This window comes from Telopea speciosissima, chromosome 4, assembly GCF_018873765.1.
Source record: "Telopea speciosissima isolate NSW1024214 ecotype Mountain lineage chromosome 4, Tspe_v1, whole genome shotgun sequence".
In the NCBI taxonomy this organism is placed as follows: Eukaryota; Viridiplantae; Streptophyta; class Magnoliopsida; order Proteales; family Proteaceae; genus Telopea; species Telopea speciosissima.
In genome coordinates this window covers 70,653,390-70,722,879 of record NC_057919.1, presented here as the reverse complement: position 1 = coordinate 70,722,879, position 69,490 = coordinate 70,653,390, and the positions used below count along the sequence as shown (strand labels likewise).

At 39.4% G+C, this 69,490-nt stretch overlaps 6 protein-coding genes across 14 annotated transcripts; 4 read left to right on the top strand and 2 right to left on the bottom strand.

Moving 5' to 3' along the window:
- Nucleotides 1-9,515: 9,515 nt before the first annotated feature.
- Nucleotides 9,516-11,376, top strand: LOC122660148 (uncharacterized protein C24B11.05). 2 transcript variants are annotated; one of them, XM_043855333.1, is made up of 7 exons: nt 9,516-9,590; nt 9,702-9,767; nt 9,907-10,004; nt 10,102-10,230; nt 10,405-10,701; nt 10,935-11,000; nt 11,137-11,374. In XM_043855333.1, exons 1-7 carry the CDS (start codon nt 9,536-9,538, stop codon nt 11,314-11,316), a joined length of 891 nt encoding a protein of 296 aa, XP_043711268.1. In that variant the 5' UTR covers nt 9,516-9,535; the 3' UTR covers nt 11,317-11,374. The 2 variants fall into 2 exon arrangements, with proteins under 2 accessions (XP_043711268.1, XP_043711269.1); XM_043855334.1 differs by lacking the exon at nt 9,702-9,767 and having other exon boundaries at nt 9,548-9,590; nt 11,137-11,376.
- Nucleotides 11,377-15,407: 4,031 nt separating this feature from the next.
- LOC122660149 (peptidyl-prolyl cis-trans isomerase) lies at nt 15,408-23,660 on the bottom strand. 2 transcript variants are annotated; one of them, XM_043855335.1, is made up of 7 exons: nt 23,535-23,660; nt 23,132-23,356; nt 18,169-18,310; nt 17,951-18,039; nt 16,856-16,910; nt 16,492-16,577; nt 15,408-15,726 (listed from the first exon to the last, which is right to left on the bottom strand). In XM_043855335.1, the coding sequence occupies exons 1-7, from the start codon at nt 23,580-23,582 to the stop codon at nt 15,571-15,573; spliced, it is 801 nt and encodes a 266-aa protein (XP_043711270.1). In that variant the 5' UTR covers nt 23,583-23,660; the 3' UTR covers nt 15,408-15,570. The 2 variants fall into 2 exon arrangements, with proteins under 2 accessions (XP_043711270.1, XP_043711271.1); XM_043855336.1 differs by having other exon boundaries at nt 18,253-18,310.
- Nucleotides 23,661-26,889: 3,229 nt separating this feature from the next.
- LOC122659619 lies at nt 26,890-27,701 on the top strand. The gene is made up of 2 exons (XM_043854717.1): nt 26,890-27,375; nt 27,681-27,701. Exons 1-2 carry the CDS (start codon nt 26,890-26,892, stop codon nt 27,699-27,701), a joined length of 507 nt encoding a protein of 168 aa, XP_043710652.1.
- A 7,143-nt stretch (nt 27,702-34,844) lies between these two features.
- On the bottom strand, nt 34,845-57,770 carry LOC122657438 (CBL-interacting protein kinase 1). Of its 4 annotated transcripts, XM_043852136.1 has the most exons (13): nt 57,541-57,769; nt 57,034-57,096; nt 54,747-54,818; nt 54,493-54,600; nt 54,265-54,345; nt 54,088-54,141; nt 53,871-53,996; nt 53,537-53,749; nt 53,327-53,431; nt 53,110-53,226; nt 52,714-52,776; nt 52,392-52,466; nt 52,109-52,234 (listed from the first exon to the last, which is right to left on the bottom strand). In XM_043852136.1, the coding sequence occupies exons 1-13, from the start codon at nt 57,715-57,717 to the stop codon at nt 52,160-52,162; spliced, it is 1,329 nt and encodes a 442-aa protein (XP_043708071.1). In that variant the 5' UTR covers nt 57,718-57,769; the 3' UTR covers nt 52,109-52,159. The 4 variants fall into 4 exon arrangements, with proteins under 4 accessions (XP_043708073.1, XP_043708071.1, XP_043708072.1 ...); XM_043852137.1 differs by lacking the exon at nt 54,265-54,345 and having other exon boundaries at nt 52,123-52,234; nt 57,541-57,770; XM_043852139.1 differs by lacking the exons at nt 57,034-57,096; nt 57,541-57,769 and adding an exon at nt 56,774-56,790 and having other exon boundaries at nt 52,124-52,234; nt 54,747-54,820.
- Nucleotides 37,064-59,982, top strand: LOC122657437 (probable GTP diphosphokinase CRSH, chloroplastic). 2 transcript variants are annotated; one of them, XR_006332308.1, is made up of 5 exons: nt 37,064-37,545; nt 38,800-39,732; nt 40,187-40,471; nt 41,407-41,595; nt 59,934-59,982. XR_006332308.1 is itself a non-coding variant. In XM_043852135.1 (4 exons), the coding sequence occupies exons 1-4, from the start codon at nt 37,114-37,116 to the stop codon at nt 41,542-41,544; spliced, it is 1,788 nt and encodes a 595-aa protein (XP_043708070.1). In that variant the 5' UTR covers nt 37,064-37,113; the 3' UTR covers nt 41,545-41,836. The 2 variants fall into 2 exon arrangements, 1 of the variants encoding a protein (XP_043708070.1); XM_043852135.1 differs by lacking the exon at nt 59,934-59,982 and having other exon boundaries at nt 41,407-41,836.
- Nucleotides 43,260-51,423, top strand: LOC122657439 (AP-1 complex subunit sigma-2-like). Of its 3 annotated transcripts, XM_043852141.1 has the most exons (9): nt 43,260-43,497; nt 46,737-46,823; nt 49,248-49,339; nt 49,485-49,593; nt 49,745-49,780; nt 50,288-50,374; nt 50,453-50,535; nt 50,567-50,583; nt 51,405-51,423. In XM_043852141.1, exons 1-7 carry the CDS (start codon nt 43,495-43,497, stop codon nt 50,525-50,527), a joined length of 489 nt encoding a protein of 162 aa, XP_043708076.1. In that variant the 5' UTR covers nt 43,260-43,494; the 3' UTR covers nt 50,528-50,535; nt 50,567-50,583; nt 51,405-51,423. The 3 variants fall into 3 exon arrangements, with proteins under 3 accessions (XP_043708076.1, XP_043708077.1, XP_043708075.1); XM_043852142.1 differs by lacking the exon at nt 51,405-51,423 and having other exon boundaries at nt 50,567-50,635; XM_043852140.1 differs by lacking the exon at nt 51,405-51,423 and having other exon boundaries at nt 50,453-50,635.
- Nucleotides 59,983-69,490: the final 9,508 nt, after the last annotated feature.

Here is a 69,490-nt window from a genome sequence, read left to right as displayed (position 1 = left end):
ACCACCCCCACAGCCGAACCCAGTTCCAAAATTGAAAGAGTATCAAACAGAGGCAGGGTTGGGAGGGAGGACGGGTAAGACGGAAGAGCAGCCAAAGTAGGGCCGGTTAAAGACGATGGGTTATGGGTAGTTTGGGTCTGGTGGGTTGGCAGGGGCTCCAACCCTACAGACGATGCGAGGGGAGAGAAGTGAGCTAACATTTAGTTAAGATTGTGGGCCAGATCAGTAGGGTAGAGCTGGTGGTGGTTGAGAGTCGGATGGGCCACAGAGGTTGTAGAAATTGGGGTAGGAAGGATGTTCTGTAGGGGGGCATGGCGGGGTGGTGGAGAGAGAGAGAGAGAGAGAGAGAGAGGAAAAGATGTGTTGTCAGGTGAGGAAGGAGGGTGGATGTTGGAAACGGTTTGGTTGGTTGCACTAGTAAGTTGGGAAGGAAGATGGGAATATTGGATGTGCCCAGAAGGGAAGGGGTGAGGGGTAAGGTGGGTTGGCTCAAACCTTAAGGAATGATTTGAAAAGGGTTTGGGCCGAGTGTTTAACTCAAGGCAATGAGAGCTGGTTTTAGTAGGAGGGTTGGATCGAGGAGGCCCATAAGAAGTGTGGTGTTGAGGAGGATTGGGCCGAGATATGGTCCCAACATGAGAGGGAGAAATTGTGGGACGAGGCGGGGTTAAGAAACTTGCGCCAGCGCAGGGCCCCTACCCAGGGGAAATAAAAGGGAGAGGAAGGAAGGGGAGGGTGGGAATGGAATGGGTACGAGAAGTTTCTAGAGATGCGCTAGAAGGTTGGGCCAGTGACAACGACAGAGACAAAGCTGCAGGACGGGGTCAAGTAAAGGGATACCTGGCATTGAAGCAGGTGGAGATCGGCAAATGCGGAGCGGTGGGGGCTGTTGTGCCAACAAAGGCTTTGAGAGTAGCGTCAAGCATGTCTCCATCAGTCATAGAGCTTGAAACTTGTTGCAACCATTGGTCTCAGGCGATGGATGGACCAACGGTAAGATGGGGTAATCATGACCATGAGGGGATCTAGAGGGCGTTCACACCAATGGTTAGCGGAACCTAGGCGACGAAGACAATGAGCATGGGTGGGAGTGCAGCCCTCAGCGATGGTGGAGAGAGGTGGCGGTGGATAGAGGGATGAAATAGATTTTGCCATGCTAGAAGATACTTGCCAGGAGAAGCGGAAGGAATAGGAGAGTCAACCGGAAGGGAGGAGGGACTGATGGAGTTTGTTGGATCAAGCGGAGGGCCGAAATTGTTGGTTAGTGGCAGTCGCTGGCCAAGAGGGGATAACGATAGAAGCCTTAGTTTGGTGGGGGCATTTTTCAAAAGTATGGCCAAAGGCTTTACAACTCCGATAGTGGGGTGGAAGCCATTCGAAGTTGACCTGTTGCTTGAAGGAGAAACCCTCATTGTCAGTAACTGTGATGGAGGAATGAGGGACATCAGCCGAAACCTATACACAGATCCTCGTAAAGGCAAGATGATCCTTCTTCTTGGTTCTTCCGTCGAAGTATAAGGGTTTCGCCAATACTGAAGCCACAATACTCAAGCCTTCCACACACCAGAAATTGAGCGGAAGGCCTGGTAAGGTCACCCATAGGGGGATGGTTCTCAAATCAACTCTGTTGAGCTGTAAATGACGATTCCATTGGCGGAGCAAAGTCGGTTTCCTTCCTACATTCCAAGGCCCACCCTCTAGGGCCTGCACTTTATCTTCTTCTTCAAAGAATTTGAAGATGAAGCCATTGTCCGTGAGGAAGTCTCAAGAGTCCCATTCAGTTTCCATTGTTTAGATAATGAAAACTTTACCCTGTGGAATGGAGGACGACTTCCAAAGAAGTGGCCAACTAGGCAGTTCCATTTGTTTTCCTCATTAACTAGCAAACCAATAGGGCGGGAAATCTTGGAGGTGCCAACGATAGAAGGGGAAGACTTTCCTCGAGAGGCAAGGTGGTTTGGCTGAATAAGGAGCTCCAAGAGAAGCCACCGAGGGGAGGGGAAGGGAGGGCAGAAAGGGAGGGGGAGGTGGTGGGGGATGAGGAGGGGTCCCAGGCGGAGGCGGCAGCCCCCTAGGGGGACTGGTCATGGTGCGGGGTGGAGGGAAGGGGGGGAAGCAGGGCTTAGGAGAGGGGGACTGGTCATGGTGTGGTTGTCATGTAGAACACTTATTCCTACTTCTTTCTCTTCTATTTCAGTTTTCTATATAAGCATTGTGAGGCTTCATAAGCTCCACAATTTTGCTAGTTGAATAAATTTGGCTTTTGCCTCGTTCTTTTAGATTCAGAATGGTGCCATGAGATATATCGCAACCCTTGGTAAGATGCTATGGTCAGAGCTGATCGGATTTTAGTCTGGTTCTAAGTGAAATACTTGGTTCATATCCATTTACTTTTCTATCGTCCTTCAACCTATCCATCATCAAATCAGGTCAGTATTTTGGTTTCTGTTCTCTTCTTGTGCATACTCTACTGCTGGAATTTCAATTTCTTCAGTGTTTTCATCTGTGGATCCAAATTTGATTTCTTATTCCGTAATTGGATGGAATTCTAAACACCCCCCCCCCTCACGGTCTATTTTTGTGCTGATTTCGACCCTGCTTGAAGTTGGATTTCTAGTTATACTCTATTTTAAGATCAGTAGATAGTATTTCTAGTTCTACTCTCTATTTTAAGATCAGAAGATTAGTATCTTTATATTATTGCTGTAATCTGTTGGTGTTTTGATGTTATTGATTACCGTTTTGAGCCCATTAAGATCTGCTATCACTAGTCAATCTGGAATTTTGTTTTAGAGAATCCTCTCCCTAATAGGATACTTTATAATTATAGATTAGACAATCGGATCAGACACATATCTTGAGTTGTTCCCCTGTACTCAGACCTTCAACCAAGGTTTCCCTTCAGTCTGAGTTGCTGATCATTGTATATTTATTTTTGAATCTAGTCTTTTTCCTCTTCATTGTGGTTGTGGTTTTCAACTGAGTTTCTGAACATAAACCCTTAGGCTTCTAGAAACCTATCAATTCATTAGATATTTAATTTCTCTTGAATCCGGTATTTTTCCTCTTCACTGCCATTCTGGTTTTCAACTGAGTTTCTTAACCTATTCCCTTAGGCTTCTAGAAACCCATCACTGAAAAGCTAAATCATGAGTATTGACACATGCATGTATATTACATTCAGCCAATCTATCTCTGAAACCATTTTTCTTCATCCTCCCCCCTCCCCCTTCTTCCAATCCTTAATTCTTTTCATGACCTAAGAATGCAGTAGTTGGTTGGTTGGTTTTTTTTGGTCAGGTCCAACCACCACCAGAAGGTGTGGTCCCCATTGGGGGGTGAAGAGTCAAATAAGCAGCCTCTCCCAGGACTTAGGCCAGCATTCAACGGTGACTGGCAGCCACTAGCACGCCAAGAGGCGTTTTCCGTAATTGATTATGGTGAATCTATCCATGCTCATTTTGACCTCAAATGTACCCAGATGTATGCAGAGATACTCCTGCACGTACGTGTGTGTGTGTTTTTTTTTTTTGTGTTTTTGGGGGGGGAGGGGGGGTGAGGGGTTACACACCAGTGACCTCAAAGGTAACTGGACATACAGCAGTGCTCTTGTAGCACCAAATGATGTAATAAAGGCAATCAAGAGAGAAGTACTTGCCTTTTTTAGGAGAATGAGAACTTGAAGTGTTTTTTTGCCCCGATGAACGCGTAATCACACAAACCACACACCAATCCCAAAAGGTTGACCTAGAGAATTTCAAGTGTTGATATACTCGGCAAGATGACAAAGTAGGCTGAGGTTTACCAATGGGCACTCTCCTTAAGACCTTAAACGCCCCCTACAGGTGCAACCGGGTGTATGCGAGTAGGCCTCCAAGCATAGTTATTAAGGCATCCTGGCTCCTTGGTCTCCTAGCTTGTTGGTGTCGCCTTGATTTTAGACCCTCTCCAACGCCATGGTTGTCTTGCCACCTTGATAACTATGCCTCCAAGATACAACAACCTTGTTGGCTTCCGATAGTAGCGGTGCACTCCACTACTACAAACCGCAACTTAGGAGTTGTACTCAAGCTACACTTGTATGCAATGCAAGCGGAAAAACTCTATAGCGTTGCTTTAATAAACGGGTAGCATAACAGTATAAGAGAGAGAGTAGCACAAATAGGATTACAAGATTCCAATCCAAGCACTCATATGTAAGTGTCTCTTGAAGGGTACCCTATGGTGTAGTTGTGTCTCTTGGTTCCAATGGATTGGATTAAAAGTTTCCAATCCAAGTGCTATGAATGCACCTGTGCAAATGGATGTCTCTTTAAAGAGACATGTCCATTACGTAAAACTGTTAATTAATTAAATCCAAAAAGGATTAATACGTGATTAAGCCAAAAAAACAGGCCAACTTTGAACCAAAGAATGACCCAAGACTGGGCCAACTTTGAACCAAAAATAAATACACTACACACCATATTGCACTACTACGACACGCTCGGCTCAGCATGTGCTCATATGCCTCTTATCATTTCTCCTTCCACTTCCAATGCATTGCCCAAAAACTCATGAAAACAAAAAACAAGTCTTATGGGAGGGAAACCAAAAAAACAAAAAAAGCAAGAGACTCGATTTTATGAAACTATATACCATTAATTTAATTTAATACAACAGCTCTTCTGGTGATAAAATGGTGCCCACCTCCGATCCTTGCTGCTGTTTGTCAATAACCATCTCTATGTGATGATCCTGGCTCATTGTAGTTAAAAGGATTGGTGGTTCAGGGAGGTAACACGAGTTTTGGATCAACGTGATTGTCACAATATAATCTTTTAGCTGTTGCTTGCGCAATTTACTGCTTTCACAACTGTCTTGGTGAAGTTGCTTGTGATCAGTAAAATTGTGCCCTGTACCGAATGGGGACTTGTTCATTACTCTGTTTTGACTCAGATAAGTAGGTAAATCTTGGATCATGACCTTAATTTTATTTTTATTTTTTGAGGGGCATGTGTTGGATCATGAGTAATGACTTATTGGATTGAGCATTTTACCAGTCAATACTACCTCTCATCTCCGTTGTCCAGTACATGATTTATTTCGCTAAGGTTGTTATTAGTTGAATGTAGTGGCAGGCCAAAGTCTTTTGTACATACAGATGGGATGGGCCTAGTTTCTAGGTATCCTCTGAGCGTGGGCTTGGACATGTGAGGTTGATGATGGTCTGACTGAAGTTGGGTGGGCCACGGAAAATATTCACAGCTCTTGATCTACATGCGCACGTATAGATGAAACTCTGCATCGAATCGGAGAATACTAATGGCCTCTATGGCCTCTGAGCTGTTTTCTTTGGTTCGGCTTGGTTTGTTGTGTGGGGATGAGTCATGTAAGTTTCCCGTTAAATCTCAATCCATACCATATGTATGTATATATATATCCCATAAAAGTGTAAATAAAAACTGAGTGGTTGGTTGGCTGGCATACATCTTTTTTCTGATTTGCTTGTAAATCTTTGAAAACGAATCTAATACGAAGGCCCGTTTTCACATTTTCACTGATTCACATCACTAAGTTGTGGTGTGGGATGATGCAGTCTTTGTTTTTGTTTTTATCTATAGATAGCATCATCACTTGGTGAGTAAAGCAGTAACACCAAGCATACTGTCTCTGATGGAGTGGGTGTTTCTTTGATTTGGACAGTTTCTTTATCAACACATGATCATATTCATAGCCACCCACCTGCACTAATGCCTTTCTCTATAATAAAAAGTGAATCTTCCTGTATTTGGGGATTTAGGCTTGGGTAGATTGCAACTGCCAATCTGTGAGTCGTAAGTTGGAAAATCGAGTTTTGACTAGGGCAAATCGTCTGAGTCGAGTCAAAATTTTGAAAACTTGGTCAAGAGTCATGTAGACTAGGTCACGGTAAAAAATGGTGAGACTGGACCAAAAATGGTCCGAGTCAAACAAGATTTGGTATTTATTTTTTTACCCGAGTCATGGCAAAATTGACAAATTTAATCGTTTTTAAAAAAATTATAAGACTAGTTCAATTAGAAACAGAGTTAACAAAATAGTAAATCCATAATCTAAAACAATAAGAAAGTCTCAACCCCTTGATTCCCTTCTCTTGTTCAATTGCATAAACTCAAAATGCATTGATATATAATTACTTGCTCCTTTTTTTTTCCCCATATTTTTCTATATTTTTATGATTTTTTTACTAATTTATACATATTTATTGTATTATAAAATTAAAAAACTTAATTCATCTTAATCGGGTTTGACAAGACCGAGTCACCAGGTTTTTCTAAAAGACAAATCGAGTCAGAAAACCTGATTTTCCAACAATTCTGTGAGTACGTGGTTTTGTTGAATGCTCTCTCTCTCTCTTCTTTAGTCGGGGCCCTCCCTACTTCCCTAGTCACCGCTGCTTTGAATTGAGGACAAAGCTGCAAAGGCTTCTTAATGGGTGTGTTGCACCAGGCAAGCTCTGCTTGTGATGTACTACTCCCAATGGAACTGGAATTTAGTAATACTTTAACATCATTCTTTGCACGAATTGGATTCCAAATGAAGAAAAAGTTGGAATTGGAATTATGAGATTTAGGGATACTTCCATTATTCTTTGTAACTTGTAAGAGGCTTTTACCCTTTTTTTTATAATTTAATATTTAAATTAAACAAAAAAAATAGAAAAGAGAATAATAATACTCTATTAAACCAACCTACTCTTCTCGGGGGTTCTGGAATGCGATCCTCAGTCCTTGCCGATAACATTTCTTTTCAATAGATATACATCCGAATGATTCTCCAGCAATATATCATATCTTACCACAAATGCTTTTTTTTTTTTTTTTTTTTTTTTTTTTTGAGCATTCTTATTGGGAGAGGGTTGAGTATTCCACCACCTTTAATAAGGTGGCATACATCAATTACAAGGCTAGACATAAGAGGGCAAATGAGTCTTTTTTGAAAAGAGAAGAGTGAGGATGACACATGTTGATCACCTGGCAGGCATGCCGTGCCTTTTTTCCATTCTCTTTTTTAAAAATTTTTGGTATACACATTTTCATTTAATTACACCTAAAAGCTTGAATATTTTTTAGGAAAAGAAGTGTCACAATACTAGGGCACTATTTCTCTCACATAGGGTTCTTTATTATTTTCTCTCTCCTAATCTGACCTTGTGAGCCCCCCATGTGCATAATACTATGCTCCACACCGCTATTAGTGTGGCATGCAGATTCCTCCTCCCCTCCCCTCCCCTCACATTGGAATCGTTATCGTCTACGGTTCCTTGATTAGTGCGGTTCCCTAGTGCCTCTCACAAAAGGGGTGTGGGATCCACCCGGGGCACCTGACCGAACACTCTGCCCGGGTGGAGTCCATCCTCCTCTTGTGAGAGGCACTAGGGAACTGCACCGGTCAAGGAATCGCATACGATAAAAATTCCCTCACACTGTCGTCTTGAGGAATCCCTTTTTTTTTTAAAAAAAAACTTTCATCATCCTCTTTGAAATGACTAAATTAAACTAACTTAATTGATATGTCCATGCACCTCAACTTACTTTATTACTTGACAAACTCTGATTGGTTTGAAATTTGAAATTTGAAATGTGAGCATGGGACCTTGTGTGTTTATCCATAAATTTTACCTCTCAGAATGTGATATATTTGGGTGCTTGTTAAGGACAATTAAAATCCTCTATTTTCACGTGCCTGGTACTGCCATGTGCGCCCCACACACAAGCAAGGTGGAAAATACCGCCCTACCCCTACCCAAGCAGGGGTAAGGCGGTTTTTTTTGCCTTGCTTGTGTATGGAATGCACAACAGTACAGGGCAGGCGAAAGTAGAGGATCAGGACTCCATTCTTTCCTCAACTATTGTGTCCTAAAATATGTTACGACTCCTAACTCCTAAGATACTTCTATGTATTTTTTTTATGAGAAAAATGCCATTTCATTGATTATTCCTAAAATTTGCCACACGGTAAAATGATGTGGCAATGAATAAAAAAAAAACTAAGTGCAAACCCTTTTGATATCTAATCACTGTGTATGTGGATAATGAATCGTCATCAGGGGAAAACAAGAAAAGGAATAGAGACACTTTACAACATCCTCCCACTCCGATCCCCTAAAACCTAATTGCAAATCTTTTTGATATCTAATCGCCGCGTGGATAGTGAATCGTCATCGAAATCCACCCAAAAGGGCAAAACAAGAAAAGAATAGAAGAATAGAACCAAAAGGAAAGAGAGAAGCGGATATAAATTATAAAGAGAGGTGGATTATCCGCATTGCTATACCGGATAAACCATGCATCCACTTCATCATCAATTCGTAATCCAAATTGCTAACCATCCATATCGATCATATCGAATCTAAAATTAGCTAAAGTTCCGAAATCCCTCCCCTCCAAAAACAGAAGTTAAGAGGGGAATTGGGCATTGGTGCTAGGAAAGCAAATACAGAGTACGGTGAGTGGTTGGGTGGCCGACATGCATGTCATGTCATGTCAGAATGCACCATGAGACGGAAATATTCAGGAATATGGAATTGGAGCATTACAGAAAACGACCAGTAACAGAAAACAATGAATGATAGAGCAAGAAGGGGTGTGGGGTGTTAAAAGTTTAAAAAAAAACAATTCTGAATTTCCCTGGGAAGATACCTCTCTCCCTACTAACAATGGTTAGTAACAGAGAGAGAGAGAGAGAGGCCACAGAGAACCTTAATAAGAATAATATGAAATATGCTCACAACATCAGAATATCAGATGATAGTCCCAAGTGTCCCTCCCACCACATTCCTCTCAAGTGGGTGGAAGAGAGATAGAGAGAGGGTATTGGATGGTATTGGGTTCCCCAACCTCCCTTTCTTTTTTACATTTATTTAAGTAGGTCTCCCCTTCACATCTTTTGGATCATCGTGCCTTCTTCCGATTGTAAGCGTTTTCTTTCTTAAAGGTAATGTTTGTGTATGTTGCTTCCCTTTTAATTTTATTAGATTTTTTTTTTTTTTTTTTGGTTCTTCATGGGTTTCCTAGCTCTCTTATTTTCGTCGTCTTTCTCAATTTTCTTTGGGGTTTATTTTATCAAAAAGATTTCGTCTTTTTAATGACTTTCAATTTGATTTGATCATACCTTCTCTGCATATATTTGTTTATTTGTTTCCACCATATTCAAGTTGAGTCTATTAAAGAAGGAAGGATTCTCTCTTTTCTTCAGTTCCCTTCTTCCTACATTTGTTTGTAATTTATGTTTTTTTCACCTTGTCATATTTTTTAACAGATATTGCATAAATTGGAAATCTGTGGGATGGTTTTCTAGGCCGAGTCCTAAGACATTATTCTTAATATCATTGCCTTTTAATAAAAAGGACTTCCCTGAAACTTAAAAGAAGGCGGCCCTGACACCAGATTGTTCTTGATTAATTTTCTTCTTCACGACTTAATTGTCTTCATTTTACTTGTTATAGCCCCCACTTTAAAGCCCGAACAGATCTTAAATAAACTCGTTTTTGCAGAAGTTATTATTTTGGAGGATGGAAGGCGATGGGAGTTCGTCGCATGGATCCAAATACGAGTGTTTACTGTTTGGTAATGTCCAGAAATATATCCTAGTACTGCTTCTATATATCTCAAGTAGGATATATGAAAGATTAATTTTTGATGATGTTTCTCACTCTCCCTCTCTCTGTTTCTGATCAGATATGGATGATACCTTGTATCCCATGAGTTCCGGTCTCAATCTCGCTTGTCGCAAAAACATTCAAGGTATGTATGTATGTATATGTATGTATGTCAGTAGGTAGTGGCCGGGTCTATACAAAAACATACAATTAATTAATTAATTAATTAATAAATACCAAATTTTGGATTTAAATTTGCATATAAAAATGTGTTGTACGTATAGAGTACATGTTGCAACACTTGCAAATTGAAGAAAGTGAAGTGCCCAGGATGTGCTTGGAATTGTACAAAGAATATGGCACAACCATGGCTGGTCTCAAGGTAATTAAGCATTAATGATTATTAATTATTAATTAATTGCGCATGGTGATGGATGGATGGATCGATCACTTTTAATTTGGATGTGTGGATTATGCAGGCAATTGGGTATGAATTTGATGATGATGAATTTCATAGAAATGTTCATGGGAGATTACCCTATGACGACACTCTCAAACCTGATCCAGTGTTGAGGAACCTTCTTCTTTCCATGCCCCAACGTAAAATTGTATATATATCCTGTTCTCCACTCCTCCCTCTCTCCCTGTCTCAATTAAATATATATAAATTCACTATCTATCCAAAATAAATAAATATACTTGATTAGTTCCTTAAAATTAAGTAGAGCTATATACCAATGGTGGTTATTGATCCACTGGGCAACTCAATCGATCTTGTGCAGATTTTCACCAATGCAGACAAAGCTCATGCAGCTCAAGTTCTAAAAGGTTTGGGTTTGGAAGATTGTTTTGAAGGCGTCATATGCTTCGAGACCCTAAATCCACCTCTACAATCTCACTATGATATTGATGATGATCACTTGTGTGGTGGTGGTGGTGGTGGTGGTGGTAATGGTAATGGTAATGCCTGCAATGGTGGTGATGTCAGTGAATTTTCCAAGTCACGGATCATCTGTAAACCCTCTCCCGAAGCCTTTGAAGCTGCTATTAGAATAGCAAACATCGACCCCAACAAGACGGTAAACACAGCAACGCCTATTCTCAATTCCTAAGTGCCTCATCATTTAATTAGCAAATACCCGGCCATGTGATTTTGTTTGAGCTTCCATAAAATTTCCATCCATGGAACATTGAACATTGAACATTGAAAATGGAATGGAAGCAACAACAAACGAACGTATACTTTTTTCCTCAATCAGTACTAATTACAGTACCCCCCCCCCCCCCAACCCCACCAAAAAAAACAAAAAAGATCTTCTTTGATGACAGTGTTCGAAACATTGCAAGTGGGAAAGCAGCAGGACTTCATACAGTTATTGTAAGTTATTCCAATATGCTTCATACATACCCCCATAAATTTAATTAATTAAAAATGGATCTCTCTCTCTCTCTCTCTCTGTCTCTCTGTCTCTGTGTGTGTGTGTGGGTGGCAATAATGGCATTGGAATACACAGGTGGGCAGCTCCGAAGTTGTTCCAGGAGCGGACCTTGCTTTGAGTAGCATTCACAACATCAAGGAAGCACTGCCTGAGATATGGGAAGATGAACGTCAAGGTGGACTACTACTTGGAGATCATGATCAGTTGGAACAGATTCTTCAATCCACTGCTGTCCAAACTTTTGTCCTTGCTTAGATTTATTACTATAAGCCTTATAATTAGTAATTATATATATGCAAAAGCTGAAAGATCTCAGCTCCTCTCCTATCATGTAGCTAGCTAGTTCTTCAAATCAATGTTCCAGTGATATCTATCCCCACTAGTGTTACACTATTTTTTTTTTTGGGTCCCTTTATGGTACTACATGTTCAGTTCCTGCAGCTTTCCTCTTTCATGCGAGGAACTGTACGTTGTGTTGTTAATTAAAAGTGTTATGTTTTTTCTGCTTTAGACATAATATGATTAATAATAATTAATTAGCTAGCAGCAAGATGGAAGACCTTGTGTGGACAGGCGGCCATTCCTCCATCTCTGCGTCTAATTAATAATCCCCTAATCGTTACTTAATCCAATCTTATGATAAGAGGAAAAGCAAACAGAAATTTAATTAAGAGGAAGTTTTCTAAAATAGTTTGAATTTAATTAGAAGAACAATTAACACTTCTCATTATATCTATCTATCCGGAAAGAGGAGGAAAAAAAAAAAACCACACTTCACAGTATCTAATTGAAAATTTGTAAATTAGCCCATTCTTTCAATCATTTGAAGACCTTATTAAAAACCAACATCAATCGCTAATAATTGGAAATTGGTGACCAAAATCAAATCAGTAATAGAAATTGATGCAGTTCAAGGTGCCAATCAAGCCTGGGCAAATTCTAAAATTCCAGCAGACAACCTCTCCCCCCCCCCCCCCACTCCTTGCGAATTATCACTTGACTCATGATTGTTTAGTTGCATGGCTGAGGAAGAATGAAGCAAGCATGACTTGGATCAAGAGGGAATGGTAGATGATTTTCAATTAAGAATTTATCAACAGTTCACAATAGAACAGTACCGAACAGTGGTCACGGATTTGAGTCTAGAAAACAGTCTCTCTGCGAAAGCAGTATTAAAGGCTGTGTACATTATGAGCCTCCCCAAACCCTGCAATGGCTTGAGCCTCGTGAACGCAACCTGTTTAACACATCATTTGTTCATTTTTCACATAACTCTCACTACCCATTCCTTAAAAAAGAAAGAAGAAGGAGGTGATTCAAATTGATAGTTTTGATTGTTTATTACTGCAGGATATAGATTATGTATTATTACCTCAAACCTTTGACAAACACGTGTGCAGCGTTTCATCAACTTTTTTGCTTTTTGTCCCTTAAAGTGTAGCCTGCAACTTTTAGAACACCAAAAACTAAGGTTGTGTTTGGTATTCATTCTTGGAAAGTATTCTATGCCAAGTTTGCATTCTCGAACAATAAAAGCAATTTTTTTTTATCCGAGAATTGAAAATCGATCCGGAATGCATTCCAAGAATGCATACCAAAGCACAGCCTAAGACTTTGAGCTATCCATTTTTTATTAGTAACATTCAAAATATCAAATTGACCAAAACACCCTTTGTGTTTTTTCCCCCTCACTTTGAATGTGACAGTCAGAGCAATCCATGGAACAAGTTTTTCAGGGGGATCTAAACTATGGGAATTGAGAGTGTTGATTTACTTTTGCACCAAATCAAGACATAATACAAGAGCGAAGCAATTTCAAATATGATTTGGAACCATGGTTTTGTTGAAGGATTTTGAATTAATAAATAATGGTGCTTTTCGGCATCATATATAGCACTAACTAGTGGGCATAGGATATGTCACACTAGAATGTTAAATAGGCTATATATGCTCTACCATGGAAATGTTAAACTGTTATTATAAGATTATATGGGAAAGAGGGGGGGGGGGGAAAGGAGAGAGAGAGAGAGAGAGAAGCAGATCAACTTTAATATAAATTGAAGGAGGTGGTTGAGAGACAACTGAATTACCAGACTAGCCTGTTTCACAGCAGGGCAAGGTTCAGAAGATCCGTACTCTAAAACAGTCGGATCAGAATATTTGATCCAAGTTGAAATAACCTATCAAGGATGACCTTTTTGTTTTTTTGGGTAAAGTATCAAGTATGACCTTGAATAGAGTTGATTGGAGGGTAATGATCCATGTAGCTGACCCCATTCAATGTACTTCATTCGGGTACAATATTACTTGGACCAAGCTGGTCTACCGTTCCACTATCCCAAATGAACCATGTTCAAATAGAATAATGAAGCACTCTTTAATTCAAAAATCATAAATATTCCTGCTACTGTACGTACAACAATTGAGTTCTTGAGAATTTAGCTTTCCAATGAAGCTTGTTAAGCACCAGAATGGGCACGCAGCATCTCTTAATGCAACAGTGTTATTCTATGTTTGATATCTCATAAGCTTGTATACTCTTATAATCAATAATGACATAGTGGAAACAGAACTGCGCGCTTCTACACACACAAGAACAGTCATCCTTCAATTTTATAGGCAGAGAAAATTGGAATCCATGTTGAAAAGACTGTCAAAGTTGAAACAGACTACCCGAAAATTGAGAAAACAAATAGACTGTTTTAATAAGAACTTTTAGTCCACAACTCGATTAACTCAGCCTTACCCCAACTAAATGGGTTTGGCTACATGGATCATTCCCCTCCAATCAGCTCTGCTCAAAGCCATACTTGTTACAAAGCTCCACCTATGCATGTCTTTCCTCACTTCTCTTAGACATATTTTAGGCCTACCTTTGACTCTTTAGCTCCTTCAATCTGAATCAAATCACTCCTCTGTGCTAGAGCATCTTAAGGCCTCCGTACATCAATGCCGGCCGTATAGTTGTCCTATAAAATTTTCCTTTTAGTTTTAAAGGAATTCATTGATCACACAACACTCCAGACGAGTACTTCTCCACTTCATCCATCATATTTTAATTCTTTGTGCAACATCATCCTCAATGTCTCCTTTATTTATGATTGAGTCTAGGTACCTAAACTATTCACTTTGCGGTATCGCCGTATCATCATGTATCACCACCTCAATATCAGTCCTATTGTCAAGTTATACACCATATACTTTGTTTTTGTTCTACTTATCTTAAAACCTTTTGATTAATTTCCAATATTGATCTACATGAGTCCAACTTGACATTTATCCCTACTTTGATTCTAATGTTGATTGACATCCTCATCTCCTTCTTTTGACTCCAAAGTTGATCTTCCTTTGTAAAACCAATTTGGTTATCCATAATATTAGTTTCTCCCATAACTTCATAGTATGACTCATTAGTTTTATGCCGCTATAGTTACTATAGCTTTGAATATCGCTTATATTTTTATAAATGGAACTACAATGCTTCTCCTCCATTTATCTAATAGATTTCTTGAGTTCATAATCTTATTAAACAACTTAGTTAACCAAGATCCAACGATCCCTACGCTTTTCCACACTTCTATTGGAAACCCATCTAACAAAGTTTACCTTTTTAAATCCTCTTCATCTTAGACATTTTCCATGTCTAAAAACTAGATTTCTTAACCTTAATGGCTACTTGAACCTCATCATCCCACCACTAAGTTTCTAGTCCTAAGTCCACATTAAGCATAATTATCTGCCATCTATGGCAGCTCGCCTATACAGTTAACAATCCTGCAGTGTCTAAAAGACATCTTACCCACTCCGCCCGATTTCCATTCCTTCAATGACATGTCCAAACACAACATGGCGTTTATCCGACCATGTTGTCTATAAGATGAAACCCAATAAGATCAACTTAACTTACTAGGAAGGACCGAGTTTTCCTCAAGCCATGCATCAATGGCCATCATTGCGCTTGGATGGGTGCAGGGAATAGTGAATGACATTTCGGGCCTCCAACAAATAGGGAAGGGGAGAGTAATAATGACGGGTATATTGGTGGATGTTTCCTTCACTGTGGGTGAAGAAAAACCTTCTCCAAACAGGAACTAGATGGGAAATTTCTAACAAAAGATGATTAATATTCTGAATTGCAGGATGAGGTAGGTGGTGGAGTTGGGGCTGGACTTGGATGATCAAGCATCAAATTTCAAGCCCATATCATAAATTTTAAGACCACATATGATATATGATGATGCTGTTACATCAAATGTTTGACATAATGAGTTGATTCTATGTACAGCATCTCATATACAGTTAGAAATATGACATTAATCAACAATAACATCTTGGAAACAGAATCACACAAGAAACATCATCCTGACGTTTTATAAGCAAAACAAGTTCCTGAATCCACTCTCACAAGGTAGTCTAAGTTGTAACACAAAATAAGAGAGGTGAGCAATCAAAAACCAAGGCTGTTTAACAGAAAACTCTAATCCCAAGTTGACACTGAGTAAATAATAATCAGTCATCCATGGGCAGCTCCCCACAGTTAACAATCCTGCAAGGTAACCGTGGGGCATCTGATCTACTGGTTTCTTGGGATTCAAGCTTCCGCATGACTTCCATTCCCTCAATGACATGCCCAAACACAACGTGACGTTTATCCAACCATGGAGTCTACAAAATGCAAATCAACGAGATCAATATGAATTCATTACAACAGGAACTAGATGAGGAAGAGTCCTACCATACAATAGATGATTATTTATTTCCTAATTTCAAATGTTCTGAACCACATAATGAAGTGGGTGGTGGTGGTGGTGGGGCTGGTTGGATGAGGAAACATCAAATCTGATGACCATATATATGGTGCTCAACACAGGCTAGAAGTGAATGGAACCAGATTAGTGAGTCCACACGAGATCTTAATGCCAGAATAGCCCCACAAGATTGAACCCATAAAACTCTCAGAATCCTTCTTTCACGATTATTCGCTATATCCTTACTACCCAAACATAGTGATAGATTTTAGTGGCCACACCCATCCAAAGGTACTTTTGGAGTTTTGGTATATAAAATCTTCAAGGTGGCAGTCTATCAAAAGGTTGGGTTGACTTCCCTGCACATAAACTGATAAACTGCCACACTGTTTATTTGACTATTTTGCAACTGTCTCAAAGGTACGGTCTCTCATAGATTTGGATTTTTCTATGTCAACCACACCATTTGCAAATACTCCTTTGATGTCCCGAGAGTTGACATATACAAGCTTAAAAATCAAAGCAATCACAATTCATAACTGCCACAATTCCATCAATAGCAGGTTATAAAATTCCCAGATTAGTGCAGGCAGGAGAGTAGCTAATACTGAATCAAAGAACAATATTAAAAACCAACAGGAAATGGCAGTTTCATTTAGGGAAATGAGAAAGTTGCAGCTACCTTTACTGTGCAAATGAAAAATTGGCTCCCATTGGTATTCGGACCTGCATTAGCCATGCTCAACACTCCAGGTCCAATGTGATTCACTGCAAAATGGCACAAAGATTAATGGAATGGCAGCTTAGATACCACAGTAATTAGACAAATGACTTGGAAGACCTTTTCCAGCTAAGTTGTCATTCTGTAAAAGAAAAAGTAAAGAGACAGGAGGCACTAGTTCACAATGCAAAGTGTAAGCACTAAGCAGTACTCTACACTGTGAGCCAGGCTCGAGAATCCTAGCCAAAGAAGTTGCCCCACATGTTATGACTGACGAGGTAAGTGTTTCCATCAGAACTGCTTCATATCACAATTCAGTACTTACAGCTGAAGTTCTCATCTTCAAAACGAGGGCCATAGATGCTGATTCCTCCAGTTCCCTGTACGCAATCAAAACCATATTCTATTCAGGAATAAACTGACCTTTTTTTCAAAATATAGTGAGACTTCTTCCCTATATAGTGAGGAAAGACAACCATGCAATCGGGAGTGAAGAAAAAAGCCTATTTCAATCTTATCTGGTTACGGGCTTTTGTTTCAAGGCATTTCGACTGTAATTTGCAAAATTAAAATTACACTGCCATTTTTTCAAGATATAGTGAGACCTCTCCTCAGTCGTCTAAGGTGGCATGGCCATGTCCAACGGAGTCCTTCGGATGCTCCAGTTCAGAGGAGTGACTTGATTCAAATTGAATGTACTAAAAGAGCTAGGGGCAGGCCTAAAATGACTGTAGGAAAAGTGGTGAGGAAAGACATGCATATTGCATAGTTTAGGTCTTGTTTCTAGTATGACATCGAATAGAGCTGATTCGACGGCAAGGATTTGTGTAGCCGACCCTAGTTAGTTTTTTTTTTTTTTTTTTAAAGGATCCATGTAGCCGACCCTATTTAGTTGGGATAAGGCTGAGTTGTTGTTGTTGTAAAAGCCCAAAATATTATGTATTATGGGGGTTCAAATTTAATTTACCTTCTAAATCTTGAGGAACCTCGAATTTTTTTTAAAATTATTTAGATGAGTCTTAAGTTGATCTAAAAATATCTTTTTATGATCGTTTTTTCCCCTTTGAGATGCGAGTCAAGTTAGGAGTCCTACAGTAGTTACAAAGCTCTATTTCCTTGCACAGATAGACTATATAAAGGATGTGATCTCTACACTTCTAGTGATGGAATAAAATTGTAATCTGTGTGAGATGTGCTCACATAATTGTTTCTCCCCCTTTGTCCCCTTTATCTCTTCTCTTTCCTTTCTTCTTCTTCTTCTTTCTCAAGGTTACTTTTCATAGCCCCAAAGCAGTTTTTCACTTCTGATATCTTTTCTTGTTCTCTTATAATTTGTAAGCCCAACCAATCCAAACCTTTCCCTATAGTTAAGCCGTAGAAATCTAGAAAGCTAGGCTGTCCTCCATAAAGTAAAACTCACATCTCCTTCAGTAAAGTCACCTCCCTGGATCATGAAATCCTTAATAATACGATGAAATGAGCATCCCTTATAGCCATAACCTTTCTCTCCTGCCAGTCCAAATGCTGCAAGTTAGTCCACAATCATGTAGCCACCATGGGATTTAGACAAAAATACTTCCATCTAAGGAGGAAAAGAAAAGCCTTTGGAATTTGTAGGAGCATAGAAGAAAAGCTTGCCTGTACACAGGGCACGGAAATTCTCAACAGTTTTTGGAACCACTTCCCCAAATAGGCCCATTACAATTCTACCCACAAGCTCACCTCCAATTTCTACATCAAAGAAGCACTTTGTTGTTACTTTTGCTTGCAGCTCTACTCCCTATAATGCCATGGTAAAGTCAAATTAAACCAAAATAGAATTTAAACTCCATTCAGCCAAAAATTGAAGTCAATGAGAAATGGACTAATATGCATTAGGACAAAAATACTGAAAAGGATTGATAACATTGCAGAAAAATGTTAATTATATTATTCATTAATTCCAAACTTAGCAGTAAATTCACATGCCCATTAGACAGCAGGGATTGATAAAAGGATGCTTAAAGCACAAAGACCTCCTTCGCAATATTTGTGTAATAAAATTTCATCAAAGTTCCTCCTTGGAGGAAATAATAAAGTTCATAAGGAGACAATTTCTTGGTGTGGGGATCTCACAAGATATTCCAAGCTCTTAGGAATCTCAGAAGACAATTCACATGGAGTGTTTACAATAAGAGATTGATTTGCATAAAAAGCTTGGTTAAACATCTGGGATATCAAAAAGCAAACCAGTCAAGAGCCATCTCCATATGGTTTATAGACTTGGAGAAAGCCTACGACAGAGTACCTAGAGATTTAATCTGGCATGTTCTTGCGAAGAGGGGTGTCGAGTAAGTATATAGAGGTAATTAAAGATATGTATGAGGGTGTGGTGACTAGTGTGAGATCTGTGGGTGTCCAGGGCAAGGAATTCCAAATAATGGTTGTGTTACATCAAGGATCAACCCTAAGCCCTTATTTGTTTACGCTTATCATGGATGAATTAACCAAGAACATCCAAGACGAGGTACCGTGGTGTATGCTCTTCACCGATGATATCGTTTTGGTGGATGAGACAAAAGCAGGGATTAACGCTAAGTTAGAGTTGTGGAGATCGACCTTGGAAACAACAGGCTTTAAGATTAGCAGATCAAAGACAGAATATATGATGTGTAACTTTAGTCACACTATGATGGATGATGATGAGATGGTGAAAATTGAGGAGCGAGAGATAACCGCTAAGTGACTATTTCAGATATCTGGGGTCTATCATACACAAAGAAGGTGACATAGATGATGTTTCACAAAGAATTAAAGTAGGATGGATGAAGTGGAGAGGTGCGACCGGAGTTCTGTGTGATCGACACATTCCTTTAAAGCTTAAAGGAAAGTTCTACAGGATGGCGTGGAATGTTGGGCAGTTAAGAAGTGCCATATAGCGAAGCTATGTGTTGCAGAGATGAAGATGTTAAGATGGATGTGCGGCAAAACTAGGAAGGATAAAGTGAGGAACGAACGTATTAGAGCGGATGTGGAGAGGTCCGACCGGCTATGATGTATGGGGAGGAATGTTGGGCAGTTAAGAAGTGCCATATAGGCAAAGCTATGTGTTGTAGAGATGAGGATGTTAAGATGAAAGTGCAGTAAAACTAGGAAGGATAAAGTGAGGAACGAACGTATTAGAGCGGATGTGGGAGTTGCCCCTATCAGCGACAAGCTTCGAGAATGTCGCCTGAGGTGGTTTGGTCATATACAACGAAGGCCTGGGGATGCCCCAGTAAAGAGAAGTGATCTGATGCCGATTGAAGGAGCTAAAAGAGCTAGGGGCAGGCCTAAAATGACTATAGGTGAGGTTGTAAAGAATGACATACATAGTCTGGGTCTTGTACCAAGTATAACCCCAGATAGAGCCTATTGGAGGGCAAAGATCCACGTTATCAACATGGTGTAGCTGAGATTTTCCTAAATTCCTGGGCTATCCTCTTTCCTCTTACTTTCATCTTTCATTTTCCATTACTTACCTTTCTTATCCAAATTCTTTTAAGTTTCTCTTACTTTCCTTTCCCTTTATGAGGATCTCAGTTTTCTCCACTTTGTTTTTGAAAGGATCCATGTAGCCGACCCCATTTAGTTGGGATAAGGCTGTGTTGTTGTTGTTGTTGAGGATATTATTCCACTACATAAAGGATCTTGCAGCCTCAGAAGATACAAAAGATCTGTGGCTCCTGCAGGATTTAAACTTATTTCCTACCAAATGTGTAGTTGCAAAAAGGCAACCCCAAGTTAAACAGAAGAGAATACCATTAAACAAGATTTTATGCTTAGAAGAGTATTGAATTAAATCAAGGGCGTCAGAATCCAAACTAACTTAGCGTAGACGCCCATGTAAATCTGTTGTGGTTAAATAAGACCCAAAGTGGAAAATATCAACCTGCAACACTTGGGGGATGTTGAAGCTTAAAGGATTCATAACTTGATAAAATAATGCGACATGCTAATTGGAGTAACTGCATCTTCTAGGATAATATAACAAAATAGAAACAAGTGGATTTTACAATAATTGACTTCAAGACCCGACTCAGCTTCATCTATCTCAATTTCCACAATTGCATGTATTGAATGAAAGGAAAGTAAAGGGCATACCCAGTGATGTAAATCACAAGTCCATATGTACTCGCAGGAACAAGTCCCAAAACCAGCCCAGCAAGGTTGTGGATGCTGTAAGAAGCAGCCTAGTTTGATGATGTGGCAAGTTTTTGCCAGTTCGATGGAGCATCACCTAAGGCAGCCTCAGTCCAAGCCCAGAGTGAAGCATAAAGAAGTTAAAAGACCAAAATACTGTTCACCTGAACAGTGACACAGCCCATATTTTCCTTGTGTGGAGATATTTTTTGAAGATTTTGTGGACCCATCATGTGGAGAAAAATTCTCTCCTAATGCTGCCATAGTGTAGTTTCTATTTTCAGTTTTAGAAAGCATATTTGGTAGCTTCTAAATTCAGTTTGTTTCTATTTTTGTTTCTGTTGGAACTGCTTCCTCTAAAAGGCCGACCTTGTAGGAAATGGAGGAAACAATATGCATATCATACAGGAGCTCTAACATGGCGGACTATCCAAAGGGAGACACGGGTGGATAAATAATTTTTTAACACCTGCCTGCTCTCAGGGGGACTCGATACCGTGACCCCTGCCTACTCTGATACCATGTTAGAACCGCTTCCTCTAAAAGGCCGACCTTATAGGAAATGAAGGAAACAATATGTATATCATACAGGAGCTCTAATACGGTGGACTATCCAAAGGGAGACACGGGTGGATAAATAATTTTTTAACAGTTTCCTTGCTTGTTTAGAAGGTTAGATCTATAAAGCCTTGGTAGTTTCTATTTTCAGCTAGTTTCTATTTTTCATTAGTTGCTATTTTCCTACCTTCTATTTTGGTTTTAGGAAGTTTCTATTTTCTACCTTCTATTTTGTAAGCTTGCCTAAGCTATTTATAGGCCCCCTATTGTAAGGAAGTATCAGATTTGGGGAAAAGAATTTTCAAGCTTTGTTGCCATCGGTTATGGAAGAAATTCCATGTTTCAACAGCTGGGATAGCATTGGGTGAGAGACCCAGGGTGAGAAGCCCATTCCCCTACCTACTCGATCCCCATTGCTGCTTTTGTGTGTGTCTGCAACCATTAATTACTAACTCAACTGAAGATCCGAAATTACTTCCAATTAATTCCAAGATTGCTACTGCTGCAAGCCAATCAATTGAAGACTCCTGTTGCTCCTTCAAGCTACCTTGTTCGAGTGTATTTGCTGCTGATCCAAGTGTTTGCTGCTGTTGCACACCATTAATAGATCATTATCGTGTTGATCCTGGCTGCAATCGATCTCTCACTGGTTTCTCACTGGTTCGAAGTCTACTTTTGCATTACCCAGTGCACGAGGCTCCCGCCACTGCGGGGTTTGGGGAGGATAAATACCAAGCTTCTTAAGAGTCATACAATGACATGCAAAAAATGCAGCAGATGTGCTTTATTTAACATCACCACTCAATTCCATCACTGGGCGCTTGGTTTACATTCAAAACCAATATTACTGTTGATTCCAGTCTCAACAAAGTGCCATGTTTTAGTAGTTTCCATAATTGCTAGGGAAGTGGATTCATGCATAATGGGTCATGTCTAAGGTACTAAGCAAAAGATCCTCCAAGAATTAATGTTTTCTGACAACTCACAGATGCATACCATGTTTCAGTTATAAATGGACATTCAAGTTCATCCAAGAATATGCTACTACAAAATAAATGTATTCTTATCTTTCTAATCAATCAATATAACAAAGATTGCCACTAATAGCATAATCAATGAATTACTGTGACCTAGAAGCCTTAATTGCAGTTAAGGTTATGCTGGCTAGATTTTAAAAAAGTCCTGAAGATAAAAATCCCTAATAGTATTAGTTTCCAACTAAATTTACTTTGACCTTTAGTGAAGAGCCCTTGCAACAAGGATCAAATAAAAAGCCATGCCCAGTACAAGTCCAACGTTCACAGGGTTCCAGGAGGGGTGGTTCTAACCTTTGCCACTTTTGGCACAAAGTAGCCATCTTCGGATACAGACCCATGCCTCCACACAGGTAGCCTGAGCATTTACCATCACACCTTGGGACAGCCCGTGGCACAAGGTTCAAACATATAAAAATAAAAAAGAAATAAGTATTTCAGTTTTCCACCTTTTAGGTACTTTTAATGCTTTCAAGCATCATACTATACTGGGGTCAAAAGTGTTTACAGGGGCTTCAATCTCGAGATATGTACTTTGGGAAGTAAGAACGATAGCTGAATGTTAGTTTTGTAAGTTTTTGTCCCTCATAATTAATTCCCCAACGTGGTCTGCATTTATTCAAAAATAATTCCATCTGATTATGATGCACTAAAATTTAAGACAATATTTAGAAAAAGCAGGAAAATGGTCTCATCCTGATAATGCTTCTTAGTAAAGATAATGTTCCTTTTGCCCATGGATTTGGTATACCTTATACCTTTCAGCCTACTTATACCCACTTACCGCAAAGTATATTAGTTTCTCATAAATACACACTGCTAGCAAACTAAACAAATCAAGCCCTTACTTTTCCCACAGAGTTCATGCACACCATTCTCCGATGTCGAACTGAAGTCAATTTAGAAATTTGTTTAGTACGAAGTGGTGAGGCATGTTGAGAGCATGATGATAATCCTCTTCCAAGGCAGCTTACTGTTGGACTTGGAGCTAAAGAAAAATAAAGTCGTACGGGCGTACACCGAGAAATCATTTGTGAATCATGAACATACGGAATGTCATTGCCGAAGCTTCCCTGCGAACGCATTATAGAGACTCAGGATTCATAATGAGTGAAACGAACATTATGAGCTTTTAAGTTTATCCTAACAGAATTTGAAGTAAAGAAACATAGAGCGTTATCCGTCCGACAAATTCGAACCAAGTATATGAAATTAAAAACGAAGAGAAGGAAGAAAAGCCCTAGCTCTGACCTGTAGGATAGAACGAGACGCCCGACCGAGAGAGCATGCAGATGCCATGACGACTGGTGATGGTAATATGACTGGAACAGAACTACGAGAAACCCCAGTGCAGTGATGAAACCAGAATATGAGACCTGAGACTCAACGAGCTGCGAGAACCCCAGACACCCCCAATGATGCCGTGATAAGACCAGATATATATAGGGCTGTAAACGGATCGGATTCGGCTTGGATAGTGCTATATCCGCATCTGCATCCGATTAGCTATCGAACGGATTCGGATAGTGCTAAACGGATACGGACATGGATACGGATCGGATATTTTATCCGTTTACATGTAAATATAGCTTTTCAGATAGCTATAGCCTATCCGTATCCGCATCCGTTTAGCTTTCGGATGGATTCGGATAGTGCTAAACGAATACGGACACGGATACAGAAACGGATTTTGATTATTCATTTACACCCCTAGATATATATGAGACCTGCTACTCTAAGAGAGTGTGGCCTACTAGCATTTTGTCTTCTTCTATTTTAAATTTGATTTTAATACATTGAGGTGTCGGAAAGTTATCCTTTCACAGCCCAACTAGATGAGCTGATTAATTAGTGATGTCAGCAGGTTAGTTTTTTGTTAAAGACAATTTTGCCTTTGCTTTTATTCAATATCTCTATTTTTTAAATTCTTTTTCTTTCCTTCTTTTCATTCTGTTGTTTTTTTCGACACAACACATTGCCTCGCCGCCACCACCCCTCCTCCAACCCTCCTTCTCTCGCTCCCCTGCAACCCTGCCACCACCCTCTCCACATCGGACAAATCTAGCTATTCAATCATCTTCTTCAGATCCAATTTTTCACTGGAAGCCATTGTTCATCTGGGTTTGAAACCCTAATCCATTACCTCCAAGGCCAACACCAGTACTATGGCCATGGTCATTTAGCCCTACTAATATGGCATTGATGTCATTTCCCTTTTTAACCTCGTCGACATTTATATGCCCACCACCCAAATGGTCGGTGGCGTTCATCTTTGCAGCTGCCATGTTGTTTTGATCTATCCCACCCTTCATACCCATATTCTGGTTAGGATTTCCTCCGCCTTTCTTTCCAGCTTGCCCATTTGCTCCATTGTTCAAAACCCTTACCGATCACAATGCACAGATTACATAATCAATTTCCAAAAGCTACTAAAATTGGAGTGCAATGAGTCCCTCAAACTCCTCAACAGAGTCTGTTATTCCTCAGGTGAAATAGACCCATTTCGATCAATATCATATATCAAAAAAGCATTCCTCAAACCCTCAAGAACCTTCACAGTATCAGCCCCTTTCGTGTTCAACTAAATGAACTCATTCAGATCAATGTGCCCATCTCCATCTGAATCAACCTCCTTAATCATCTTCTCCAACTCTTCCGCCGTCGTAGGATGTCCAAGAGTCCCCATGATCGCATCCAGTTCAGACGAAGAAATTTTTCCATCGCCATTCACATCGAATTTCTAGAAAATATTCTCGAGCTCCTTGATCTGGGTCCTTGCCTGTGTGAACAAAACGAATTTTTATCCTCTCAATTACACTGACCGTACTTGACTTCAAGTACATCTAATAGAGGGAGGTGAACCCGAATTTTTATCTCCTACAATTTTGACACCCTCCAATCCCCCTACAATCCCTCACATGGGAGCTAAAATGACCACTTACCCACTGCCTGGACACACTTCCCAAGGCAATGGGTAAGTGGTCATTTCACTCCCATGTGAGGGATTGTAGGGAATTGGAGGGTGTCAGAATTGTAGGTGATAATGATCCGATGGACCCCATGTGGACCCCACCTCGGGCAGTGTGTTCGGGTAGGGGGTAGGATAGTCATTTCTGCCTCCTCTGTTAGATGTACTTTACGTCAAGTTCGGGCAGTGTAATTGAGAAGATAAAGATCCGAACAAAACTGGCCCAGATTCAAAAGGGTTCCATCGACTTCAATGGTTTGACCCTGCAGGCGACTGCGACTGCGACTTTGGCAACAATTTCTTTCTCCGAGCAAGAAAAGGCTTAATTCCCATGATTTTTTCCTGGTTTTCAAGTCTAAATAACCAAAGAAACTCACACAGAAACTGAAGAATTTGTACACATTCAAGAGCTCACACTCGATCGAATCCAAAGAAAACATCTAGGGTTTTTCGTCTACCCATTTCCTTTCTCCCTTGATCTGCACTTCTCTGCTCCAAAGAATTCGTTTTACAGTTTTGTTTGAAGTTTTTTATTTTAGGTTAAAAATAGAGGTGGGGTTGGTTTTTTTTTTTTTTTTTTTTTATGTTTTTAGTGTAAAGGAGTCATTTTAATTCGACTCAGTTAATCCGTTAGTTTTTGGGCCAGAATTGAAATTTTGGTATTCAGTGGAGTTGCAAAAACTATCCTCTCAACTTACTGTAGGTAGCTAGCCTTCTCCGACTAAAGAGAATACCAAGTCAGGTCAGGAATGCACCAAGGTAGAATAGTCCCTTGTATCGATCGGTCAATCAATAGTGGAATAGAATAGTCTCAGTAATAGTCTCGTCAAATTCCCTAGCGTAGGCTTAATGCATTTCCCTATCTCGGTCCTCGCTCTCAACGCAAACAATAATCAGGTAGTCAGAGAATCAAGCAAACAAGCAAAGAGACTGAACACCTTCTGCTGAAAAACATTCTCATTCCGTCTCAGATTTGTGATAAACTGGATCTCTTGTTTCGTGAGAAACAGAATATTTTCTTTTCGTTCTATATTAAAATGAAATCTGTAATTTATTTTACTATTATATTATTTATATAATAGTAAAATAAATTATATAAATTAAGTTCCTCTTTTATTTATGTTTAAGATTTTAATTTATTCACCCAAAAAAAAGATTTTAATTTTATTTTTAATTTAAAATGAAGGTAAGAAAAACTACATTAAATAAAGGCAACAAGCGAGAAAAGTCTTAGCCCTATATAAAAGGGTGGTATCAACTCGACCACCGGAAGAGAGTGGTCGTAGAGCAGCTCAACCCCAAGCTGGTTGTAAATCAGGGGTGGTCTTAGACCAGCACAAAGAAAAGGCATACCGCTATATAAAGACGATCTGTATTTCAAACAAACAACGGATGAGCCCAATGAAGAGTCAGGTGCGCGCCCAGCAAGAAAACCAAAACTCAACAAGGGCGCCAACGGTAAATCAGCTCGACCATCGAGAGAGAGTGATCATAGATCAGCAACAAGAAAAGGTTGATCGTAGATCACTAACGCGTAGGGGATAGCGCAGGGGTGGCGCTGATAATTTCCCTTGATTAAATGTTGTTACTAATTTAAAATTGGGTGTAGTAAACCCACAAGTCCCCACGGTGAACGCCATGAATGCAATTCCATTCTCAGTCTTTAGCAGCAGGACCAACTCGCAGATTCCGGCGGTAGTCCTTGCTTCAGCTTCTCACCCATGTTTGCCTCCGACCAAAACCAAAAATTCGAGTGTCTTCTGGATCCCTAAAACCCTAGTCTCTTCTCCCGAGTTCCTCTGCACATTGAAAATGAAATCAGCCCCAGATTCTTCTGCTAATAGCAATACAGGTCCTTCTTTCCTCGACGAGCCTGGGATTTCGGGTTCATCGCTGTCTACCGTGCCTCCTTCCATATTCTCAGGAGACGGTGTCGACATCGAGATCGAGATCCAGAAGCTTGGCAACAACTCCCGGAGAATTCGATCCCGAATCGCCATCGATGCCAGCCTTGAAACTATCTGGAACTTATTGACGGATTACGAGAGATTGGCTGATTTTATTCCTGGCCTTGCCGTGAGCCAGTTACTCGAAAAGAGGGAGAACTTCGCCAGGATTTTCCAGGTTATCAGTTATCTCCGCTTCTTATTATACGTCTTGTCCTTTACTACTCATGGGATTTCAGATTTAAGGGGACCTTTTGGTTTGATCGGAAGTTCTCTCTCTCTCTCTCCTCTCCTCTTCCCCCCCCCCCCACCCCTTCTGTTTTCGAGAATGAATAGTTCGACTGGACGCCAGTCCAGTTGACATGCATGTGAATAGGAAGTGGGCGTGCACGTTCATGGCTTTGACAAGCGGCCACCGAAGATGGCATCGCTCTAAACTCCAAATTGACTGCTAGGAAAACTATTTTGAGATTATGGTTGCAGTGGCAGGTTCAGGCCAAATGAATACCTTGAATAAGTGGAAAAGTCTTCCCGTTCTGTGTCTGGATTAGCGGAAGAATCACATTGATATTGGTTAATACGTACTGTGATCTTTTGGTGTATTAAATGTCTATGTCGAAGTTGACACAATTTTTCACCACTAAGAGAAACTTCTGAAGGGGTTTCATGGGAAATGATGTGTTGTGAGAAGAAACTCCATTCATTAAGATGGAAGGAACTTCAAGCCAAAGAAGTACTGATGATTGGGTTGAGGGGATTGAAACCTATGATTGAATCAATGCTAGGACTGGTTATGGAGGTTTGGCGAAGATAAAGATGCTTTATGAAATATAAGTATGGGGGAAGTTTGGATCCCAGAGGATTTGTGTTCCCATTTGAGACTAATGCTTCAAGAGGTACCCTATAGAGCTAAGAGATTCGGCGAGCAACTTCGATGCCAAGGAAGTAGCATAAATTCCCGAGATCTTTAATGTTTAATTCTTTACCCAAGTAAGCCTTCAACTGGGTTGTTTCACCAAGATCACTTCCAGCGACCACAACATCGTCAACATATACGATAAGAACTATGATCTTATTACTCGAACGTTTGATAAACAATGTGTGATCAACATTACTTTGAGTATACCTTATGACACCATGGCTTTATGAAACCTGCCAACCAAGCTCTGGGTGATGGTTTCAGCCCATATAACGCTCGCTTCAATTTGTAAACATTTCCCTGAGTTTTCTGACAAAAGAAACCAGGAGGAATTTCCATGTATACTTCTTCTTCAAGTTCGCCGTTGAGGAACAAATTCTTCACATCCAGTTCTTGCAGTTCCCACCCCAGATTGACTGCACAGGAAAGAATGACCCGATTGATATTCATTTTTGCCACAGGAGCAAAGGTCTCCTGGTAATCAATCCCATAGGTCTAGGTAAATTCTCTAGCGACAAGTCTACCCTTGTATCTGTCCACAATACTGTTCATCGTCTGTTTTACTATGAACACCCACTTGCAACTCATAGGTCTCTTATTTGGAGGAAGAGACACAACCTCCCAGGTATCATTTTTTTCAAGTGCCTTCATCTCCTCAAGCATGGCCTCTTTCTACTAAGGATCTGCAAGTGCCTCCTGCCAATTCTGAGGAATAGAAACAAAAGATAAGGAGGACATAAACATACGATATGAAGGAGAAACAGAGTGATATGAAACAACATGGGATATGGGATATGGGATATTGAGTACATGTTCTTACCCCTTTTCAAATTGGAATTGGTAAATCAAGAGAAGGATTAGTGATACTAGGAGGAATAATGTTACCAAATGCAGTAGAACCTAGAACAAGAGATGGCATTTGGCTGGGTAGAGTTGGTGCACTGGTGGTGGTGTCAATTTGCTGTTTTCGATAAGAGACCCGCAAGGCCGGTTGATGTTGTTATTGTGTGGTTGATCAGTCCTTTGTCTTTACCTCCCATTGAACTGAAATATCCTCCGTCATCCAAGGGGCAACTATCAATATCGAGAGGAATCTATGAAGACTCAAGAGGAATCAATGAAGGCACATCTTCACCAACTGTACCAGACTCCCTTTGAAGAGATGTCGAAGAGGGGTAATAAGCCAAGGACTAATTGGAAAACCACATTCATAGTAACCAACACACGTCGAGTGAGAAGATGATAACATTTGTAGCCCTTTTGAGTAGCCAAGTAATGCAGGTTCATCATAGAAATTGGCTTATTTCTTTAGAAATAGGCCTAGGGTTGGGTTATATATATGTTGGGCCTTTGATCCCAAGGGTTTTCTATGTATTAGGCCACTTTAATGAGCCTAAGCTAAGGATACATAGGTTGCATACGGGATTAGCCCAATACGTGGTTTATTTTTATGTTTTTTTTAATTGAACTGGTTCAAATTGGTTGTATCCAATTGGTTCAGTTTAAGTGATCATGTGACTTGGTTAAGTGGTCATGTGACAACTTAAGTGGTCATGTGATGTAAGTTGGGTTGGATTAGGACTCTATAAGTCCAGCCATGTTTTGAGTCTATTTCTTTTAGTATTTTAGTTTCCTAGTTAGTTTAAGTTGCCTAATAGGTTAAGGATTAGGTTAGACCTTTCCTTTTTGGTGTAGGAGTCTAATTTTGAGTCTTTTATATAAGATTGTAAGGGGGCCAAGTATGGAATACGAATTTGATTAATAAAAACTCAGCTTTATGCTTGCTGCCTTTGTTGCTACTATTGCTCCCTTGTGTGAGTGTTGCCTTGTGGATCTCAAGGTGCTAGGGTGAGTGGACTCTCACGACTCCTTGCGTCTGTCCAGTACCGGGAGGTTCTTCTTCTTCTTCAATCGAGCTTCTTCAAGCTGCTGCTGCTGCCTTTGAAGGAGATCAAACCAGTAAGTAATTTTAGTTTCTTGCATATATCCTTCCCCTCCATCCATCAAACCCTAATCTCCATTAAACCTGCAACTCCTAACTTAACTAGGATTCCCTGATGACTTCAGATCTGTCCATTAGTTTCAAACCAAACTTTCAGCATACATCCCTTACATCATTATTGACACTCGATCCAAGTTTCATCAAACCCCCACCACCCTAAACCCTAGAATCCCCTACTCCTACCTCCATTAGGAATTGTCTCCAATAACCTTATCTTGCTGTCCAACTCATCTAACCTACTTCCATTCACTCAAACATCATAAAACCTATACCATTAGACTTCCTTACACCTGCCTATCATTACCATATAAGACAACCCTAACCTAAACCTAACTTAACTCTAATTTTGACCTAAAATTCAATTCTGTCCAAAAATTGCAGAATTTTAAAGCCTTCCCAAATCCTATTATTTATATGCCATAAAAGCACCCTAGACCTGCATATTAAAGCCATATAAGACCCATTCCCAAATTCCCATCCTAAACCCTAGAATTAACCTAAATCCTAGTGCTGTCCATTCGAACCAGCAACCCCTTTTGCGATTGATCCTGTTGTCTAGCTCCTAGTAGGTCTCCTACCTATCTAGGACTACATTAACTGGTATCAGAGCTATGGCGGAGGCAAGCTCCAACCAAGCCTCGAAAGACCCACCTCCATTCGTTTTTAAGACTCGAGTTCGTTTACCCAATGGGTGCACGACCATATTAATTGTTGATGAGAAGTGACATAACAACATTATTTCACAATCCGTGGTGGATATGTTGTCCCAGTCAGGAGAGATTTGCATCATGCCTACAGGTCCAGTCTTTGTTAAATTTAAGTGTTCCTCATACTCTGACGTTGCTTGGTGTAAGCCGGTACCATCTCCAAGGAGCGTTATTGCAGTAAGTTGTAATTGGTTGGACGAGCGACAAGGTTGGATTGAACCTGAAAACAACTCGTGTGTCCTACCTGATTGACACCGTCTATTCCATTTGTTTACTCTAAAAGGGTTACAACCAAAGGTGACCACATCGACTGTACAACCACAAGGACTACTGAACATGTCAACTCAAACGCAAGTGGCATTGACTGTGTTTGAAGTTTCACCAATGGCCCCAACAGAAAATTCTACTAAGGCAGTTTGTGTTGAAGACTGATGGTCAGACTGAGGTTGTCAATAGGAGTCTTGGTAACCTTCTTCGATGTTTCGTAGGTGAGAGAGTCTAGGTACTTGGGATCGTGTCCTGTCTCATGCTGAGTTTGCCTATAACATGTCCAAGAACCGGTCGACTGGTCTGTCTCCCTTTGAGATATGCTTGGGCACACAGCCTAAAGCACCCATAGATCTTACCCCTGCACTAGTCAGTTCTAGAGTTAGTGAGTCAGCCGAGTCTTTTACACATCGCTTACATGATTTGCATACAGAGATAAGACAACGGATTACTTCTAGCAATGATCAGTATAAATCTTATGCAGATGTTCACCGTCGGCTGCAGGAGTTCAAAGAAGGCGACATGGTAATGGTCCGGATCCATCCGACTAGGTTTGTTAGAGGAAGAGCGAGCAAACTCCATGCTCGTGGGGCAGGCCCATTCAAGGTAATCAAAGGATTGGTGCCAGTGTATATGTGATTGATTTGCCAGTTGATATGAGGATTAGTAATATATTCAATGTTGAAGACCTTGCTCCCTATCATGGCCCAGAGAACACACCTTCACCTTACCCAATTGCATTGAACGACTCCCCTTTTGATCTTAGCCAGCATAGCTCTACCCTACCTGCCACTACCCCCCCCTCTTTTACCTCGTTTTGCCACCAGACCCGAAGAAATTGAGAATGTACTTGATGAGAGAGTTATATCCACCACCCAAGGGGGGAGATGAGAGTTCCTTGTAAAGTGGAATGGAAGACCGGCAAGCGACAATTCTTGGATTCCATTTGATGACTTCCAGAGCATTAACCCCGACCTCCTTAAGCTCTACCAGAGTTTTCATTCACCAGAGGTGAATTCTTCGCGGGCGGGGAGGATTGATGGGGACATCATGCCGCACCATTACCAGAGGCCCTTTGTGCACCACTACCAGAGGCGCAGGAGACTACCACAGAGCCAGTTACTATGGTTCGATGATGCTTTCAGAGGCTACAGGCTAGCGCGGGGCTGTTTAGACTTCTAGGGTTATTTTGGTCTTTTATCTTAGTACTTATGTTAAATAAGTGAAGGATGTTTTAGTATTTTTATTTACTTATTTTTGAAGTTTTTGTTTCAGCCTTGTAACTTAAGTAAGGGTATCTGGGTAAGTCCTTTTGTTTTGACTAGGGTAAGGGTAGTTTAGGAATATGCATGTTTTAGTTTTCTATTTAGGTTTGTATTCAGCCACTTTTGAAAATCGATGAATGAATGAAGATTGAAAGAGACTTGCGACAAGAGCAGTCCCCTCCCCTCTCTCAAGGTAATTCTCTCTCTCTCTCTCTCTCCCTCTCCCTCGTATCTCTTCCTCTTTCTTTCTCTTCCCTTTCCCCTTGGCTCCCCTTTTCTCTTCTTTCTTTTTTCCCCTGCTATTGTGGTCCCCATTTCCCCCCTGCTGTCGTGAGACCATTCCCCCCTGCTGCTGTCGTGAGATCATTCCCCCCTTGCTGCTGTCGTGGCCCTCTTTCCCCCCTCTTCCCCTTGCTGTCGAGATTCCTTTTCCCCTCCCTGTCCTTGTAACCGAAGCACCCCAGCCCCATTAAAAATTATTCCCTCCATTCCCCTCCTTCTCTGCCAGCCAAAACCCTTTGTCTCCCCTTCCTAAACCAGTCCCTAACCATCCCAACCCCATTTCCAGATTTTACCTTGAAATCTTAACCCCCAAGCTAACCCCTACAACCCATCCTTTCTTTAAATCTAGAAACAGAATTTTATTTTGATCATGTTTGCATGATTTCCCACTAATTTCAGACCTGAAACAGTATTTATTCTACACTAGTTGTGCTGTTTTGGTATTGCATATATTTCTAATGCTTATTATTAATGGCTTATTATCTTATATGGACTGTCATGCATGCCTACTGAATCCTTGAATGTAATGCCATGAATCTACTTACCTAGCCTTGTGGAACTAACCATATAGGTTGCTAGAATTGATTCATAAGACCTATGGTGTTTATTCATTTGATTTTTATTGATAATTGCCATTAGTAAATTCTGTTTTTATGTCTGATGTTGAATGTGGCATTGTGCGAATTCCAGCCCTTGCATTAAGTCCCCACTAGGGTGTTACACCTGTAATCCTGTCCTATTGTGGGATTCCTTAGTTTCTAGGGTTTGTCCTGCATCACAAGTAGCAGCCCAATTTAGGGGGTGGAGAAATTTGGAGGATTCTTTTTCTTTCCAGAGGAAGGCACAGAATAAGGATTCCATTGTTTTGATGGTAGATTTAGGGAACCCATAGATGCCACACCAGTAGATGTAAGAGGATTGGAGAACTGATTTGATCAACTCAACCCTCCCGGCATGGGAAAGGAGTTTTCCCTTCTAGAGTTGAAGCCTTTTACGGATGAGGTCAAGCATGGGGTACATGGATGCTAGCAGGGATCAAGGGAAGACCAAGGTACTTAACTAGGAGGGTACCAAGGGAGAAACCCATAAGGCGGAGGAGGGTATCCTTATCAGCATCTGAGACGCTCCAGAGAAAGATGGGGGATTTCAGAAGGTTGATTCGGAGACCCCAAGACATTCAAATTGATGCAAGGAGGACATAATGGACGAGATAGAAGAGGGGGAGGCCTTGGAGAAGATTATGAGATCATCAGTGAAGGCAAGTAATGTAGTCCTAGGTAGGAGTAGTCCCACTAGGAACCAGGGTAATAGGATCACCTTACAAGGCTGGCCGATTGGGACAGCTTAGGCTAATTAGGGCAGAATTAGGGTTAGGGTTGAATAATGGCAATGGGGTTTATGGGGTTTTAATGTGCAAGTCTAGGGTGCTTTAATAGCATATAAATATTAGGGTTTGGGAAGGTTTTAAAATTCTGCAGTCCTGGACAAAATAGAGTTGCAGGTTTTAGGTTTAATGGAGGTTAGGGTTTGATGGATGGAGGGGAAGGATATATGTAGGAAACTAAAATTACTTACTAGTTTGATCTCCTTCAAAGGCAGCAGCAGCAGCTTGAAGAAGCTCGATTGAAGAAGAAGAAGAACCTCTTGGTACTGGACAGACGCAAGGAGTCGTGAGAGTCCACTCACCCTAGCACCTTGAGATCCACAAGGCAACACTCACACAAGGGAGCAATAGCAGCAACAAAGGCAGCAAACATAAAGCTGAGTTTTTATTAATCAAAATTCGTATTCAATGCTGGCCTCCCTTACAAGTTACAAACTTATATAGAAGACTCAAAAATAGACTTAGACACTAAAAAAGAATGGCCTAATCCTATCCCTAACCTATTAGGTAACTTAAATTGACTAGGAAACTAGAATACTAAAAGAAATAGACTCAAAACATGGCTGGACTTATAGAGTCCTAATCCAACCCAACTTACATCACATGACCAGTTAAGTTGTCACATGACCACTTAGCCAAGTCACATGATCACTTAAATTGAACCAATTGGATGCAACCAATTTGAATCGATTTAATTAAAAAAAATAAAAATAAATTAAGTATTGGGCTAATCCCGTATGCAACCTATGTACCCCTAGTTTAGGCTCATTAAAGTGGCCTAATACATAGAAAACCCTTGGGAACAAAGGCCCAACATGTATATAACCCAACCCTAGGCCTATTTTTAAAGAAATAAGCCAATTTCTATGATGAACCTACATCAACTCTCCCTAACTTGAAAAAATTCGTCCTCAAATTTTGCAGTGCATGGGGGGGAATCAACATGTGATCAACAACTTTGACCATCCCCAAACAAAATTCCGATGAGGTAGGAACATTGGGGATAAAGTCTTCAATGCGTGAAGCTTGCTCTTCGAAGAACCATGGTGGCATAACAAACTCTATGTGTTCTTTCTTTGAATCAGCAACAGCTGTCAATGTCTCGTCCATAGAGCCTGTAGTGTTAGCAACCTTCTCATCTAATGCGTGAGACACAAGCTCCACCTCTTTAAGAACAGCATCTTGAAGGTCATTGTTTTCCTTTGGAATGCTCTCAATCAACTTTTCATCTTCTACTATTTCAGCTTTGTCTACTTTGTTCTCTTCAATGTATGCCTCTTCAGTAGAATCTTCTACAATTGTGTTTTGGACCTCCACATCAATTTGATGGTTGAGCTTCTCAATTATGATCTCAACTACTGGTGCAGCTTGGTCAACTTGAATTTCTTTAGCTATCGGTTCTTGAATCGCTTCAACACAAATTGCCTTAGTAGAATCTTTTGTTGGTACATCCGCCATTGGTGAAACTTCAAACACAGTCGATGCCACTTGCGTGTGAGTTGACATGTTCGGTAGTCCTTGTGGCTGTACAGTCGATGTGGTCACCTTTGGTTGTAACCCTTTTAGAGTAAACAAATGGTATAGACGGTGTCGATCAGGTAGAACACACGAGTTGTTTTCAGGTTCAATCCAACCTTGTTGCTCGTCCAACCAATTACAACCTACTACAATGACGCTCCTTGGTACCGGCTTACACCAAGCACCGTCAGAGTATGAGGAACACTTAAATTCAACAAAGACTGGACCTGTAGGCATGATGCAAATCTCTCCTGACTGGGACAACATATCCACCACGGATTGTGAAATAATGTTGTTACGTTGCCTCTCATCAACAATTAATATGGCTATGCTTCCATTGGGTAGACGAACTCGGGTCTTGAAAACGAAGGGAGGTGGGTCTTTCGAGGCTTGGTTGGAGCTTCCCTCCGCCATAGCTCTGATACCAATTAATGTAGTCCTAGGTAGGAGTAGTCCCACTAGGAGCCAGGGTAATAGGATTACCTAACAAGGCTGGCCGATTGGGACAACTTAGGCTAATTAGGGCAGAATTAGGGTTAGGGTTGAATAATGGCAATGGGGTTTATGGGGTTTTAACGTGCAGGTCTAGGGTGCTTTAATGGCATATAAATATTAGGGTTTGGGAGGGTTTTAAAATTCTGCAGTCTTGGACAGAATAGAGTTGCAGGTTTTAGGTTTAATGGAGGTTAGGGTTTGATGGATGGAGGGGAAGGATATAAGCAGGGAAACTAAAATTACTTATCGGTTTGATCTCCTTCAAAGGCAGCAGCAGCAGCTTGAAGAAGGAGAAGAACCTCCCGCATCGACAGACGTAAGGAGTCGTGAGAGTCCACTCACCCTAAGTAAGTCAGATTTGGTGGAAGAGAGGAAATGGAGATAGGGTGGAATTCCATGGAGCGAAAGGAAATGAGACAAGGAGAGAGATAAACTCAAAATTAACTTTACCATTGTGTCAAAATCCTACCAATTTGGTAGGATTTTGAAAGTGAGTAGATTAGACAGAGAGGCGTGAGGTTGTCTAGAAGTTTCTCACTCTATCTAACCAGTCTCATTTGTGATAGTTTAAATGGTTGTACCCAATGTACAAGACTCCCGCGTTTAACGGGGTCTAGGGAAGATCAAATATAAGCAGCCTTACCCCTGTTTCAAGATAGACTATTCCAAGGACTTGAATCCGTTACCAAGCATTCAGCAAGTGAGCACATTTGTGATACTTTGTGGAAAATTAAAACAAATTTTCCACCCTCTCTTTACCTTTTCCACGTTGCTCCGTTAAACAAACAAGCTAACAAATCTTTTTGTTTTTTTGGGGTAGAAAGCAGCTAACAAATCAAGATAAAGAAACAGTGATCGGTTGCCAATGGGAGTCACAAATCGTTTTCCTTCTCGACAAATAAAACAGTGGGCAAAATACATTAAAACGTTTGGATGCTCACGTGGCATTTTTAGGACCAGTTACTCTGCTTGCGAAGCGTCTGACAAACAATTTTTATAGTACCAAACCAAACCCACAACCAAAAAGCATCAACAAATCAAGATGAAGAAACAGTGAAACTTGTTTCTGTGACTCTCATGGAGATCAAAAGCCCTGGCTTCTCTCCTCAACCAATTCCTAGAACTAGGGTTTCGGTAACTTGTTTTTCTTTGATATGGAAATGTCATCCGAATATCACATACGGGCGAGGGCGAGGGCGAGGGCGAGGGCGATGTCGACGACGGAATCTGGCCCTCGGAGTTAGCTTATTTTCCTTTATGGGACCGTCAGCAACTGCTAGAGCTCCGAAAGAGCTGGAGCAGCCAGGAGGGAGGATGGTAACGGAACTGGTCCGAGCATTCAACGAGCTGACGGAGAGGATTAACGTGATTTCTACCAGCTCTTCACGTCTACTCTTCCAGTCTCTCAAGCTCTCCATCCCTTTGTTGCAGGCCTTGCCTTTTGCTCCCGATGGACGCTCTCCGCTATCTAAAGCCCTGTCAGTCGCACTCATACTTGCCGATCTTCAGGTATCAATTTTTTTTATACAGGTATTAATTTTGTTAGTAGGTTGGCTTTTGGCTTTCTTTGAAGCAATCTGGATTGATTTTGACTTACTTTAAGTTACTGATTTACTCTTGTTCTTGTTTATTCTTTGATAATTTGGTACATTTTTCTCTTCCACTCCACCCCCTCCCCCTACCACCCCCAAACCTTCCTTTTTGCACTACTTATACTCTCTGCCATTGGTATGTGAAGGCCGCATTTAAAAACTCGATCCATGGATGAAAATCATATGCATTTGGCAACCACGTTGGATGGAATCATCTCAGTCTGTTCTTGCGTGACATTTGAATACAAAAGATTATCAACTAAGATGGAGCCATCTGGATTTTGGATAAATCGTTGTGATATTAACAAGGATGGGATTAGTTTCTGCCTTAATGAAATCATTTCGTTTTAAATCCCATAACATTGTAGCCTCCATCCTCTTTTCTCGGTTAATAGCTCCTCTTCTGCGGACTGTTACCTCAAATTATAAATGGAGGTTTTCGTGCTCTTCTGAGTTTTGAATGAATTTGTTCTTTTTTTCCTCTCCCAAAAAATCCCCATCGCATTTGTTTGCATTATGCAAGGATGAGATAGAACGAACTGAGTGAAAAAAAAAAAAAACACTATTTTCTGACATACATGTGGTTTTAGTAATGAAAGATAGGACGAACTGATAGCTTTTAGGAGCATTTTACCTAATCAAAGTTTACAATGAAAGTATATATTATTTTCTTTTCATCAGAATCTCTCACTGGGGGGGGGGGGGAGGAAGATGAAGAACAAATCAAATGGGCTTGCTTTTTTCCTTGACATACGAAAGTTTGATTTGGGGATTCAAGAAATTATAATTGTATCAGGAAACTAATTTCAGAGTGATTACCAGCTGGCTCAGATAGGATGTCCTCAGATGCTCGCATATATTGTCAGACAGATCTGCTTTGTTGCTTCTGTGCTGAACATCTGATTCCTAAGTCAAATCCAATTCCATACCGTATGCTTTTCTTATCTAATAGAAAGTGGTCAGGATATTGCTTAGAAAATTTACTCCCCAAGCTTTAGATCTAATTATTCATTAATTATGTTGTTCAAAAGTTTCAGGACCTCAGTTTGTTGCTTCCCGTTTTCAGGATCCTTTTCTAGGTTGAAAAGCAAAATCCTTATAGCAAGTGAGACCGTGGATCTACTGTTTTGTATTCGGGTTTTTAGTGTATTTATCATAAAGGTGATTGCAGATGGATGCAGAAGTTATTTCAGCTGCTACACTGAGAGAAGTTCTGGAGGCAGGTGCTATATCCATACGTGAAGTTGGACATAATGTTGGCACCAGTACTGCTCATCTCTTGCATGAAAGCTTGCGCTTAAGGGCATTACCTTCAAAAGTAGAAGTTTTGGATGATGACAGTGCTGCAACATTGAGGAAGTACTGCCTGACTTACTATTGCATTAGGGCTTTGATTCTAGACCTTGCTCTGAAGCTTGATGCAATGAGGCATCTGGATTACCTCCCAAGATATGAACAACAAAGGTTGTCTCTGGAAGTTATGAAGATATATGCACCCTTAGCTCATGCTGTTGGTACTGACGCCTTATCACTTGAGCTGGAGGACCTTTCCTTCAGATACTTGTTTCCTTACTCATACCTTTATGTGGATGCATGGTTGAGAAGCCATGAAACAGGAAGTATGCCACTCATAGATATGTACAGGGAGCAGCTTCTCCAATGTCTAAAAAGTGATCCTGCATTAGGGGAAATGGTGAAAAAGATAGCCATCCAAGGTCGATATAAAAGCCGTTACAGCACAATGAAGAAACTTTTGAAGGATGGTCGCAAGCCAGAAGAAGTAAATGATGTTTTAGGGTTGCGGGTGATATTGAACCCTAGAGCCGGAGATAACATGTCAGAGATGGGTGAGAAAGCATGTTTCAGAGCAAGGGAAATGATCCAATCTCTCTGGAAAGAAATACCAGAAAGGTCAAAAGACTATATTACCAGACCCAAAGCAAATGGATATAGGAGTTTACATATGGCAGTTGATCTTAGTGAGAATGGCAGGACTAGGCCGCTGATGGAAATACAGATACGCAGCACAGAGATGGACATGTTGGCGGCTGGTGGAACTGCATCCCATTCATTCTACAAAGGTGGCCTCACCGATCCAGAGGAGGTAAGTTTCATTCCATCATGCAATTGAAATTCATATAGCACCATGTCTTTTTTCTATTGTTGTTTGCCATGTATTCTTAGTTACTAACCTTTTCTTCCACATCTGTTTTTCAAATGGTTTTAGGTTGGTCTTCCGTTCTTATTTGTGGTTTAATGAAATACAATCTCAAATTTCTCAAACAAGAAGTCCAAACACACATACGAGCTTTGAATATTTGCTGACAACTACCTTCCAGTTCATAGTGGAGGGGCATCTTTTCACTGTTCCTTTAATCTAATTCTTTTTGGGAGGAGGGACTTATTGAATGAGTTTGGGCAGGGTTTGCTGCTGTCATTTTCTTTCCATTTTATGTTCAAGGCCATGAAACTCCTCAGAAATTCCTATTAACAATATTGGTTTTAGATATTGGTTTTAGAAACAAAGTAATTTTACTCACTATTTAGTGAATGCTCAGGCAAAACGGCTCAAGGCCATTATGATGGCTGCAGCTGAGCTTGCAGCATTGCGTCTTAAAGATCTCCCTTCCACGAGTCATAGAGGTGTTGAGATTGATCAGAGGAATCAAATCTTCCGCCTTCTTGATAAGAATGGGGATGGTAGGATCAGCATTGAGGAACTTACAGAAGTGATGGAAGAGCTTGGAGCCAAGGGAGAGGATGCCCGGGAGATGATGCAACTTCTTGATGCAAACAGTGATGGCTCCTTGAGCTCTGATGAATTTGATTTGTTTCAAAAGCAGGTAATTTGTTTTTTGAAAGATCAAGTCATTGGAGATCAAAGAAACTTTGAAACTTCAAAAAGGAAAGAAATTGCCGTACCAAACTACCAATTGGACTTGATTTCATCTGTTTGTCACCCCAACGACTTGATCATTAGATCTTATTGTGCCCTCTGAATAGTAACTGAGTTCATGGTTGCTGGTCTAATGTAAAACCTGTTATAGTACTCCCCGCCCAAAAAATGGGAGCTTCTAGTTGTCACTATGCCCAGTGATGTTTAATAGTGACCTTATACTTTATGACCCACATGGCAGTGAATGGGTGGGTCCATGAGAAAGAGGATCTTTTACGTTTCCTACTAATTAAATTCCAGGCCAAAACAGGTGGGGGAAACACCTTAAAAGTGCATCCGAATTTTCATAAAATTACAGGATGCCTTTTCACTATAATTAAATCTCATGATATTTTTATAATTTTGATGTAACTTTGAACTCACTTTTTAAGGCACTTCCCCTACCTCCTGGTTGAAACTTGATCAGTGGGACATGTGCAACGTTCTCTATCACATGAACCCACTCAAGTACTGCCACATGGTAGGTTTTGTTTATCTGAGAATGTGCCTAGCACTCTTGGCAGAGTGTGGAGCATTAAAGCCCATCTTACCAGGAGGTCTTGGGTTCAAGCCTCCTGGTTCTCACCTTCCCCCACCCTCCCATAGAATAGGATAGAGTAGGTACCAATAAAAACAAAAAAAACCAAAAAAGAAAAGAAAGAAACCCTGTTTACTGGTGGTTAGGCTAACCAGTGGATGTGATTACACCTTACAAAAATGTAGCCTTAAATCAACAACCATTGCATGTATAGTCCCCCATTAGGAGACAGGGAAAGCATCTTGGTTCTCTTGTAACTCAATTGGATTTTGTTTATAATGTTGCTTTATATTCCCCCACTCTAGGTTGAAGTTATGCGTGATTTGGAGGACAGAGATTATAAGTACAAAAGCCTGTTGGATGAAGAGCTTCAAATGACTGACAGATGCAGCTTAATACAGGTCAATAATGAAGAGCTTGGCAACAGGCTGGTAGTAAGATAATTCATGTACGTGTAGAAAGTGTTGTTCCCAATTGTCACCAACACCTTGTAATCAATCCCCTTGAAACAACAGGGTGACGAGGGGACTATTCAGTGTCTAATAAAATCTCCTGTTTGTTGGTTAGGTGCTTCAATTACCAGTTCATCATATGTGTGAATACACTAATCTTTGTAGTTGCAGAAGACAGGCCAGTTATTCAAATTGTATGTTTTATGCATTAATACCATGTTGTAGGATGAAACTATAAAAATTGCTTTTCTTATTAGATAATATCAGAATTTATGGTTATCTGGGATTTGCTTCTACTATTTATATGAAGAACTGAAACAGAGATTCTGGTGTTGCCTTTCCTTTCACCATTTTAAGTGGATAGGCAACTTGTGATCAATGGAGTTTGATGGATGATGGAATGGATGCAAGTGGCATCTCTAATTTTATTTTATTTTATTGAAATAACCAACTTCTGAACTTTAGAAATATGTTGTGCCTCTATATGGTTCCAAAAGAAGTGACAGGAAGTGAAGGGAAGGGGAGCAACTGGAGACTGACTGGTCAGACTAAATGCACTCCTCCAGCCAGATGGCACACCCTTCAGCCCCTCAATATGGTCTCCCCAGTCCTCTCCAGTGACCAGGATCCGTGGCCAGGGAGGTAAAGAAAGCTGCATTTTTTAGGTGATTACATGAATGAAATGGCATCCCTTCCCCTCCCGGTCGAAAAAGAAGGGAGGGGTGGTGGGGTGGGAAGAGAGAACAGCTAATAAGTTGAGAGTATACCCAATGATCCGGTGAAGATGCATCATCACATTTTAATAACTTGCATTGAAATGAGTTAGGTTTAGGGTTCTAAGCTTGGCCCATTTGTAATTGCGGGTCAAAGCAACCGGCATAGAAAAGGTAACAAGGAAGTAAAATGGTGAACTGTAGTTCCTGCATCTTGATTTATACTCCAAACCAGTTGAGTGGAAGAGGACACTCCATTTGGTTAGATGGAAAAATTGGGCGCCTATTCAATTGAATGGCTCATCTGCTAGTGGACTCTGAACATTTTGCATTGTATCTTGAGTGGTGTTTATTGGATTCAAACTCGACACTATGAGCAAGGGAGGATGGAGCCAACCTGTTTATTTGTACTTTCACCGGTTGAAATCCAGCCTTATTCCGATTCTATGTTGAGAGGGGCAGGGCGAACCGGTGACAAAAGGCCCAGCGTCCACGCTTTGGTGGAAACAGGGGAGGAGAGGGGGGCTTTGGTGTGTGGCAAAGCCTAGTGTTCCTGCAGATACGTTGCTGGAGGCCATGAACTATGCTTGTGGGGAAGGTGGAGCGAGTGGTAGAGAGAGAGGGAGCAAACCTTAAATGATTTAAATCCAAAAAGGAAAATTTTGACTTGCAGATTTTGGGGAAACGATTTGGGGAAGATGAGGACATTTTGATCAATAAAAATACAATTTTATTGTTAACCGTTTACAGTTAATGGACTGGGTGTTTTTGTTATTTAGTTTGAAAAACAGGAGAAGTACATGAAATTTTCAAAACTTCATGGGTCAAAATGTACTTTAAGTCATAACTCCGGGGAGGTACGTGAAATTTCCCTTTAACTAAAACAAAGAACAAGAATTTCACTAAACACAAAGCTTAAAATGACATCGAAATTTAATCCTTCCCCATCGGTCATCGTATGTTGTATACATTTTGAGAGTCAGCATAAGCAATAGAGGAATCTCATTTGCATTTATATATATAAATAAGGAAGGTTTCGCATCTGGGGGTCTTGTACTCCGACGGATCTGGCTTCCAACGACGACGCTCAGCTAACCTTGGTACCCTCTTCTTGTTCTTTCCAATTTTAGGCTTTCGGTGTCTCATCTGTGGGACCTCGTTAGTCGTTACTTCAGCTTCGTTGAAGTTCGGAGAAAAGGCCGGAGATTTCCGCAATAAGAGCGCTAAAATGGTGATTCCTCAATCCTCATCCTTGACATTACTCCTCTCTCTCTCTCTCGATCTCTGTGTGTGTGTATTTTGGGGTTTCTTCCTCAGTGGTCTGTATCTGCAGAACAATGGCTTGATTCTCTCTACAGATTTTACCCTGACTTTGTTTACATGTTATTAGAAACCGTTAGTCCACACCATTTGATGTTGCTTCTCGTTTCTTTGATGAAGAATTGCGTTGTGATGTATTTTGTGATCTTGTTTTCTATTTGTCCCAAACTTTGGATGAAAATTATAAGCAAAAATTAATTTGACTACCTTCTCACCAGTTTGTTGTTTTCATTTCTTATATTTTACGCTACGGTGCTAGACGCGAAAATGTTTTGATGAGTTTGTGATCCCTAATATATCCTTTTGCGAGGGATCCATATGGCCATACTTGAAGTGTGTAGTGTTGACCAAAAGATTTCAAAACAAGGGTTAAACAGTTTAGTTATTGAGGTTGGGGTTGCTTTAGCTGTATTTTGATGTTTCGGATCCTTGTCTTCAACAATCTTTGGTGCTTTTTCTCGGAGCCTAGAAAGCCAGTACTAGAAATAAAAAATCATTAGAGAAGAAAGATAGAAGTGAAGAACAACAAAAGAGGGTAAGGCTAAGCCTGTTCCTGGCCCTCAAAAGCAGTACAAGTACAACAATGGTGAACAGTTGAAGAAGGGAAAACAAACCAGAAATTGTGTCCCAAGATTTGATGGCCCCAGTACGGAGAGTGAAACTAAGAACTGGAAATGCCCTCAAATACTGACAACCTAGAACACCATGAATACAAATGAGAAATAAATTTTCGGTGATCATATATGTTTATATGAGGTTGAATTTCCCTCCCTGTGAGGGCATTTCTCTCCCTCCACGAACTTTTCCTTTTTAATTTAAAATTTCAGATCAATGAATTTAATTGATAATTCATAGTATATACAGAATCATTGTTGAAGTTGTCCATGAAGATAAGAGGAATTTCTTGCATCTCTTAGAGTTGGGGAGCTTTTTTGATGAACAAATATATCCTTGATAGAATTCTGATTGCTAATGATTCGATGAAATGAGAAGCTTGCGTAAGTAATTAGAGATCTATAATGTGGCTCTGAGAAAGCCAATGATGTTGTTAATTGGTTTGTGGACTATGCAAGGAATTTAAAGGACTATGACTAGGGTGCTGATAGATGCAATGAGTAAGAATGCATCTTGCATGCCACTAATTTAGTATTATTAATTGGGTGTCAAGAGGTTCTTTTCAGAGGGGGGGAGGGGAGTCCTTTGGCAATGAGATCCCCTCTATCCTCTCCCTTTCACCTTTGTGGGGATTACATTTCAGCCATGTTGAAGACTAAAGCACCCTTAACATATGCGGAGGGTTTTGTTTGTAGGGAAGGGATTGAAGCTTCCCATTTATAGTTAAAAAATGAGACTATTTTCTTTTGTGAAGCCTGGAAGGAGAATATTTTTTATGGTGATGTGGGGTTGTGAGTTCAGGGGTAGCTCCTAGATGCTTTGTGTTTCCTCCCGGTGGAAATCAAAGGTCACTAAACTCGTGAATCTTGAAATCCTTCTTTTTGTTTTGTTTTGTTTTGGGGGTGTTGTTGGGGGAAGAAGGAGGGGTTGATAACTAAGCTTCTTGGCTTTTGACTTGTAGAAACCGTACACTAGAATGGAAACATGTAAGAATTCCCTTGGAGGAAGGATAGCCTTGAGAGGTCTACATTTTATCGCTTGCTTTATTACCATTAACACCCCCATGGAGTGTTAAGATTGATGGAGACACATCAGAGAATCTTTCTATAGGAGATGGGGCAACCTAAAAAAGACAATAACCTGTGACATGGTAGGCCAACCAAAGTAGAATGTTGGACTTAACCTTAGAAGTTTGCAAGAGATAATCAAGCTTTCTTATCCCATCTGGTATGGAGAATAGAGGTGCCATAGAGATCATCCAGGAAGTGGGGTTAGAAGTCCTCTTGGAGGAAGGTTAACTCTGAAAAGTCTACCCTATCTTATCCTACAATTTATTACCTTTGAAGCTTCCATTGGAATTTGAAATTTTATCGAGACATACTTGTTTGAAAATAATATTTCTTTTGCTTGGAAGGAGTTAAGTCATGTCAAACTTGTTTAGAAAACCAAGACCTTCACCTTCTAGGAATTTTCCTGAAGCCCATGATAATGTTATCTTGTCTTGATTGAAAAATATTGTATAAGCTTGTACTCAATGTCTTCTATTTTCTACTCTAAATACCTTCTTGAAGCACTTGAAGAGCATAACTCTAGGTTAACCTGAAGCACGTTTACGTGAATGCATCTGTACTTTTCAGACATGAGTGACATGTACATACCATGATTCTGAATCAACAGATTGATTAAAAAAACTATTGGGTAAGCTTATAGTAATAAATAAGAAATTTGTCATGTCTCTTCGGCCAATTGAAAAAAATTCTCCTTGATTCAGTATCGAAAAGAACTTGAATATGGTTTCTTTTCTAATTATAGAAAATGGGAAAAAAAATGGTACCAGTAATCAAACAACTCTCTGAGGTGAGAGCACTGTATTTTTTATTTGCGTGTAATATTCCGCTGTAAGAAGGTTCACTGTCTGAACAATAATCTCCTTATTTGGATGAAAACAACATACTGCTCTAGAAAAATCACTATTTTATTTTTGGTAGGCAAAAATAATTTTAAGCGGCCCCATAGGAAGGGCTTCCTCCACTGCCCTAATATCGTTATGCCACATGGACAGATGATGTGGCAATTCTGACCGTTGGATAAAGGTCATGGTCAAGATTAGCCACATGTCCTTTCATTATCAAAATCAATCAAATACTTGCCTGTGTATTGGCATGCATCCCCATCTATATCCATGCATGCCTGCGGTACTCTGACCACTATTGTGCAGTCTCCTGCAGCTGAATTTTGTCGAAGCTCTATTTTTCCACTTGGCCAACTCTGTTTGTCTTAAATTGGTCTTGTGAGCAGGGGACCTTGGGGTCTACCTGCCACAAGTATTGGGCCCCATCTAACCTGCTACATGGCAGATATTTGGGCCAACCATGAAACACTTGCTAGGTGGGCTGTCCAGGAACCAAGAGCTCTTTTTGGAATGAATTAGTCCAACAGTTAAGCCCCTAGTTTCTTTTGATTAGGTGTGTTTTAGAGACACTGTTCTGACCTTTTGCTGCTGTGTGGTTTGTAATATTTCTTTGTTTGTGCCAGATTCACTTTGTGCTTCTTATCAGTCGACAAGGAAAAGTAAGGTTGACAAAATGGTATTCTCTTTATTCCCAGAAAGAAAGATCTAAGGTAAATTTTCTTGGTCCTTATATTATTAATAGATGCTATTAAACTGAGTCATCCTCGTTATCTAGAATCATTACTGTTCAAATTAACTGTCATCCTTGTTATCTAGCATCATTACTGTTCAAATTTTAATTCTCAAGTCACCATGATTTTATAAGAGTAACACCTTTGCATTTCTTACAATAATGAGGATATTTTTTGGTCAGCCACACCATATTATGTTTGATTAATGAACAAAAGTTATAAATGGATTACAAATGTTAGAATTTATCACTGTGCATCCTATACAGAAACATAGAAAATAACCAAAAGATACATATTATTATTATTATTTTTAAAGACCCCAGTTTTTCCTACTTTGTTTTGTTTGGATCCATGTAGCCGACCCCATTAAGTTGGGATAAGACTGAATTTGTTGTTGTTGTTGTAGTATGCCTACTCCACTGGCTTCATCCCCGAAATTGCAGATTGTTAATACTCTGGACTTTTATTCATATTATTTTATATTTTTTATCCACAAGTTAACATGATGGAGTACCTCCCTTGTCAGTATTATTTATGATGGACAAAGTTTTACTAATTATAGGAGGGTATTGGTGGTTACTTGTAAGTAATAAATATAAAATAAAGGGTCCGTCCTTGTATGAGCAACAGCTGTCTGTAATGTTTCACATCCATGATGACTTGACACATCAATAACCATAGGTGGGTCCATGTGATGGAGGAGGCCTACACCCTTTTCATGGGTCAAGTTTCAACTTGATTTGCCTTAAAACTGGATTCAAAGTGAAAGAATTACATAACTGCGGCTAGATTCTGTTACAGTGAATTGGCGTTAGGTAATTTTACTAAACTTTAAGTTCATCTTTTTACCATTTCCAGTGCTTGTTTTAGACAGAAGTTTGACCAGTTAAACGGATGTGTGATCCTCTACAAGGTTCAAGGTCTCGGTTTCGGACCTGGTTCTGGCCAGGCAGAAAACCGAGTTGGGCCGAGATCTTGGCGAGTTGGTGTTTTTTTTCTTCCTGAACTTGAAGCCAGGTTTTGGTTTTTGACCTAGTTAGGTCTTGAAACTTGGTATACAGCCTATTTTGCGCTATTTAAACCCAATGGCACTATCAGATTTTGAAATATCAAAGTCCAAATAGGAGTTTGACTTCGGACCCTAGGATGGTAGGCTACGACGTACTAATAGGCCTTATTCTACACATAATTTAGTAATAGAAAACATACAATTAATGTAAAATACCGAGATCTCGAGTCGATGCTGTTTCCTTAACTCGTCCTTTGTCTCGTCTCGGACCTTCAAAAAACCGAGATATCCCGGAGGGATCGGCGAGACCTTGTTCCATGATCCTCCATCACATAGACACACCCTCACCCAGGCTCTGTTTTTTGGGGTGCGATTCTCACCTAGCCAAATCTGCCACTTTGCAAGAAGACATGATCTTGTGATGGTAACAAGTGTAATGACCAGGTCGCTTCTCATATAATAATCCATAAAGTATTTCATTTCATAACTTTGCTATGAATACTATGCTAACTCATTTATTGGTACTTAGGTGTTGGGCCAAATTATCTATAGAACTAAAAAGCAAAAAGAAAAAGGTTATACTTGCGTATGGAAAATGTCAGTTTCAACTGTAATGCTTTTGAAGCTCTTAATGTATTTTGAACCAATGATGTTTCATCTTCATTAATTTTTCATGTACTATTGTCCTCTTTAGTTTCCTTAGATGAGCAAGAATGAAATGATCTATAGTTCCTTCAAATTACATATGATTGTTGGGACAGCTGACATCTCTTTTACGTTGAACATTGATTGCAAATTATTATCAAATTTGTCTTTGCAAACATTTGCACTGCCGTATAATCTTTACTGGTGAATAGTTATTTCCCAAATGTGCGGTGGAGCTATCTAATCTACTGATAGTTCCTCAAGCGAATCAATCATTTTTTCATCTTTCTTTGCTTGATGCAAGCCTATCGATGTCAACCTCAACCATCGTTAGAGGACTTAGAATAGTGTAATGCCTTGTGCAATTTAGTATTTTATTGGTTGTGGTTTTCAAGTGGCTATAATCAATCACTGGTTGGAGGTGGTTGACCCTTTGTGTGATTCATTTTCTTTCATTTTCTAAATCTAATGCATCTGGTAGTTGATGGCTTTGACACTGACATTGGATGACCGCAGTGCTGGGATCACCACTTGCTTGTTATCTTTGAAGATGTTTTGCAAGGGAATGATAATTTTTAGTTTTGGTGGAACATAAATATTTGCATTGAATTTTGGCTTCTTAGTTCTTATCTACTTTGGTAAAACAAATGTTCAATATTATATTTTTGAAAAAATAAAATTAGTGATAAATAAAATAATACACTTGTGCTTTTCTAACATTGCCAAATGTTTTTCATCCCTATGCAAAGGTGCTTCGAGAGCTCAGTGGAGATATTCTCTCACGAGGCCCTAAGCTTTGTAACTTTGTTGAGTGGAGAGGATACAAAGTTGTATATAAAAGGTAGCACATGATCTCCACCACCAGGTTCTGTGTTTTTTATTTTGGCTGTTTTCTGCTATTATACTGGGAATTCCTTTTGGAAGGGAACAATTCTGGATTTCTTAGAGACCAATATTTGATATAGTTCTGTAAACATCGTACACAGATATGCCAGCCTGTATTTCTGCATGTGTACTAACCAGGAAGACAATGAATTAGAGATACTTGAGATAATTCACCACTTCGTTGAGATATTGGACCGCTATTTTGGCAGTGTGAGTGAACTTAGTGAGAACCTACGAGGCATAATTAAATGATGTGTTAAAATTGTTTGTTTTTTTTTTAAATTTATTTAGTAACTATAAATGGTGATAATTGAATTATTTTTCTGTTATCCCCCCCCCCCCCTTTTTGTACCCTCCTTAGGTCTGTGAGTTGGACTTAATCTTCAATTTCCACAAGGTATGTTCCTTGATCCTTTTTCTTTTTGTACAAGGACAGCTGTTTCTTTCCTCATTGATGCATACAATATTTTGCCAATCCATGCTGTAATTTGGATGCCTGTTCGGCACACAACTTACAATCATTCTGGTGAATTCATTCTGTGAGACACCAAGTTTTGGCCTGACAAATAAACAAATACGGCAACCATTTTGATAGTTGGTCTCTCTCTCTCCACCCCCCCCCCCACCCCCTCTTTCTTTCACGAGCAAATTTTGGGCTATAGAAGCCATCCAGAAACCTACTTAGTTCACCTCCCACCCCAAAATAAATAAAGAAAGAAAGAAAAAGAAGTCATGCTTGTGGTAAAGAAGGGGAAGAAGAAAAAGGAAGCCAACTTTCAGTAACAGTTTGGATCGTATCTGTGGCTGGATTACCTGTTTGGTAATTTCAAGGTCAAGGTCAATCGTTACAATAATGCAGGCAAGAATTACCCTTTTTCCTTATTTGTGGATGTAAACCTTACAGGCCTACTACATACTGGATGAGATTTTAATTGCTGGTGAACTTCAGGAGTCAAGCAAGAAGACTGTCGCACGTCTTATAGCTGCACAGGTATTTTTGATCAGTTGAAACTGTCTTCCTTCTATAAGATTTGTGTGTTTGTTGAGGTGAAACCTGTTTTGGTTGCAGGATTCTTTACTGGAGACAGCCGAAGAGCAGGCCAACACAATAAGCAATATGATTGTTCAAGCAACCAAAAAGTGATCCATTGCATTAGCCATCTATCAATACTTGATATATTGTTTGATGATTGAAATGCATAATCTTTTTCTCGTGTGATTGGACTATGTTATCATGCTTCATATGTTCTATCATTCTTTTGTAGTTCCATTGCTAGTGTCTACTGTGAAGTTTTCTAGATATCAGACATGGTTGTAAAGGTTTTTTTTTTTTAGTGTTTTTTGTGGGCGTGTGGGGTTGGGTTGGGGGCATAGACATGTTTGTAACTCTGTGTAATTGATAAGATGTTTCCCTAATTTCTCAATTATTGGAATGTTAGTATTTTTCAGCCAATTAGTGAATGGTCTTCATAAAAGAACTGTTATATTGAGGAAATGTTATTTGATTCCGCCATTTTCTTTTTTGTGGATCAGATGAAATTTAAAAGCCAGCAAGTTTTGTTCCACAGATTTTGCAGGAAATCACAAACCAACTCTGGTTTATAATTATGTATGTTGAAATTCTACCACTCCATTTTTTGTTTATTGTTGTTCCTTGAGCTGAAAAAACCACCAGCTACTTAAAACGATGATCTTTTTATTCGTTGTTTTTTTTTTGGTGGTGAAGGGGGGGGGGTGTTAATATTACACTTAGAATATGAGAGAAAAACACTAATAACCAATGAATTGGATTATTTAAGAAAATTGCTTATGGAAGTAATGTGTTTGAAAGATTTTTTAAATATTATTTAAGAGAATTAAAAATACCTGATTATGGAAGTAATATGTATTTTTTTAAAAGAAAAATACTTGAAAAGCAAGGATACATCTTTTTAAGAAAAATTACGATAATAGAGTATTCCATTAGGGGTTCTTTTCATTTTAACCGAGTTTACCTTACCCCTCAGTTGTGGGGTATGTTCGTCTTTTTTGCCTGTTTGAAGTAAGGACTAAAGGCGGACGAATGGAAAGAACGGAATACTATTATTTTGTTCTTCCAATAAAGGTCAACCTCACACAAGGATGAGGCTACTTTAGTCTCACGTATCTTTGCTTTTTGGATACTTCATGTATTTTGATTAATGTTTAGAAATCCGAATAGACGTGCAACTACTTAAATCTATTCGATACGTGCGACATAATCTACAAATAAAATAATAAAAAGAAAAGAAATAATAAGGAGAGGAAGATATGAGAGAGAACTAATAAGGAAAGATAAGAGAAGGATTTTTGGGCTTTGAAACCACTGGCAGTTCGACTGCCGTGATCTGTAACTCTGGCGATTACAATTCTCTACTATTTCGGTGAGGGTAAGCTCTGATCTCTCTCTTTAAGTTGTCACTGGTCACTGTTAACGACTAATAACCTCATGCCCGAGTGGGGTCCACCCCTCTCTTATTAGAGGCACCAGACAATTGTATCAGGCAGAGAACCAGAGAGAATAAAATTCGTATTTGATTGAATGACATTTTTTAAAATTCAATAGAGGTTGAGCGGTAACTTTTCACGGTCGAGTGTGTGTGGGGCACATAAACCATGCCCCAAAAAACCAAGAACATTAACTCAAAAGTTACTATATTAAGGCTGAAATAGTTAATTTCTGACCTAAATAGTAAACCTACCCCCACCCCCAAAAAGAAAAAAAAGATTTACATCAAGGTGTACGACCATGCACTAGTTATATTGACACTTGCGTGGCCAAAATCTCTTGCCTTTGTTGGACGCCGAGATCATTGGATAGCTTCGAACACAACTGCACCAACAAGAACACACATTTGAAGAATATGTTAGTTTTTGATGCCCTCAACTCTCTTATCTACTCGGATCAGCTGGGCACATAGTGAGTGAGTGATCGTGAATCTCAACATGTTTCTGGATTTTTAACTTTTAGAACACTTGACTTTACTGACCTGTCTGTACATCGAAGGATCACCATATGTTTTTCTCAACTCCACCACATACAGAGCTGCACTTATCTCAAACACCTGCAATTAAAATTTCACAACACTAGGAGTCAAACATCTAGTGACTGTTAGCCGATACATGAAGAGTAGAGTAAACTATTCTGTGAGACCTCAACCCTGGGTTGCCCTTTTGGGTGCAACCATATTTGCAGAGCCAAAATACCCTTTCTTTACCCCAAAAAAAAAAAAAAAAAGTATGAAAAGATACAAAACCATGTAATGTTCGATCATTCTGCAACCAATTTTTCGGATTTTTTAAGTTTCTTACCTCTGCTTGGACTGAAAGGCTACCGGGTATCTTCCTACCCTTGTTCTCTTGTGTCACCTTCAGCTGCAAATCAGGAAAGAAAAATAGAGAAATGAATAACCAAGCACAAAAGTACCACCAATTCAGAGAGATGTCTCTCTTGGATCAACATGTCCTGCGGAAGAAGGACATGTTTACTGCATCTTACTTCTTTTAAATGAAGAATATCCATCTCATGGTGGAAGCTTGGGGAAGAATATGCCAAAAGGAAAATATGAACATTACTTCCAAAAGGGAAACAGAGACTTCCATAGGTAAGTAGATTTGTTCTGAATTCCAGTTTCAATATCACTATCGACCAACTAACTGAACCCACAAAATCCCAAGATGAATCTCTATGACCACCAGATTACAAACCTTTCCATTTCTTTTCTGGACTCGGAATCCCATTTCTGTGACTATATCTTCAATCTTCTCAAGTAAATCTTTTGGTAAAATATTGGATGTGAATCTGATCTTCCTCTCGGAGGCCTCCTGTAATAATTTGGAGAACCAAAAAAAAAAGAAAAGGTTATCATCAAATTATAATACTAATTAGTCAAGAAATTGAATGGAAAAGCTTTCAAGCTCTCACCTCTTTCTCAAAGAAGCCAGAGAGATCCAGGCAAGATGACATTCCAATTAGCTGAAAGGCATTGATTAGAGTGGGTGAACCAGGATCCTTCTCTGTGTCCGTGGCCTTCATCATCAAACAATGGGTTTCCTTTAGTTTCAAATAAAGCAAAGAGAAACAAACAATACACTGAAGAGAGGGGTATGCTAAAAGACTAATTAATTTTCATACCACCCCTTGCATAGAGAAAGCTTCGGCATCAATGAAGATGTCTTCCTCCTCATCATAAGGATTAGCAGGGAAGTAATCTTGTTTGAACCATTCATCAGTTTTTATCTCTGCTATGGAGATTCGAGTGCAAGGATTTGGGTCGAGTATCCTCTTTATCAAGTTTTGAGCACCTGGTGAGAGCAATTTGGGTATCTGAACATCTCCCTTGAATATCTGAACCAAATCAAATCAGAAGATAATGATCAAAGTGCTGCCCAAGATGTAACATTCAGTGTTCATTAGAAGGCCAATGGGGGAAATTAAGGGAGAGTACTAAAGGACGGTTATAGTTTACCTTCTGATAAAGAACAGCAAGGTTTCGGTCATCAAAAGGGAGGTACCCTGTAAGAATCACATACAAGATAACACCACATGACCAAAGATCAGATGTGGCACCGTCGTACCCTCTGTTGGCGAGAACCTACAGATATAATTAGAGGTTGTGAGCAGAGCCACAGAAAGGGGGGGGGGGGTTAAAAAAAACCCGACTTCAAAATGAAGTTTATTGTTACCTCTGGGGCAACATAGTTTGGACTTCCACATGTTGTATGCAGTAACCCATCATCCTAATGGAAATCAGAACAAAATTAAAAGATGAAATTGTCTGATAAGTTTCAGGTAAGCATGCATAGATAGATCCAAACATGAGAGATGATGTTAAGGGCCGGATGTATTTGTAGAAAACATACTCTGAAATGTTGAGTTAAAGCACTGAGGCCAAAATCAGATATCTTTATATTTCCTTTCGCATCAACAAGAACATTTTCAGGCTGACAATGACATAAAACATGCAGGTATGAGAAACAAAAGCAGAGTCCCCTGGAACCTTCACTGCATCACCAACAACTTGGTGGTGTGCCATTGTTACTAAAAATCATAATCTTTTAACAAGACAGAAGTAGTAGTAGTAGTAGTACCTTCAAATCCCTATGGAAGACACCTTTGTCGTGGCAGTAAGTCACACCATCAATTAACTGTTGGAAGAGTCTCCGGCCTTCAGCTTCTGAGAATTTCCCTTTTAAAGCCTAAATCAGAGTTCTCAGGAAGTTAGTTATACACCACAAGGTCTATAAACAGGACAGCTCAATAAATAACACAAGAAAATAGAGTACCTAATCTAATCTAATCTAATTAACAAGTAACAACCATGAAAGAAACAGCTGTTCCTTACAATTCTGTCGAATAATTCACCACCATTCACGTATTCAAGGACCATGCAAATCTTTGTCTTGCTGGCCAAAACCTGTTATTTGAGCAGTATCCAATGGAAAATGATCTCGGGTCATTCACTGACATATAATCAAATTCAACAAGGTCCAGAAAATAAATAAATAAAAATCAACTAAGGAATTGCATAGGCAGCCTTAACTGTTTATTGTCGTCCAAAAATGCATGCCAAACACAGCCTTATTATCTATATATTTATTATGGGCATTGGTTTCCAACTAGAGAATTGCATAGAAATAATGGGAAAAAAATGAAATGAACAATATGGGTTTTAAACGTGTAGATTTCCAAAAACAAAAAGACAGCATACTCATATAAATTGATGAATTATTATATGAACACCTACATCTAATGTTCAAAACAATTATAACATCCAACATTAATGCATATATATTTCACGACCTATCATAAGTTTCAACAAAAAAAAAATAATAATAAGGTAATAAACATGAAATGAAAGGGGTTGTTGTTTCAGATGAAAGTAGTAGTCTTATATTACCTTGTCCGCATGTACTCTGAACTGTTTTAGGAATTTGTTTTTTTTTTCCCCTTCTTGTTATCTTAGTTCTTAAATGAAAATTTTATTAAAATGCGAAAGGCAAAAGCTGTTCATTAGAAGCAAAAATCAAAAAAACGAAAACAAAATTTTAAACACTTTTTTGCTAATAGTGGTCCAGACTCCACTTCAAACCTGAGAGTTGGAAAACTCAGTAAGGATAAAGGATTATTTCACTAAGTGGGCCACTTTCTCATGAGCCAAGAAATTGAACCGCCCAAATTTTTTTTTAAAGGATGACATGGGCAGTACAGATGACTTAATCGATTGGCCATCCTGCATTCCTGCGTCCATGGACTGATGGACATGGAGTGGGAAACACAGCCTTGGAAGGTGAGAAATCTGGATATGGTCCAATCATAGGAGAGAGGCAGGAGGGCTACGTGGATAGGGGGCAAACCTCACACCAATTAACCCATAATAGGCCATAAGGCCCATAACTAACTCAGTAAAGCCAAAGCCCTTCCAACCGCCGTGCCCTTTTTATTGGGCCAACTCTCCAGTCCAACAATATATATATAACCATTCTCAAGATAAATTATTTTATTAGAGGGTCCACCACACCCATTCTACTTGAAAATCCATTGTCACATGCAAACTCTCAGAAATATTGCATTAATTATTGCGTCGTGTAAATTGCAACTGTGCTCTTACCAAAAAATAAAAAATAAAAAAAATTGCAACTGTGCATATCTTTCCGATCTTCCGTGGCCCAGCATGGCCCCACACACCCTTTCTATACTTTATAGGATAATTCTAATTTTTTTTCAACGAATACTTGATAGGATAATAATTTAGGTGGGGTTGAATCGGTTTTGGTCTCAATTGAGCCAAACAGAATCTGGTCCAATAAGATGAGTATTGGGGGTTGATATCGATCTCAAAAGTATTTGATTTGGTTTTAGTTTTGTTATTAGGTTCGGTTCGGTTTGGTTTTCTATTGATTTCGGTTTCTGCCTATTTCATAAAACCTGGATGAAGCCGTCCCAATAAGAGTTCAATTCGGTTCGATCCAGGTTGAAACAATCGATTTTGGTCGGTCCAATGGGGTTCGTCTAGAAACAAAGAATCCCTTATTTCACACAAAAGACAAAATGAGGACTTAGGCTTGCTGGCCACCTGAGAGGACTCCGCCTCATTGTTTTGGCACTTTTGCTCGCTCTAGTAACTAGTAAAATCAGATTCACGCCACATGTGACATTGTGACGCTCCAGGAATCAGGATAACCGACGGTAAGAGGTAGGTGCCGTCCATATGCCGCCCAGAAAAACCTTTCTTCTTCTACATAATCCCTAAAGTATCCAAATTATAATTTAATTTGAGATTGAAAATTAATTCCCCGGAGGGATAGAAGGCAACGCAAAGAATATGATTTGGATTTGGATTTGGATTTGGATTTGGATTTATCCCTTACTTAAATTATGAAGAGATTCTCGTCTTTCTTTCTTTCTGGGGAGCTTCTTCTGAAGATTAATTTCGGGAACAGTTGGGCAATAAATACGCACCCAACAGGGAAAGACCAAAATTTAATGATATTCAGTTACTTTATACAAATTTAAACCTCTACCTCCATGAAAGCTTCAATGAAGAAAAATCAATCACCCAGAGAAATTAAGAGAAACAGAGAATAAGAAAGAGGGGGGGAGGTTTTACTAAATGTAAATCGGAGACATACCTCATGCAAATTGACTACGTTTGGATGTTTCAGAAGTTTGAGGGTGCCGATTTCTCTCTTTATCTGTGATGAGATATCCGTCAAACGAAAGAAATTTAGCCGTACAACACCAAAACTAATAGACTACAACATGAAGGAAAAAAAAAAAAAGGAAACAAGAACTACTTTGTTTTTGGGGGGGGGGGGTAAATAGGAAACAAGAAGTACGGTTGCGCCAACACAGACTTCGCTGTATTATCATCTTCGCAGGAAAATCGAATTTTTCGAGACAAGTCAAAACAACTCTACTGACTAATTCGAAATAGCAGTAGAGAAGCAACGAATGCAGGGGAATGGGGGAAGAGGAAAGTGAGGGTGGGAAGAGGACATTGAAATCCAGCAATTAGGAAACACACAGAAGATGTCTGGAAAGAGAAAAATTCGAAACAAGAGTTTATTAGGGGAAAAAGTATAAATTGCAGAGAGAGAGAGAGAGGGGAATAAAAAATTCAGGTAAGAGACACAGACCTGATCGCTGATTTTGAGGTCGAGGATCTTCTTTTTATCCAAGATCTTAACGGCGAAACCTTGGCCGGAGTCAATGTGCCTGGCGTATTTGACCTTTCCGAAATTTCCTTCGCCTAGAGTTCTTCCGAGCTCGTACTTTCCTAGTCGCATTCCTCTCTTCTCCACCTCTCTCACCATGAAACTTTCACAAACCACCACCGCCAACCAGCACCACCACCACCGGGGCTAGTCAGCAGCAGTGAGTGAAGAAGCGACCAATCTGCAAAACTCCCAAACCCAACCGCACCTCCTCTAATATTTCGGATTCCACTGGGACGGATAAAGTAAATATAATCTACCAGAAACGAGAAACGAGAAACGAAGCAGTGACAAAACGGAAATGGTGGATTCACCAAGTGTCAACCTTCAATTGTTCAAACCATAAAAATCTTAGAAACCGTCGCATATCATCATCATCAAAATCAATCTGAGGAGGAGTCTTTTCTGCTGCCTTTATTTATATCCACATATATATTTCCTCACTCAGTGGGGTAATTACGGGTTGCAGGCACGGACGGTGGTTGCCTACACGGAACATCCGGACGAGACGTCCGAATTATAATAAATATGTAGAAGAATTAGAGTTTACACCTAATACTAATCTGCTAATTTAATTATAATTCTAGCTTTAATCCCTCTTAAACCTCGATCCCATCCTAATCCTCCAAAACTAGGACTAGACGACGCTGCCTATCACCCCTACTAAACTCATTCTTGACCACTTGACCACCAAACCTAGAAGCGAATGGTGACTGGTGAGTAAGGAAGGCCTCAGAAAGGGTCGGGTGCACAGGAGGACCAATTCGGATTATAGGAAGCCCCGTCCGTCCCTACTTCCATGGCGTGACAATTGTCATACTATCTAAGACAAAGTGTTGAACTTAAACTCACGCTCACCGTCACTAATTTAAAATTTGAATTCTAATATAATAAAAAAAGATTATCTAGACCGACCCCCATGGGGGCATCCAACAATTGAGCTGTGTCGTACATATTTGATAAAATTTGGTATCAAACATGTGTCGACTGATAATGGTATCGATACAAATCAACCAATTCGACTGATCTGATACCAATTCCTCAAATTAGTCTGGACCTGTCATGAGACAGCTTCCTGTATTAAGCTCTCATAGCTCCCAAAACTTGGATGCTCCAGTCATGGGCTTAGGTATAGGTATCGGTATTTGTATTGGTCATGGCTGATATTGATACTAATACAAATACAGATTGGCTATATCAAGTCTTACTGGATTGTTTTGCTTCTCAAAGTACTAATATATATCTTGGTTTTTTAAGACCATTTTATTTACCCTTTATCGATATCATTGCTATCGTATCGAGTATTGATGATACCGATATGTATCAATCGATATGGTACCAATACCTTAAATTGGAATCCGGATCAACTATCCACATCGGGATGGATGGGGATAGATCTAACTCCTCCATCATGGCCATGGAGGGGGTTCAGATCTGCCCCCATGTGGGTAGCAGATCTGAACTCCTTAAATTGTGGATTCAATGATTGGATTATGGGTTTAGAGTAAACTCCCACATTTCTTATTTATTTATTTTGGTAAACTTAACTTCTCTTATTGTTCATGATCTGGGAATAACATTCTCTACTCCAACCTGATGGGATGAACGGAGAAATTCTCTCTTTCACATGGCACGTTTAATGGCTTCGAATTAAATAATGGATAAGCAGACTTTGGATCACCTTGCTTACATAACAAGCTTCAATTAACCACTATGAAATTATTGATAAGGGCAAGCTATACTTCATAATGATGCGTCAACCACCATTCTATGTCTCATTTTCCATAGGAGGAAGTGGATAATATGTCTCCCACCTTCTATATGATACCCTCTCAATACTATTCACACCTACTAAGCCCTTGACACGTGACGGTGGGTGTGGAAAAACTCCGTACTTATTTATGAAATTAGATTTTAAAAATCAAAACAAATTAAGTTACGTTTGGTAACTCTCTAGGAGAACAGTTCTGATGTTCTTCTGTACTTCGGAAATAGAAGAATCACAGCAAATTGCATAACTAGGGAGTGAACGTATACCAAGAAAAGATTGCACGTAATGGAAGGGAATATGTTATTGAATTGAGATCTAATTAAACTTGAGATATTGTCAATGTCAACATTGTCATACTCTTCAATGGTTAGGTTTGCCTGATCATTTGGCATGTGGTAAATGAGATAAACTATGGAATGATAAAACTTAAACTAATTTGATCTGAAAATTAAAAAGACTTTTAAAATATTTTAAAACTATGGTGAAAGTTTCTTTTCACGTGGTATAGGGAATGCAGCCATTGAGATGTCATTGTGTTCTTTAGATTATATTATATTATTTGAAGTTTGCAGTACCCTTGACACTATTGTAGGAGTCCCTTCTAACCATGAGAAATCTATAAACTAATCAGAGATTCTATCTTGAAGAAAAACTCATATCTTACCAACAACTGTCTAATGCAGTTGGTGAGCTGTGGTGTGCTTCATGCCCATACTCATTAGGAGGTCTCGAATTCGAATCTCCTGGCTGATACATTTTTCCTCCCTATCCCCTAAAAGGATGATGTTCTCCATGCCGTAGTACAGCCTACACTCAGGCACATGGGGGGTGGATGCAATGACCACCCTACCCCTTGCACAGACTGCCCATGTACCTAAGCGCAAACTACGTTGTGGCACAAAGAATATTCTTCCAAAAATAATATATATGAAAGCTCCTAATTCCAAAAAACAAAACCAAAATAAAAAATAAAAAATTCAAATCCTTTAAACTATTATAAATTATTTATTTGTTTGTTTGGGAACATACCATGGTTGATGGTCCCCATTGCCCTAACCTAACGCAAAAAGCTTAATTTATAAGAAAAAGATGTGAGGGACTCAGTGTGGGTCCAGACAGATCTTCGGTATATTTGTGTCACATGTTACATTTTGGCTGTTGAGACACCGGGTGGTCTAAATTTCTTTTGAGGGAACGAAGTTGTGAAAAACAAAAAAGACAAAGAAAGAGAAATCAATAAGGATGAAAATCGTGTCTGAATCGAAAGAGTTTTAGTATAGGGTATCGCCGCATCTCCTAAAGGCTAGAGCAGAATGGTCCAATAAAAGGGCTATTGATTATTAGATCATCTCATCCGTCATGTTCTCATGGGGTATGTTTTATCAGAAGAAAATCGTGTCTCAATCCAAAGAGTATTATAGGGGAGAGTTTTCTGTCCACGAATGTAGTTCCTGTGCCGGGGTCAATGGAAGAGCACGTGAAAGTATCAACAGTGGTTATACTCTTATTTCCCTAATTAATATATATATATACATATTGGATTTTTATTTTTTTTTTTGGTAGAAAATATATAATGGATCTGGATCCTTTACTTTTGAGCTGTCCTTATTTTTGTGTGCCCCACTCACAACAAAGTAGAAAAGACTGCCTTATCCCACTCAGGCAAAGGTAAGGTGGTCTTTTCATCGCCTTGGTGTGTCTAGGATGCACATGACAGTACAGGCAGCTTGGTAGTAGAGGAGCCCAACGCTACACAGTCTGACGTAAAAAGACTGTCGCACCTCTGGACCTTTTTACCTTTCCAGGGGATGTGGCTGTCTTTTCATGTTGGGCTATGTTTGGGTGCAAGTACATGCTCACACATAGCACTGGTTAGTGTTCTTAAAGGGGAGCATTCTTTGTGGGGGAACGCAGGGGCCACATGCACACGACAGCCAATGAGAGCGTGCACTGGCATCTCAGGGGGTGGGATTTCTGCCTTGGTCAATCGAACTCGCACTATTGGATGAAGCATCGTCCACATGTCGAGGTCTTAGCCCGAACTGCAAGGCACTGCAAGATGCCCGAACTGCAGAGGATTTTAATCCATCATTTTGCCCCCCACTGTGTCTGGGCATGGCTTGCGCCCCCTCCCTCCACCCACACACACACATAGAAGATGTTCCCATATATAAATATAGGAAGAAGGTTTGCTACACGAATAGTGTGCAGTTTCATCCCTTGGAATAGGAGCATTATGGGAAAATATTAAAAATGGGAGGGTATATTAGACATTTTACAAGGAGTGTGCTAGAGTCTTATGAGGTACCAACATGCAATTTTAAAATTAAGCTGACATATATGTATGAGGCATCTTTTTTTTTCTTTTCTTTTTTTGGGTAAGATATGAGGCATCTTCACTTCATATCAATTTGGATCCTCTACTGCTGAGCTGCCCGGCAGGACTGTGCTGCCTAGATACGGTGTTGCGTGTAATGTCCGCCTTACCCCTGCCCAAACGCCTTACCCGAGTGGGAGTAAGGCGATCATTACACGTAGCACCGTGTCTGGGCAGCACGGTCCTGCCGGGCAGCTCGGCAGTAGAGGATCTGGATCCCACTTCATATACATTAGAGACATCGGCTACCGATATTAATCTTATCACAATATTTTTTTGTTTTCTAATTTTCGTAGAAATGCTTATCACAATATCATCAATAGGAACCTTGAACTTTCATTTGGGGCAATTTTAGCCACCCTCAACTCACAAATATATATATATATATATAAAGCTTATAACAAAATAATAATAGGGAAAATTATCTACACACTTGCATGTAAAGCATACGTCTTCTCACACATTCTCTACTCTATTTACACTCTCTCGTACTCTTTTTCTTTTCCTTGACTATGTAGGTCCCTTATATTGCCTCGTTTACCCATTGGTTTGGCATGGGATAAGGTTGTCAAACGGATGGTTCAATTCGATTTTTAGTCAGACTGATAATGGGTGAAATTCAAGCCAACCCCGATAACAGAAGGTTCGGTTTTGATCCAGTTTGATTTCGGTTTCCTCTTATCGGGTACGTTGTTATTAGTTTCCAGTTTTTGGTTGGTTCAGTAGAATCCAGTTTTTAACAGCTGCCCTAGTATCTAAGCCGAAGTCAGACCAATAGAGAATTGGTTTGGTTCAAGTTTGTTTGGTCGGGTTCCATTAATTGGCTGATTCGGTTTAGGATTTGACACCTCAAAGTGTGGGAGAGCCAATACATGCAGTCCCTTCGTTGTTAATAATAAGAAGAAGAATGTTGCTTGGTTGTATAATGTGGTTCTTGTGCCTAGACACTAGAATGTTGTTTGGTTGTGAGGTTTCTGTGCCTAGACACTAGAACGTGTGAATTTATTGTCCCATCCCTGTGAAAAATACTCATCCATGTTGATACTTTACGTGTGCTCTCATTGGCCCCATGTTGATGCAGGGTCTACATCAATCAATTAACAATCTCTTGCTCTAATAATAATAAGGGCAAGAGATCGTTGCCTGGTCGCATAGCCCCTGTACTAGTACGGGGGTCAATGAGTATACATGTATGAAAATGTTTATTTTAAAAGAGGTTGGGCAGTAATTTCGCATACTCATGTGTCTTAGTGGAGGGGCTGTGCGACTAGACAATGTTCTTTTTCCTTAATAATAATAAGGCCAACGATTTCATACACTATTTGCATGATCATGTCTCCTCTCACATGGAGTTGGAAAAGTCATAACCGTCCACCCCTATTTAAAGCCTTGAAAAACTCACCTCCTCACAGTCTCACTCGCACGACTTAACGATCCCCAAGATAAACGCAGGCTCCATAAGGCACCCCCTCATATTTTTTTTGGTAGAAGGCACCCTCTCACATAATGAACCAAGGAACCCTCCTTTTTTTTTTTTTTTGATGAAACACCAAGGAACCCACTTGCCACTGTACTCTCTCATGCTCTGACCCATATGTGGGCCTAGATGAAAAATATCGTTATTCACACTCACATTAGTGATGTGTTTGGGAACCTTAGATATAGTAAGAGATATATACCTAACTTTAGTTGGCTTAATTTCGCAACATGGGATTTAAAATTTAATACCCATTTAAGTCACGTGTCACAAAAGGAAGGTGTGTTCTTGGCCTCTCTCTAATCTAAGTCGTCTTCCCAAATCATATCCTCACTTTATTATAGGAAATCAAAAACTCAAGAATCTTCGACTCGTATCCCCTTCAATTCGCTGTTCCTTTCAATTCTTTACCTGGGGGGCAGAAATGACCACCCTAGCATCTGCCCATAAACACTACCTAAAATGGGATCCACTCCTTCCTATTAGAGAAATTAGAGATGCCCGCAAATTGGAGGTGATAATTATTCCTTATCTTCGAACACCTAAAAAAAAAACCTCTCTTTATCTTTAATTAAACTGCTTCCCCCATAACTTTCTTCTTATTAATGGTTTTTATTTTTTATCTTGTCAGAAGAGACATAATAATAATAATAATAATAATGTTAAGATAAGAGGTCAAAAACCCCAACCCATAGGATTAATATTCTCTAATGAGTAGCGCGGTAGGTAGGGGAGGACCAATTTTGGCCACCAACGTGTAACACATGACTTCAAAATCTCCAAACCTCTTTGGCTATTTCGTGGAACCTTTTCTCTTTTGTCCACAGAAACTTGTTAGGAATTAGCAGTCGAGAATCCAGACCATCCAAATTAATTAAGATGGAGAGATTGAGCAATAACCAGATCGAGGTTCTTTTGTTTAACCTAAAACCTTAATCACCTCAAATAAAATCTTAAATTTCTATGGACCTCTAAAACTTATATCTATATTAACCCTATTAAACTCTCCATTTAATTAAATATATCTTTTCCAAGTCCTTTACCTCTCTATGGTACTTATGAATTGAGTTCATATATCATATAAATCTGATGATTAAAATTGATCATCTCAACAGATTGTTAGGAACTATTAACTAAAATTGGAGGAAAACTTAAATTATTAACTCCCACAAAGAGTGGAATTTAAAATTGTTACCAATTTTGGCAAAAACCTAGGTGGGGGATCCGACAAACTTTAGATCTTATATAATCCTAATTAAATAAGAAGAAGGAACTGTAGGAAGCACGCATTGTTTTGTAGAGTGGAACCCAACAAGTTATATATTCAGTCATCATATATTCTTAGCGAGGGTTCTTTGAGCAAGCAACAACATAGGTGCGACAAAATGGTTTCACACATGAGAAGGGAATGAAGTCATTTCATCTGTGTGTGTGTGTGTGGAGATCAGATCTCAACCCTCAAAACAGAAGAAAAAGGTATTAATAAATCCTATCCGCAAACATCATTAGAGCAATGCCACATAGATATTAAGAATCAAAAGAATTTAATATAAATAGAACAAAAATGGAGTATATAATGTATAATTTTAGCTACACTAAGATGGATAATGAGGGAATGAAAATTGATGCGAAGGAGATTCCGCAAAATGATTATTTTTTGTATATAGGATTAATCATAAATAAAGAAGGAGATATAAAAGATGATTGTACACAGAGATTTAACATAGGATGGATGGAGTAAAGAGGTGCATCCAGAATGTTGTGATGATCGGCTTTCCTTAAAATTTAAAGGAAAATTTTGTAAGAAAACCATACGACTGACTATGATATATGGTGCAGAATATCAGGCAATTAAGAAACATTGCATCGATAACCTTAGTATAACTGAGACGAGGATGTTGAGATCGATTGTGGAAAAATCAGAAAGGATATATTAAGGAATGAACAAATTAGAGCTGATTTTAGAATAGCTTCGATACAAGATAAGCAAGGAGAAAATTGTTAAAGGTGTCATGACCATGTACAACGGAGGGGGCTTTAGATGCTCAAGTGTGGGTGAGTGATTTGATTCAGATTGAAGGATTAAAATAAAAGGGGCAAACTTAAAACAACTTTGAGAGAAGTGGTGAGAAAAGATATGCATAGCGTAAGTATTGTATCAAATATAACTTTAAATAGAAAACTAATTTGAGAGAGTAAGGATCTATGTAATCAACCCCATTTAATTGTAATATATATATATATATATATATATATATATATATATATATATATATATATATATATATATATATATATATATATATATATATATATATATATATATATATATATATATATATATATAATCCTATGCACGTATATTCACTTGAACAAACATCTCAAGTGGCAATATGAAAAAAAAGGGACAGGTGTCGGCACCTGAGATATATGTTAACCTACCCTTAATGAGGATAACTCACTTCACATTTCGCAACCAAACCAAGTGGATATGGACATTGTGAGTGTAATTCACTTCCCATTCGCAACCAAACCAAGTGGGAGCAAGGAGATTGTGTACTCTACTAACAAAAACGAAAAAATCAAAACTTTTCCCGTTGGACCCTAATATCTTTTGTAATGGTGGAGACCACTGCCGCTGGGTGGAAATCATTTTTAGATAGTAATATTCGATTTCTAAAAGTTTTGGTGGATTTCAAATTTTAGTATGTGTCGATTTTTATTTAGGTGTAGTTCTTTGTGATTATAATTAGTTATTATAAATTTATTATTAATTATATGTATCTATGGGATGGTGGTTATTTATTATATGTAGTTATTAAAAGTGGGATAAGTTTAGAGAGATATTTTAGGAGTTGAGAGAAATTGTAGGAGTGGGAAAGTGGGTAGTTAATATTAGCCGTGTATTTATTGATGTATGAAGAAGTAGAAAGGAAGGAGAAAAATATTAACTAATTCTTGAGTTTATCTTGAGAGAGGATTGACGACCTCCCAATTGCGCCAGGATGCCATTGCTTCGTCTGTAAAGCAAAACTCTATCCCAAATTTATCTCCCTCTTCCTCTTTTTCTATCTCTATTATTTCTCTTTTATTTTATTTTATTTTCAGATTATCTCGCACGTAACAAATGGTATCAAAGTCAGGCATGGCGGAGGAAATCGACCGTCCCGGGTCTATGCGGATGTATCCTCCTCTGTTCAATGGCTGGATGGAAGCGATTTGTTCAACAAAGATTGACCATCTCGAGTGCGTACGAGTTTTTCATCAGGTTTTTCAAATGTTGGTATCGTTGGACCGACGAGTTCGTGGGTGTAATATTGGCAATCAGCGGAAGCAACTTGGGCATTACCCAAACAAGATTTGGGATCCGTGCGGAATTGTTTTTAATTTTTATTTGTAATCTAATGGTCTTGAGGACAAGACCAAAATTTAGGAGGATGGAATGTTATGTGTCGATTTTTATTTAGGTGTAGTTCTTTGTGATTATAGTTAGTTCTTTGGATATTAGAAAATTATGAAAGAACGGATACACACGATTCTATGAAAGGTTGTGAGATTGATGATTTATGATGAGGAAGGACCAACCAGGAAAATAATCCTCTCCAATTTCCTAAAGATGTACGGCAGTGCTACATGGAGATGTCGATACGTGGCAGTTTGGAAATTCAATGGTCCGAGCTCATTGACTTATGTTGAGCTCGGACTTGAGCTCGGACGGTTGAAAGTCCGAGCTGCCAGGTGTCGACATCTCCACCTAGCACTGGCATACTGTATGGCGTTATGAATTGGAGAGGATTAAAATCCGCACAAAGCCAACTGTTCATTGCATACATAGGTTATAGATTACGTTGGGTGTCAAAATCAAACCGAAACCAAACCGTTTAAACTGAAATCGTGAAGGCGTTTAATAAATGGTTTGGCTATGGTTTTAGAATTAAGACCGTTTAATTAAATGGTTCGAACCGAACCAAACTGTTTAACCGAATAAGCTATTTACCTCTCTTAAATGTATATAAAGGTACCAAAATCAAGCTGAAACCGTTTATCAGAACCGTGAAACCGTTTAATAAATGGTTCAGTTATGGTTTTAAAATTGAAACCGTTTACTTAAACGGTTTAAACCGAACCGAACCGTTTAACACCCTTAGATCACGACTTACGTCGACGTACAACCATTGTGATGTGCCTAAGAACGAATAATTGTCACCTCCAATTCGCTGCCCGTTTCAATTTTCTCTAATTCTTCACATATGAGCAAAAATGACCACCCTACCCCACCTTGGGCAGTGTGTTCAACAGGGGGTAAGGTGGTCATTTCCGTTCTTATGTGAGGAATTGGAGGAATTGAAACAGGCAGCGAATTGGAGGGGATAACGATTCACCTAAGAACCTCCACTATTGTTCCCATTTTGGCATGTCACAGTCACAATGAAAAAAGGTTGAATCATTTGAATCTAAGAACTAATTAATGATAAGTTTCATACTAACCTAAACAATGAGAGTCATAATTGTGATTCAATCTTTACCTCATAGATATAGAATCATCTTCTCTCTCTCTCTAGATATTTCTTTGTAGAAAAAGGAAAAGAAGGGCGGAAATGGCATTTACACCGTCCCCAAACAAAGCCAAAACCCAATGGGGCATGATTTAGGCAGCCCCACCCCATCTCATTCGTTGTCTTAGATGGTGATAGTTGTTGGGATTTACGCCTTGTATTCTGTAGCTTCATATAATTATTATTAGGTTTGTATTTGTAATTGAATCAGATTTTGAGTCACTTATAGTGGTAAAATTATAATTGTGGGGATTAGGGTTTCCTGTATAATATCTTGTGAGAAAATCTTAAACACAAGTAAGGGCCGGATCACTTTGTGAGGTGGATGTAGATATCCGTAAATATTGTGTGTGATTGTTTGTTCGGTTTCTTCCTTGTAGTTGTGCATTCGTTCTCAATAATAATATGATACCTTTTTGCTCTAAAATGACATCTTTAATTAATTAATTAATTTAAATGACTAAACTAATACAAGTACAAGAGTTAGAAGCAGAGAGAAAATATGGGGAAAAAATATAGGGAAGGAGATAGAAATTGAGGTTGAGAGAAAATAGGAAAATAGATTGGCCTTACAAATGAAGCCGTGGCGTCTCGGCTTATTATTCATAACACGCAAGCAATTTAAAGAGTATAAATCAGTTTAAATAACTATTATTCACCCATATCGACGATATAATCCTTGCAACAAGAGGGGAGAGACATGTATTCACGTAACATAAACACCCTCTCAAAAATTTAACTCAAACTTAGGCTTAATTTGGTATGATTTCAATTTCAATTTTGGATCGATTTCTTGAAATAGTCAACAAATAGATTTTTTGTCAAAAAATTGAAATTGTTTTGATTGTATCAATATGAAATATTTCAAGAATAAAAAAATCCATTTGATAGTTCAACTTCTAAGAATAGATTCTCTATATTTCTTTGGGAAGGATGGTGGTGGTGACGTGGAAGTAGTGGGGGTAGTGGTGGCGGCGGCGGTAACAGTGGCAGCGGCAGTGGTGGCGGTGGCGGTGATGGTGATGGCAGGGTAGTGGTGGTGGTGGTGGTAGCGGGGTGGTGGTGGTGGCAGTGGCGGTGGCGGTGGCGGTGGCAATGGTGGGAGTGGGGTGGTGATGGTGAGACCATTAGGAGAAGAAGGGTGGTGTTTTATTTTTAACATGAAATTACTACTTTGCCCATAAAATTAACCATGTGTTCATTCAAGAGCAAGAGTGCTAAATCAAATGAAATAGAAATTCTGAAACAGCTCCTAGCTATTTCAAAATTTCTGTTTCACTTGATTTCTATTTCATTGAAATAAGGTGCAAAAATCAAACCAAACAATTTCAGAAATAGAAATCACCCCCTGAAATTGAAATAGAAATCTTACCAAATCAGGCCTTAATAATCCATAAACAAATTAAATACCCAATTGATCACTACTATATCTAAATCTTTCATTCATATTAAATCCAGATGAGTGAAGATATAATCCTAACCATATCTCCTGATAGTAAGAAAGATTGAATTCTTGTTAACTGGAACTAATAAAAACCTGAAGAGACGAGAGATATTTTTTAAGGGAGGAGTGAATGAAAGGTCGAAAATTCACTGATATTATGTATAAGTTCATCTTTTGATCATTTTTGTCCTCAGCCGTCGTCTTCAGCGGCCTTCACTCTAGGTAGCTCTCACTTTGGTGATATGGT

What these genes read in the sequence shown, in the direction of transcription:
- LOC122660149 (XM_043855335.1), bottom strand. Translation starts at nt 23,582, where the DNA reads ATGGCATCTGCATGCTCTCTCGGTCGGGCGTCTCGTTCTATCCTACAG. An exon ending in TTTCCGTGCCCTGTGTACAG is followed by an intron (nt 18,040 to 18,168) that starts GCAAGCTTTTCT and finishes TTGGACTGGCAG; the next exon opens with GAGAGAAAGGTTATGGCTAT. An exon ending in TGAAGATGAGAACTTCAGCT is followed by an intron (nt 16,578 to 16,855) that starts GTAAGTACTGAA and finishes GCCATTTTGCAG; the next exon opens with TGAATCACATTGGACCTGGA.
- LOC122657439 (XM_043852141.1), top strand. An exon ending in CCCAGAAAGAAAGATCTAAG is followed by an intron (nt 46,824 to 49,247) that starts GTAAATTTTCTT and finishes CCCTATGCAAAG; the next exon opens with GTGCTTCGAGAGCTCAGTGG. An exon ending in TGGACCGCTATTTTGGCAGT is followed by an intron (nt 49,594 to 49,744) that starts GTGAGTGAACTT and finishes TACCCTCCTTAG; the next exon opens with GTCTGTGAGTTGGACTTAAT.
- LOC122657438 (XM_043852136.1), bottom strand. Translation starts at nt 57,717, where the DNA reads ATGGTGAGAGAGGTGGAGAAGAGAGGAATGCGACTAGGAAAGTACGAG. An exon ending in TCTTCCATAGGGATTTGAAG is followed by an intron (nt 54,346 to 54,492) that starts GTACTACTACTA and finishes TGTCATTGTCAG; the next exon opens with CCTGAAAATGTTCTTGTTGA. An exon ending in ATCCTTCGATGTACAGACAG is followed by an intron (nt 52,235 to 52,391) that starts GTCAGTAAAGTC and finishes TTGTTGGTGCAG; the next exon opens with TTGTGTTCGAAGCTATCCAA.
- LOC122659619 (XM_043854717.1), top strand. Translation starts at nt 26,890, where the DNA reads ATGAATGCAATTCCATTCTCAGTCTTTAGCAGCAGGACCAACTCGCAG. An exon ending in ACTTCGCCAGGATTTTCCAG is followed by an intron (nt 27,376 to 27,680) that starts GTTATCAGTTAT and finishes TTATGGTTGCAG; the next exon opens with TGGCAGGTTCAGGCCAAATG.
- LOC122657437 (XM_043852135.1), top strand. Translation starts at nt 37,114, where the DNA reads ATGGAGATCAAAAGCCCTGGCTTCTCTCCTCAACCAATTCCTAGAACT. An exon ending in GCCTCACCGATCCAGAGGAG is followed by an intron (nt 39,733 to 40,186) that starts GTAAGTTTCATT and finishes GTGAATGCTCAG; the next exon opens with GCAAAACGGCTCAAGGCCAT. An exon ending in TTGATTTGTTTCAAAAGCAG is followed by an intron (nt 40,472 to 41,406) that starts GTAATTTGTTTT and finishes CCCCCACTCTAG; the next exon opens with GTTGAAGTTATGCGTGATTT.
- LOC122660148 (XM_043855333.1), top strand. Translation starts at nt 9,536, where the DNA reads ATGGAAGGCGATGGGAGTTCGTCGCATGGATCCAAATACGAGTGTTTA. An exon ending in CAACCATGGCTGGTCTCAAG is followed by an intron (nt 10,005 to 10,101) that starts GTAATTAAGCAT and finishes TGGATTATGCAG; the next exon opens with GCAATTGGGTATGAATTTGA. An exon ending in CCATGCCCCAACGTAAAATT is followed by an intron (nt 10,231 to 10,404) that starts GTATATATATCC and finishes GATCTTGTGCAG; the next exon opens with ATTTTCACCAATGCAGACAA.